The sequence below is a fragment of the Rhinolophus hipposideros genome (assembly GCF_964194185.1).
Source record: "Rhinolophus hipposideros genome assembly, chromosome: X".
Taxonomy (NCBI): Eukaryota; Metazoa; Chordata; class Mammalia; order Chiroptera; family Rhinolophidae; genus Rhinolophus; species Rhinolophus hipposideros.
This window is the reverse complement of record NC_138046.1, coordinates 25,626,037-25,698,125: the sequence shown is the minus strand read 5'-3', so window position 1 is coordinate 25,698,125 and position 72,089 is coordinate 25,626,037. Positions and strand designations below refer to the sequence as shown.

The 72,089-nt window shown below is 41.7% G+C and overlaps 1 protein-coding gene across 5 annotated transcripts; it reads left to right on the top strand.

The window, feature by feature from the left end:
* Window positions 1-14,434: 14,434 nt before the first annotated feature.
* ARHGAP36 (Rho GTPase activating protein 36) lies at window positions 14,435-46,041 on the top strand. 5 transcript variants are annotated; one of them, XM_081042846.1, is made up of 12 exons: window positions 14,435-14,552; window positions 37,854-38,012; window positions 39,210-39,275; window positions 39,730-39,965; window positions 40,205-40,397; window positions 40,618-40,673; window positions 40,914-41,064; window positions 41,520-41,668; window positions 41,849-42,025; window positions 42,510-42,607; window positions 42,738-42,844; window positions 44,898-46,041. In XM_081042846.1, exons 1-12 carry the CDS (start codon window positions 14,495-14,497, stop codon window positions 45,053-45,055), a joined length of 1,608 nt encoding a protein of 535 aa, XP_080898972.1. In that variant the 5' UTR covers window positions 14,435-14,494; the 3' UTR covers window positions 45,056-46,041. The 5 variants fall into 5 exon arrangements, with proteins under 5 accessions (XP_080898972.1, XP_080898970.1, XP_080898969.1 ...); XM_081042844.1 differs by having other exon boundaries at window positions 42,738-42,880; XM_081042843.1 differs by lacking the exon at window positions 14,435-14,552 and having other exon boundaries at window positions 37,744-38,012.
* Window positions 46,042-72,089: the final 26,048 nt, after the last annotated feature.

Sequence of the window (72,089 nt, the reverse complement as noted above, 5' to 3'; positions counted from 1 at the left end):
TTCGAACGAATTAGCTCTTAGTCATAGAATCCTAGAATGTCAGAGCTAAAAGGACCCTTAGAACTCATCTGCCCTTGTCTAACCCTGAGGTTTTCAAACGGGTTTTTTGTTTTATTTTGTTTTGTTTTTCAAGAAACACATTTTATCCAGTGAAATCTTGTGGTGCTCTTCTCATTCAAGTGGCTGGGCAGGTAGTAGATCTTGCTGCTTGGTCTTCCCCTCTCATTTGCCTCAAACTGCAGACAAAAGGAAAGTCAGATTAAGTTAAAGAGGATCATGAGATACTGGGGGGAGAAAGTCCTGGTCTTGGAGTAGGAGTCAAGATAGACTTCAAATCTGTCTTAGCCACAGGCCATGATATTTCACCATTTAAACACATGCCTGAAGGGGCCCTTTGAATATGGTCGTTTAAACTGGTTAGGGACATCTGTTCCCTGGGAAAGATGACACAGTAACTAGAAGACTTATTAGCAGGAGTGAATTTATTTAAATAAAACACATTGCTACCAACTGTCATAAAGGCCAGCAGAAAATCCTGAGGGTAGGAGACACAGGAGGGTAAATGTCCTTTAATAGGGTACTTCACTAAACAAATGGAAGAGAAGGAAAAACAGAGATAAGGTGGAACCTCTTCCTCTCACCTTAGCTGGTATCTGCTTCTCCACCTGTCTGGTTTTGTGTCCATCTTTTTCCGTACCTCTGTGTCATCTTCTGCAGCAGTATCTCGTTCCTTGTCAGTTTCTACCAGTATACATCTTTGTATTGAGGTTAACTCTGCTAATACTTGTCTGCTGTGAATCTGTCCCTGACTATGTCTCAAGTCTTTCTGCATCTGGCTCTTTGCTTCTAAATGTGTCTGTCTGATTTTGCACACGTGTGTGTGTGTGTGTGTGTTCTTCTATGTATGTGCTCAGCACTCTGTATCCATGGCTTTTATTTCACAAGGTGGTTGTCTCTGACTTTCTGTTTCTGCCTTCAATGCTTTACCCCACAAGAAAGGCTGATGGTCAAGTGAGAGGAAGGGAGCTTTCTGAGCTAGAAAGGAAACCCGATGACTCTGACCATTCTTAAGACCAGTGCTGAAGCATCACAATGAAATCACGTGCGAATTCTGCAGCCAAAGAGAAAAGACAAAAATAGGAAGAACAATAACAAACAAACATTTCTGGTGTTCCTAAAGACCTTAGTCTCTTTCCTCTTCCATGTTTCTCTAATTTCTTCATCTGTTTTTCCCACCCATTCTCCCTCCCACATCCCTTTTTCTTTCACTCTATCTCCTCATCTCCTATTTTTCTATTTTTTCATATCCCTTTTTTTTTGTTTTCTATTTTATTTCTCCCCCTTTCTCTTCTTTTGTTCTTATTTGTTTTCTCTCTAGATTTAGCTTTCCCCATACATTTTCCTTTAAATATTTTTCTTTCTCTGTTTATCTTTTTTTTTTTTTCCTTTTAGGTTTCTTTCATTTTTTTTTTCTTTCTCCCTTTCCTCTTAGCTCCTCTTTCTGGATTTATCTTTTTATTCTATTCTTCTTTCTCCTTGTGTATGAATCCATCAGCCTCTTGCGTGCTTTGTCTTCTCCAAAGATGTTTCAATCCTTAAGAGAGACAAGTTTTCCTTGTATGCCCCGAGCTGGGCTGTTTTCTCATTCTCTGGTGGGCGGGGTTATTGTTGCTCCCTAGAACCTAACTCTGACATCCTTGCTCCCCACCTCCAGGACCCTGTCTGCAGGGTCACTCTGCGACTCCAGCTGTTGCTTGCATTCCCTGCACGTCATGCAAAGCAGTGAGCCCCCAGGTGCAGTGGGAGAATTCATCAGCCACCCGACCGGTCTAACGATTTACTCCTGAGAAATAATCCATATCTAGATAATAGATCACCCCGACTCCCTGAGACCATTTGTCTTGGAACTTAAATGACACGAGAATCCAGCAGCAGAGCCAGGACTCCATCCCAGGTTCATTGGTATAGGCTGGAATAATAATGTTAAGGATTATGATAAGGAACACTTTGCATTTTCATGGTGCTTTTAAGCTTTATAAATTTGGGGGAGCTTAACCTTCCTTGGCTCATCACTTTTGAATCTCACACACTGTGGACCCTGCTTGCAAATTCAGAAGCAGGGCCTTTTAAGTGACTCACCCAATCATCTAGCCTGTTACTGGCAGAAATGGGAGGAAAACTCTATTTTTAAGGCCTCCTGAGACTCTTCTGAATGCTAGGTGGCCTTCCAATCTCTAGGTCTCACTGTTCCTATCTAGAAATGGAAGCCAATACTGAGAGACAGTAAACTGTAGAGGCTCATTGTAAGACAGACCTGAGTTTGAATCTTAGCTCTGCATTAGCTAGCTGTGTGGCCTCGGGCAGGTTACTTACTCACTCAGAACCTCAATTTCCTCCTCTATAAAATGAGTGTTCTAATAAACCCTCCTCATAGGACTGTTATGAGGATGAATAGAGATTATGCATGTAAAGTGCTTAATATAATGTCTGGCTCATAGTAAAAGCTCCATGAGTATTAGCTATGATTATTACTACTGCCTGTCTCTTTGCAGGATGATGAGCAATCTCATACAAAATTGGTATGAGAAAATTGGTATGCATGAGAAAATTGGTCTGGGGGTGGGGAAGAGACAATTGGTGAACCAGTTTCCAAAGAGGTGTCCCTGAGGCCATCAATGGGGGAAGAGACCTGGAAGGTGAATATTGATGGTGGGAGGAGCTAAGGATTCTGTTTGGGTTGGGATGACTGGGCCTGTTCTGGGGTTCTGGAAACAGGCAAAGAGAAGGGAGGAGGTTGGTGATCTGTATTCAGGTCCTAAACATATCTCAGCAGCATGTTGCTCAGCAGAAACAATTACTGGCTGTCAATTCCAGGTGTCTAACTTTCCCCCTTCTCGGGGTCTCATCTATCAGCTTCTCTGGGATGGTTCCCTTCCTGAAAAGCTGGACAGAGGGCTTTTTTATTCTTTCGGGAATCTTGAAGCCAAAAAGATTTTGCAGATGGCCAGAAAAAACCTAAAACTAATGAAATCTTGTTCAGGAGCCTTTTGCGTATGTGGAAGTGCACTGTACAAACATAAGAATGATAATTAATATTCCCAGTAATAACAGTAACAATCAATATTTAGAGCTTGTTCTACAGAGTGTGGCTCCTGAAGGTTGACACATCATCTTAGATGGCAAGACACATCCCCAGGGTCTACTTGCATGCAGAATCACAGCCAAAATTCTTCTCCCTCTTTAGGGACCTCATTCTTCCAGAGTCACACACATAATTCAGCCTTCAGTGAGATGATTCTCATGCTATTGAAGCTCCCTGGAGATTGGATGCCATGCGGAGGCGGGTAGATGTGGGCTCCTGACTTCAAACTGCTGGAAGGCGATGAATTGATACATTTCCTAAGCACCAAGGGATCAACTACTTTGGAAATCAGAAGGACTTTGTCAAAGCCTGATGGTTTATTAACAATTTTCTCAACTGAAAAGAGCCCCATGCTTACCAGTTGACAAGTATTTAGTTAGAACCTTCCGTGGAGGATCTAAAGAGGTTTGGCAGAGCTGACAATGTGGTTGAGGAGACAGACTACAAACATATAAAGATTATTGATAATATAAAGCAGTATCTTCAAAAAAGACATGCAAGCAGCTGGAGCAAAGTGGGGAAAATATAAGACACAGAGTCAGGAAAATTGATGTCACAATCTCTCTGGACCTTGGTTTGCTTATCCTCTTGGAAAGGCAGCCCAGTGGCACTGAGAGAACATCAGGTTTTGTGTCAAACCAACTTGATTTAAAATTTAAATCACCTCACAAACTAACTAGGGGTCCTTGAACAAGTAACTTAACTCCTGTGAGCTGCAATTACTTCATGTATAAATTGGGGTATAATGGTAGCTCTTACTACATAGGATGGTGGTGAGGATTAAATGAAAGCACACATGTAAAGCACTAAGCATAATGCCTGGCTCACAGTAAATACTCAATAATCAGTTCTTCTTATTATAATATGCAGGGAGAAAAGGCAGGGAATGTTTGTAAATAATAGGGCTTTATTTTTCTCTTCAGCTCTTTATATACCTGACATTACATTTCATGGGAATGCAAACTCAAAAAAAAATACTTATGTGTAAACAATAATTATATTACTGCTCTGTTATATTTTCATGTACCTCCCCAGTATTGCTCACCAAATTTGGTATGATCAAATTTACAGTAAAATGAAAAAGGAAATAAATTATATAATCCTTGTGGTCTTCGGCACCTCCCTGAGCTTCAGTTTTATCACTTGTAAAATGTGGTCAAGCACACCTATTTCAAGGGCTATTGTGAAAATGATATTGAAATGTGTATAAAACACTTGGCACAGAATAGGCAGGAAACAAATGTTAGCTTCATTCCCCTTCTCTATTCTATAAAATTGAGAGTAATAAAGAATCGCCTTCACTGGGATATTATAAGGATGAAGTCAGGTATATATACAGGAAATGTTTGTAATCTGTAAGATCCCAATAACAGCCTTTACAAAATATTTGCTATGTACCAGGCACTGTGTAATTATCAAATATGAATCAATTAGGTAAACATCAATTGTCTCCTATTTGTACTACACTGTTGTAGGTGCTGTGAATGATCCAGAGAGATCAGGGCCATTGGAGTGGATGAGCCCCTCCATACAAAAGCAGTATTAAGAACAGGACCTTGAGGGATGCTCTTCTTTAGGGTACCAGAGGAGAATGCAGAACCAGAAGGAGAAATCATTGATGAGAACACTAGTACAGCAAGGAATCCTCAGAGCCAAGGGGAGAGAGAGTTTCAATAAGTAGGGAGGGATTCACATCATAGCATTCTTCAGAGAAGGCAAATAAAATTAATGTCCCATTGGATTATGCCTCCAAAAAGACATTGCTAGCTGCAGTGAGAGGAGTCTCAGAGGAGAGAGAGAGAGAGAGAGAGAGAGAGAGAGAGAGAGAGAGAGAGAGAGAGAGAGAGAGAGAGAGAGAGAGAGAGAGAAAGAGAGGGGGGGGATTCAGGCACTATCTTGATGTGGACTGAGGAATGAGTGTATGGTGAGAAGTGCGGAGAGCAAGTTTACAATACTCTATGAAGATGTTAAGGAATAAGGCTGAGAAAAGGAAGATTGGATGATAGCCATAAGGACACTCAGGGTCAGAGAAGGGTTGAATATCTTTGTGGGCTATAGGGAAGAAGAAGCCCATAGGGAAACAGAAGATGAATAAGCATATGAGAGAGAGGATTACTGAACAGGCAGAAGAAGCCTGAGAGATGAGACTTGGGAGGTACAGTCAGAGAAGAGGGACTTTCAATCAATAAGGAGAAAGGGATCCTGGGGTTGCAAATGCTGCCTAATGGTCAAGAGGCCTGAAAACTGACAATGGGCCACTGTATCTAGAATTAGGAAACCATGAGGGCCTTCAATAGTGGGCGTTAAGTGGGAAAAAGGGAAATAGTTAATGGATGGCAGAGACCATACATTTGAGAAGTTTTACAGACCTAAGAGCAGGTAGAGAAAAGCTGAGGGAGATTGTGTTTTATGGGGAAGGTTAAGATATGTGTAGGCAGAGGGAAAGAGTTAGTGGAAGGAGACAGGCAGAAGGGACAAGAGAGTCAGAGGCTGAGGTGGCAGGAGGGGCTGAGTAGCACTGAAAAGGACACCAGAGATGGTGCCTTCTTCCTTTGAGATGGGAGGGAAGGACAAGAAACCCAGAGAGGTCAACGTTCTGCATTCAGTCCTTGAACCTAGCCTTGGGCACTAACATCATCAGTCCTGACCCCATACCTTTCAGGGTATCTCACTGTCACTGAGTAGTTTTGAGGGACAGCAAGGTATGTGATTTAGGGGAATATACTGGTGGCTTTCTCCCTAGGGAGGTGGGAGGGAGCTGTAGCCCCATTCTGACACTGGGCCACACAGTGTGTCCCAGACAGGAAAGCCTGCCATCTATGACCTATACCCGTGCCACATAATCTCTTCTTCCCCAATTTCTTCCCTGAAATCACCAACCCAGACCCACTCTTGAAAACAATGTGAGGGTCCACAGTCATTCAGAGATTCGAGCTTTCCTGTTATTTGCTAAGGCACTAAAGGCCCAGAGTCCTATGATCCAGCCAAATATTATTGAAGACAAGAGAAGGGGACTTTTTCAATATAACCTGGTCTTCAGCTCTTTGACATGCACACACCTGTTAAATGTGTCATATTGCCTTAGTGCCATTTGATCTGACCCCAGTTATGGCCCATTCTCTGCAGCATTGCTGCTTTCTGGTCCTAGGCAAATACAACTCTGATGGACCCTCTTTGCCTTGCCTCTTAGCTTACAGTCCAACAAGTCTCCTGGGATTTGAGTTGCAGAATGGTAGGACAGTTATAAGCCCTAGGTGTTTGAAAATAAGAGAGGGTGCTGGGCCCCAGTCATCAAGGGGGTGGCCCTGAGTGGGTGCCAGACGCAAAGCAGCTTGGAAGATAAAGTCAGTCCTTAGTATCTTTTGTCCTGGGGTCAGCTCTGGTGTTCATAAACCCGTTTCCATGGTGCCTGGGATGTAGGAATGCAGAGGAGAGGAACAAACAACTCAAGTTAGGGAAAATTCTTTTGTCTGATTTTCCTCTCTCCTTCTCTCTCCTCCTTTCCTCCCTCCCCTTTTGCTCTTCTCCCTTCCTCTCCATCCACCCCTACCCACAGCTACTGATGTGATTGCTCATGATCTGTAGACAAATGCCATTAACCCCAACATGATCATGAGGGGCCAGCTAAGCTGTCCCATGAGCCAATCTTGTAAGCAGACAGACCAGGGAAAGCATCAGGCAGATCCCCCACCCTACCCTCTCAGGGGTAATGGTAGCTAAACCAGTGAACTGCCCTAAAAATAATCAATAAATCACTTGGCGTCTGAAAGAAATGGAAAACACCCCAGCAAACAGTGCTCAGGACATTTTCCATGACCTCTTCTGCCTTGAATGTCCATGGCGCACAAGCTACACAGGCCTAGACTAACTCTGCTCTCAAGGTGCCACTCCCAGATGGCGCCTGGCCTGTCTCAGTTTCAGAGGGTGGTCATTCTTTCTAATGGGATGTCACGAGTGCCATCTTCAGGCACCTGGCTCTGCTGCCAGCCGCAGAGACTATTGCTGGTTGCAAATCCCCCAAGTGCTATGCTGGTATGAAGAGAACGAGTCATGGCTGCGGTGGACATATGACCTTTCATGGACCCAAGGTGGGATGACAATGTGATGTAATGGACTGAGCCCTGGACTAGGAGTCTGGACACTTGGCTTTCTAGTCCCATTTCAGCCACTAATGTTCCGGATGATAGATAAGTCACTTTCCCTCCCTCAATCTCAGTATGCCCATTGAGACGTGAGGAGGTTGAACTAGATTACGTCTAATGACAGCATTGATACGCAAATTCTGAATTTTTAAAAACTGTGTTTGGAAAAAATTGAGTTCTGATTAGAACGTATGAGGGGACTCCTTCTCTAGGGCTCCCATTTAGCTGCTTTGCCACCAGATCCCTCACCCTAAATTCCCATTCAGTACATGCAGCCATGTACTGAGTTCCACTTCAAACATCAAAACCACTCATGGGTCTAGCCTTTACATCCTGCTGAGCTGGTTCTGTGCTTGGGGCTGGGCCATTCTGATGGAGTCCTGCAGTGGAACCCTGTGGGAGGGGATGTGCTATTGACTCCTAGATTTTAGTATAGGCAGGTGAGGTGGCCACCTAGGTGGGTTGATTTCTCCCATGTTTGTATTTTCAAACTTTTTAACATACGGTAAAATTGAAAGAAAGACATCCCTGGCATTTTAGCCAGGGATGACAATGGGAAGACAGGGAAGCCCTTGAGTCAGGGCTACCCATCAGCTTCAGAGCAAAACAGGATCCAGCAGCCAAGCCCACTCCTGTTGGCTAATGGCTCAGCATTGGGAAAGAGTTCAGAGAGACTTTAGTTGGCCTGAACCAATAAAAAGGAGCCAAGGATGCAGTCTTTTTGGCTATTAGTCAGACAGAAAAAGCAGAGAACCATATGATTTCACTGATATGTGGTATATAAACCAAAAACAACAAAAGAACAAGACAAACAAATGAGAAACAAAATATCATAGACACAGACAATAGTTTAGTGGTTATCAGAGGCTAAGGGGCGTGGGGGGTGGGAGATGAGGGTAAGGGGGGTCAAATATATGGTGATGGAAGGAGAACTGACTCTGGGTGGTGAACACACAATGGGATTTATAGATGATGTAATACAGAATCGTACACCTGAAATCTATGTAATTTTACTAACAATTGTCACCCCAATAAATTTTTAAAAATTGAAAGAATGGCACAAGAAATACCTGTACATACTCTCATTAACAATTTGCCATATTTGCACACTCTCTTTCTTCTGACACCCCTGCCCCTGAAAGTATTTTGCAGACATAATGACACTCCTCTCTGAAATACTTAAGCATATACCTCCTAAGACTAAGGATGTTCTTGCGGAAGATTTGTAAAGGCTCTGCAATTCTCAGCTAGGGGAGAGTGTCCAGTCTCTGGAGTCCAAAGGGGCTCAGGAAGTATGCGAGATCTAAAGACTAGATTTCAGTCGGCCTGGATATGGATAGTGGGAGAAGGAACCAAGCACAAGAGAAGAAGGCACATCCAGTGGTTCAAGTGCAGGTTCCGAACCAAAAGAGAAGGAGGAGGAGGAGGAGGAGGAGGAGGAGAAGGAGACACTTCCCTTCTTGAGCTTTAGTTTCTTCATCTATAAAATGGGGGTTATGCTAATCTCTGTCCTGCCAACCTCTCAAAGCTATATGGGGTTCACATGTGAAAACAGATATGAGAGCACATTGGGAGCTGCCACACTTAAACACATAAGGACAAGTGATTTGTAGAGATTACTTTCAGTGTTAGTAAAGCTCAGGCCTGGAGGTCTCTGGAAGGGAATAGTTCCCCTGCTCAGTCCCCAAACTCTTGTTACTTGAAGCCACAGAATTTTCATCTATAATGGAAATCTCAGTGGCTGACATCTTTTGCAGTTTTTCAAAAGCATAAACACACATCCCAGTTCTTTCTAGTTATTTTTTTTTCAGATAAGTCCATTTTCTCATTGATTACGACACAAAACTAAAAGATCACCTCTACATTTTCTTCTTTCTGACATTTTTTTTTGTGTTCGCCCTTAATTTCTACTATTGCCTCCCACCCTGTTGAGACTTCTAGTGTTGGAAATTTCTGTTATCCTGCCTACCCCTAGCTTAAAGAGCAAAATGATTTACAAAATTAAGTGAGCATTTGGGATTTTTAACTTGATTTTATATTTTCATTCAACCAAAGGGGTATGTGTGTGGGAGATGCACTTGTCAACTAAAAGCAATTTCTCTGCCTCCTTGGGGACTGAAGCATAATTGTAGCTCTGTCTTCCTGGTGTCAGAATGAAACTTGCATTTTCCTGAGTGGTGTCAGCACACTGACAGACAGCTCCTGGAATTTAGTAAGGGGTATTGGAAAAGAATGGCCAGAAGGGTGAGAGATTAGAGGCTGGTTTCATGTCTCCTTCCCTGGGTGACTTTGGGCTAGTCACTTACTGTCTTTTGCTTCAGCTTTTCTAACTTAAAAAATAGGAATAATTCTCTTCCATTTCTACCTCATAAAGATGGTGCCAAGACCTTGTCAGGCTTTGGTGATATGAAAATGTTTGGAAGTAATAGAGCTACGGGGAGTGGGGGGCAAGTGCCATGGAAGCAGTGTATCCTAAGAATGCTAAGTAGCTAGAAAGGAACTTCAAGTTTTCCTTATATAACCCCATTTGAGAAGTGAGGAAACTGAGGCTCTCCTGAGGTTCAGAGAGGTCCCAAAAGGTCCCCCATAACTTCACTATATGTTCACCATGAGCCCAGATAAATTTTCCCAAAACAGAAAAGCAAGGAGGCAGAGTCATGAGGTCCTAAGGCTTATAGCACCTTTTACAGAGCACATATGATTCCTGTAAACACCATGTATACCTTCTGACAGGACTCCTCAAAAGGGTGTGTTAGGAGGCAAGGTTGCTAATCTGCCAATTTTCTCCATGGGCCTGGGGGTAGAGTCCTTTGTTATCTTACTCCTGAAATTGTGGAGACCTTCATAACAACCAGCTGAGGGAGGCAGGCAGGGGGACAAGGATCCCTGCTCCACAGAGGTGGAGTCTGGGGCTCAGGTTGGAAAGCAGACACACTTGTATTCATCTAGCTAGTCAGTCAGCATGCTCAGCCTCACTCCTGATATTTTAACTTTAAATGCCATGCTCTTTCCACTGTGCTTCAGCTGCCTCTTGCCTGATGCAAGGAACCCAACAAGAAGGGAGTTCAAACAAGATAACCCGACTGAAAATGTTATATAGACATACACAAGGATTCTTAGAAAATTCAAATAAATGGCCTTTATGGAATATGCTTATTTTGAATATTACCCACACACCCAAAAGGAGTAGAGTGTGGTTTAAGGGATTGAGTTTTCCAGATAATGGCCCCAATGTTCCTTGTAGCTGGAGTACAATGGGAAGAGACACTGCTGGAGGGTTTTCAGGGAAAGATTTCTTTCCACTACATTAGTTTCTTTAGGTTTGATATAAGAGCTTGCTAAAAGTGCTGTTTTGTGGTCCTCATGCCCAGAAATTCTTGTTCAGTAAATCTGTAGTGGGAGCAGGGAATCTGCGTTATTACAGCACGTCCCCAGCGATGCTGATGCATCCGGCCCAGTGGACCACACCTTCGGAAACCCTGATGCAGGACAAGGTTTACTGGTCTGTGACCTAGTAAGTCTTGGAATCCTATTCAATTAGCAACTGTGTGCCTGGGTGCCAAGTACTTTTGAGTTTCAGGGGGAAAATGATAGGAAGGTTTGAAGCCTTCCTTCGCACAGTCAACAAGCCCCCAGCTAGACCTCGTAATTGTGACTTTTTCCAAGTTAGAATGTTTTCTTCCTGCTAAAGACCTCATGGCAAATAATGACCTAAGTAAAGAGCAGGTTCTTGGTTTTTAGTTAGAATTGCAATGAGAGACCCTGAAGAGGCAGCAAGCTGCCCAGCTCTAGGCCTTGGGTAGATATACCCAATGTGCCTTTTGTGAGCACAGACCTTAAGGTGAGGGGTGGCAGGTCCAGGCTACCAGGCTCCTGGCTGCTCAGTGGGGGTTCTGCAGCCAGGGGCTCCTGGCTGCTCTGCATTCTTGGAAAAGAGGTGTCACTACTGGTTATGTGTCCCTGCACATATGTGTCCTGCATTATACTCACAGACCAACTTTTACTTTTTTCTGAGTCACCAAAACCAGCCCCATTGTCCAACCCCAGCCTAAATCTCTAGTCATTCTCCTATCTAGTCTAGTCCTTTATTCAGAAGAAGCAAGGTTGAATTTTTTTCTACAAAAAGTGTTTTCTAACTCCAGAAAATAATATATGTTTATTAAAGAAAATTGTAAAATACTAAAATATGAAAATAGTAAAACATTTAAAAATTGCCCATAATTGCATTGCTTAAATACAATCACTATTAAGATTCTGGTGTGTTTCCTGTTAGCCTTTCTATGCATAGGCTTATTATTTATCCTTATTGTTTATATAATAGTGTCCATACATTTTTTTTTGTTGTTCATTTTTTTTAATAGTTTTATTTTATTTTATTTTATTTTTACATCCCTCACACCGTGAACCCCCCTCCCCCCATCCACCACCACCCCGACCTCACACCGAGCCATCACATTATACACATAAAATAATAGTTGGCATTCATTAATGTCCAGCCTCTGGTGTACAATGCCATGACTAGGGATTTTGTTGGGTGTCCGATGGACATGTGTCCTGTTTGGGAGACCACCTCAGGGATGCTGTGTCCATACATTTTGATTATTTATTTTTCAGTTAAAATAATCATAAGGATATTTTCAGCCTATCATACAGTCTTCCAAATTATACATTTAAAAGTAATTGTACAATAACTCATTTGGTGAATCGACATTATATGCATAGTTCAATATCTTCCACACAAAGGACATTTGATAAATATTTGTTGAATGAATGGATGGATTGATGAATGAATGCATTCCCTTACTATGTACCATTTATTTAAGGACAGATATTTTCCAAGGAAACTTAACATTAAGTAATGAAGTGGCCAAGGAGGTTGGTCAAAGGGAAGGGGGAGAATTGCTAACTTTACTGCTAAATAATTTGTTTTAAGAATGTTAACCTCTATATTTCCCCTTCCCTTTTTTCCCCCAAAAGAATAGACTTTGATTTGCCTGGAGCTCATTCACAACTATTAATATTCCAATTTTACAGATGAATAAAACCAAACCATACAGAGGCTAAATAATCCTCCTAAAACTACATAGCTAGTACATAGCAGAATTAGGTTTCCAATCTAGGTCTGTGAGCATCCTTAGTTTTGTTCCTTTACCATATCACACCTCTTGCAGAAAAAAGCAATGAAGGAGAATAGTTGTCATGAGTTTGTACCTCAGGTGGAGCTATTCTGGAATCAGAAACTTCAATTACCGAGGCCCATTGGATTGGACTGAGCAGGGAGCCTTTATGCCACGAGGGAGCTCGCCCATCCCCTCAAAAGCTCATTCAGCTGGGAGGAAAAATAGGAAGACCATTGAGGCCATTACAGAAGCTGGTACTGGATAAGCTCATGGGAAGAGGTAAGGGTGAAATTTCAATATGCAGAGCCTGAAACTGGACATTTCTAGATGTCAGACTTGTTTGGCTTGGATGACTGGGTTTTATACAGCAGAAATTGGTAAAAAAGCAGGTCTGGTGAATGTTTGTTGTCTTTGATTGCTTTTAGAAAACAGAAAATTGGAAATGATTTAGAAATTGATGCAAAGGCAAAGAGGTACCATGTTTCCCAGATAGGAAGACAAATTAGTGGAAGCCCTTTAAACTCTAACTATAGTTCTACTGTGCTAACAATTGCATGGCAAAATACAGGCGATTTTTCCATTTTGTGCAACTCTTTTGCCACATTAATGCTAATATCAGTGGTTAGCAAAGCAAATGTAATAACTACTCTCCCCAAAGGACCTGTGATTGCAGTTTCCATTCCTCAGGCCTGCAATTGAGCTGTTGGAAGACGGTTTTTCATATTTCTTTCTACCTCTTCTCTAGTATTTTGATCGACAGAGTCCCATTTTCTCAGTGGAGAAAAACAAAGCACAGAGTCATGTCTATACAACTACCATCAGAGAATTAGGGAAGAAATTAATTTGGCCCCCTGAACTTGAACAGGAAAATAAATTTTGTTCAGAAAGCCCTTCTTGCCCAATATGGCCCATTTCTGGTGGCTACTTCTACCTCAGGATTGGGGGCAGGGCTGGTTTACCACCACGAGATACCCCAAACACTGAACCCATTATGGTATGTGCCTCCATAAGTATTTAAAATTTAAAAACATAATGCCATAAAAGAAATGTAATGAAATCCAACACAGTAACACCCCCATTAAAATATCAAATATCAAATTCTTTCTAAAAATAAATGTTGGTTCCCCTTTTATGCCAGCCTTGAGCAAAAGCATAAGTGGTGGAGTCCAGTCTCTAAGTTAGCAGCAACTGGTGGCACCCCATATTCATACTTAATTATTTTCTTTCTGTTGGAGATCAACCCCCACAAACAAAGTTCCCAGGCAGGAAAGCATCTCCCTCTTTCCCTAGAAATCCACAGGGCTGGAAGAGTAAAATTACTCTCACCTCTGAGACTCCTTGGGGGGCAAAACTCTTTTCTCCTATTCACATTCTTCGTTCTCTAGAACAGATCAGTGACTTAAAATCAGATCTGGAGCAACCTAGGGCTGAGGTGATGCTTCCACTCAGACAGGGGTTTCCCAAGGATTGAGGCAGTGCCTCTCCTTCTGATTCAGGGCTCCTGGGGCAGATGCTGCTTCCCGCCTGGATTGGGCCTCCAGAGGGCTGAGATGATGTCTCTGTTAAAACATTGGGTTTCTTAGGTCTGGGATCCAGTCTCACCCTCAGATCCGAGGCTCCCTGGGACAGTTGCACCATCTCACCCTCATATTCCAGCTTCTAGGGACAAGCCCGCTTTTCTGCACCTGATTAAGGACTCCAGGGGGCAGGGACCTCCCCTCCCTCTGAGATTCGGGGCTCACCAGGGCTGAGATGGCGTCTCCACTCAGACTCTGGGCTCCCTGGGGTTTGGACAGGGTCCTGTCCTCAGCCAGAACTTCCAGGGACAGGAGCTGTGTAGTGGCCTCCCTCCGCGTGGGGGAAGGGGCTGTGGGACCAGCGGCCTCTCCTCCGGCGAAGGGGGGGGGGGCTCCCCTGAGGCCCTGCCCCCTTCGTGACATGCCCGAGGTGTCCGGTAACCAAGACACTCTTAGCTGGGTGCAGGGTGCGGCTCAGGGCGTGGTCACCGGTGGCTACTTAGGGCGGACAGTGCTGGGGACAGCGCGGAAGCTAGTTGCGAGGCTGCTTAGCGCCGGCACTCAGCGTGGGTCATGGCGTGGATTCTGGACTGCCTGTTTGCGTCGGCCTTTGAGCCCCGCCCCCGCCGTGGTGAGTGGGGCTCACCGAGTCGGGAGGGCGGGCTGTGGTGCTTGGCAGGGGGCAGCCGGCGGCTGCAGCCCCGGCGGGGTGCCCTGGGGCTTGGCTGGCCGCCCCCTTGCTTCCCTTCCCGCTGGCTTTTAGCTAATTGTTCCTGGCTCAAGGGACTGCCCCGTCGAGGCCCCGCATAAATCACCAGGTTTGCCGGGAATAGAGAGCAATCGCGCTAATGGCTCGGCAGGACGCAGGTCGAGCGCGGGGGCGGAGCCGCTGGCTCAGCGGTCCTCAGCGACAGCCAGAGCAGTGGGGCCAGACCCGCAGGAGCGCCATCCGCAACTCAGGGGCCCTAAAGTTCCGAGGATGAACGCCTCTGGCAGGGCACCCAGGGCCCAGGTGTCCTGAAGATGGGGGGGGGGTTCCTTTTGCCCTGAAGTTTGTCCCCCTTGTCACAATCTCAACTACAGAATATCAGCGTGGGTCCCTTAGCGTCATGGAATTCAACTCCTTCATTTAAGAGATGGTGACATTGAAGCCTAGAGATGGGAAAGGCCTGCCCAAGGTCATATAAGGAGTTGGCAGCAAATCTGGTTTTACTGAGGCTCTGCCAACTGCCCACTGCCCCAAACTGCCCAATGGCAGAGGCCTGGGGTCTTTAGTCTGGGTCTTTCCTTGAGTGCTTGGCTCTCCTCTCCCTGTGGAGTTGGGGATATAGGTATGCAAAGACCAAGCACCAGTATAAATATCTGGGTGGCATCTCACCCTTTTCCTGTAACTGCTTATATAAAGTATATTTTGGAAACTGATTATTTTTTCCTCCTTAAAGTTTCAGGAGACTAATCTTTTCTTTTTGGGATTTCCCAGGACCCTCACCCACACTGTCCTTCACTCCCCCTTGGTAGTCTCCACCCACTCCAGGCTGCCACCTGCCCCCACTACCACCTGTTTTTCCATAGTCTCCACCTCCAAAATCTATATTGGTGAGAGTGCGTCATTGGTCACCAGCCTTAGACCAAACCTGGGGTTGTCTCCTCTTTCCTCTGCCCCCTCACAGGCAGAGAGAGGAGGGGCTTCAGCAACTTAATGCAGCAGAAACCTACTTTTAGTTCTTGCCAGCCAGCCCCAGCACCGTACTGAGAACCATCCCAGGAGTGTGACCTACTTCTAAGGGACTGCAGCATGCTTAGCAAGTTCAACTACAGTCTCTGAAAGGCCACAAGGTCTCTGAGAAGGAAAGAGATGCACATGCAAACACAATTTAATTTTTTGTTTTGTGTATTTTTTCATTTACGTGATCCTGGTGAGTCAAAAAAAAAATAAAATAAGGGAGCTTTATAAGGTGCCTTTTAAGACTTTACAGCTCAAATACCCAAGCCTGGAAAAGGAGGTCCACCCCTGCCTGGCCTAGTAGGTTGTCATGTAATTCCGATGAGATCAAGGATATGAAGACTCCTTTATGAATAACCCCACTGGAGGGGGTCAGTATCACACCAGGAAGCCCATCCCCATCTAATGACAGCCATGTCTATTAGAATAGAAGGTTTTTCCTTAAACTGAACCCAAATCTATGTCTTGGACCTGGAGCTGACCTTTGTGATTTTCCCAAGGGAACAGTGTCAGACCTCCCCATTTTCCCACCGCCACTCACCCCTGTTCTTATCCAGGCCAAATCTGTTCCTTCACCTAGTTCCTTCATCTATTTCACATGTGACATGGCTGCAAGGTGCCTACCCACATCTAGCTGCTCTTCTTTGAACATGATCCAAGTTGAAAATGCCCAATGACCTGGCCAAAAGAGGATTTCCAGCTGTGCCCCTATAATTAATAGTTCTGGATTGCTGAATTTCCCTCTTTTGGAAGCCTGTGTCACACTCATGGTACACAGATCCATAGCCTTAAATGCACACATACATACACATTCCCACCCCCACACATGCCCACATACAAAGTCACGAACAGACACACACACACACTCACACACACACACACAGCACATGCATCACGTACTTTCCACATACAACAAAATATACCCATGTCACATATATACACACCACACACATATACATGCCACACAGTTCACACAAATAGTTCATTCATATTGGAAATACTTTCAAATGAAGCTACTCTTTTTAAAAAGGTAAACCTAAATTCTTTTCACGATCTTCACTGTGTATTTAGTTGGATTTTGAATCCAAGCACAAGATCTTATATTTGCTGTTGCATTTTCAATCTGGTGAGACCTGTGCCCCGACATATGCCAGTGGCACACCACTGCCTACACCAACTCTATTACTCATACAATATTAGGTAATATGTGTAAAGTGCTTCCCAGGTGTTGCGCCTTACGCTCGGTCCCTTACATATATGATCTCATTTACGTGAGATCATGACTTTCAGATAAGTACAGCTTTTTTGGTAAGAACCCATTCATTGCACTCTCCCTGAGAAATGTTGTGCATCATGAAAAGGTACTTTTGTGGGTAACTATTTATATTCTGTAGGACTACAATTGCCCTTGGTGCCTCCCTTCAAATGCCTTCCAGAAATCCTTGGGAGTCAGAGGTGGGGGAGAAGTAGCTGGTCGCTGATTGGGAAGAGTGGGCAAGGTATTCTAAATGTTCTATCACCCACCCATTCTCCCCTTCCCCAGGAGATAGTTGGTATGTAAGAGCAATCTTTTGAGGGTGGCAATGGGCAATGGGTGACCATATAAAGATATTTGGGAGAGGCATCATTGAGCTCTGGGAAGAATGGGGGCCCAGAATAGTTTTCTTTCCCAGGGAAAGGGACTGCACAATTGACCCATTTGAAATTCTCTCTCTAGTTCACTCTTGGCATTGGATTTACCTCAGACAATTGGACTTCTGTAAAGCAGCCAAAACTCTAAAGTTGAAGGGACTCTGGGGTCCACTTTACATACAAATTTGATCTTTCCTTGGAGATGGGACCTAATCAATTTGCTGAAGCCAGGTCTGGTTGAACTGCAACAGGATCATTTTCCAGAGCTGGAGTCAATTTGCCAATGAGACACCCCATTCCCTGAGTCACGGTATCAGATGAGCACCCCCATTCACCAATGGCAGGACTTCCCAAAGTTCCATTGTAAATCACTGGATGCACCTCAAAAGATATTTTGCCACAGGGAAGAAATGTGACAATCTAGAGCTTAGGTTTCTACGTTATCCCACACTTTATCCACCATGAGGATAAAATGCAGAATCTGCGTGATGAAAACTGGCAGAAAATAATACTCTTGCAAATGTACCTCAGGCTCCAGCAGTAGAACTGACATTCATCACATTTAAATATCAAATGACAGAAAGCATATCGGGCATTGATAGAGAAGGGCACCAGGTCCCGGAGGGTGATTATGGCAATGGTGAAAGTAACATCATTCCTTTTTTCACACTTATCTAGTAAGGCAACCTAAATGTCCAATAATAGTGGAATGATTAAATAAACTACATGACATATCGACTCGTTAGACTAGTCTATAACTATAAAAATGATGTTTATGAAGAATAGGTAGCAACATGGAGAATAGTATGATTATAATTGTGCCAAATATGCATTTTTGAACTATTGGAAAAAAAATTCAGCAACAAAGTAAATAAAGTAAGAGATTATATTAAGTTGATGGAATAATAGTAATTTTTTCTGTTTCCTAAAATCTCTATCAGGTTTGTGCTTGAATCACTCTCGTAATTAGAACAGGTTTTTAAAAGGCTAATGGAAGCCCTAGGTTATGGAAACAATCCATGCAATGATCTAGAATCCTGGTGCACGTAGTTTAATATGAGGGATTTTATTCCTTCAAATTTTCGTTTAAATGTAAAAATTAGATTAGGTAAGCCAAATGTGATCTTCCCAATGATCATGAAGTGTCCCCTAACACTGGGCGGGAAGTGGAAGAACTGGTTTGAATCCCAGGCCTGTTTTTTATAGTGTTGCTGTGAGCAAGTTACTCAGCCTCTCTTAAAATGATTTAATAATGCCAACATTTCCAGGTTATAAATATTATTATTATTATTAAATGTCTTATATGACTCAGGTATCAAAAGATGCATTTTATTCCTTCTCCAAATATTTACTATGTACCAACCACTTTACATAAACAATCTCATTTAACTTTCATAACAACTCTCTGGTATTATTATCCTTATTTTAAAGACAAAAGTTCAGAGAGGTTCAGTAACTTGCTCACTCTTGCACAGTGACTGGGGGAGGATTACAACTTCTTTTGGTCTGATTTCAAAGCTTGAATGAGATTAAAAGGGATCACATTTGCAAAGCTCCTAGCACTATGCTGATATGCAGCAGACATTTATGAGGTGATCAATGTGATGTTGATGATGTTCCCTTGCCAAGAGTCCAAATTCTGGTCCTTGATCTATTACTTATAGATTCCTTTCTTTGAAAAGGTTCACATTTTAACAGAAAATTTCCATGCAAATACCACTTGTGTCATCATTGCTGATGCTCTGAGTCACTAAGACACAATTTCTGTTTCCTTCTGGCAGTATAATTTATTCTCACATGTAGCAGTAGAAATAGGTAGATGGCATGTTTGATGAACCTTGGCAGCTACTGTCACATCTCAGATACACCTCTTGAGGAACCACACAGCTTCCTCGGGATGGGCACCCAATACCCAACAACCAGTAGGCCCCTGCACTCAGGGAAGCTTATTAAATGGTGAGGGCCTATCCTGAATCCAACTATTATTCTTTGTATGGTACGGCTGACCCTTAATTGTTACTCCTCCCACATCCCTCCTCAAAGTGGAGGCTCCAGCACTTCCTCAGAGGCAGACACAGGAAGGAGCAGGAGAAGTTTTCCTAAATCCCCAAATCCTCAGAGAGGCTCACTAATAGATTAACTTGCATGGTGGAGGCTAGGGTTAGTGAGTGGTAGTATGAAAGATTAGTAAGAAATGTGAAGGAGAAGGAGAAGTTGAAGGCATAGAACACCTGAAGCCCAACCTCTCAGAGTTTTTTCTGCCATGAATCTCAATACTTCTCTACTCTGTAGCCTCTTTGTCCCTCCCTGGGATTATATCCACCCCCTAAACTCAATTTCTTAAACTTCCCCCACCACTCCTTTCTTCTTTTTTTTCAGTTCGGAGACTATTTATTGATCTTGCCCCCATGGGTTTTGCTGTTCATCTGCCTAATTTCTGACTTTCTCTGTCAGTGAGAGCCCACCACTCCTTTCTTTAATGCAGCTTTCGCTTGTAATAACTTGTTTTTGTCTCTAGAGGGAAGCAACAGTATCAGAAAGGAAAGGGCACAGATTGGGGTCTTCTCTCACTTCACTATTTTTTGCAAGGCTTAGATTTTATCTTCCCTTAACTGCAAACCGATGAATAACAATCAATTGGAGCTGTATTTTAGGTGCTGCAAAGTATATCAGAGAAGCTTCACATCTTTCTCCTCATTGTCCCATCTATCCCCCAATTTTGATGGCTGCTAGAAAAAGTGTGGCCTTGGGAACATTTCTTAATTTCTAGGGTAGAGGTGAGAAAAACAAAACAAGAATGGTAGGTCAGTTTAGCCAGGAAATATTCATGCTGTTATTGTCTTGAACACAACAGTACGTATTTAGGAGATAAGTTTGGGGCTGGGTCTGCAGTGAGGGGTTGGGGAGCTCAGTCCATAGTTGGGGTGGGGGATTTCTAGAAGCTGAGCAGGTAGTTTGAAACTTTGCTGTGTGGAGTAGTACATCTGAAACCTTGCTCTCATTAACACTGCCAAGAGAAACTGCAGAGTGAGAATTGGACTTAGAGTCCAATTCTTCCGGGGTTGCATTAGGCTGATCAAAACATCATCCTCCAAGAAGAGGGGCTATTTCAAGAGTGTCAGACAAACCAGTAATGAGGAAAATTGGCAGTTTAGCCAGTCAGCTTCAGTCCCTAAACACCCAGGTTGAGACAGTCTAGGCTATATGAGAAAGGGGAGGGGGTAAGCAAGGGAGGGAATTAGTTAATCTTTTCTTGAACATTGGCTATACATATTAGGCAATTGGGTGCTGCTTTCCACATTTTACCTCCTTCAGTCATGTGGGCATTTCTAAGGCAGGTGTTGACATCTCCAATTTACAGATGAGAAATCTGATGTTCAGAGAGATGAAATAACCTTGCCAAGATCACACAGCAAGTAAGATGGAGCTGGGCTAAAAACTCAAAGCTGTCTCCCTCCAAAGCTTCTCTGCCCCCACTGAAAAGATGAAGGTCCTGATCTTGAAAGGGTTTTACTCTGATGGGGGAAACCAAGGTCTCTCTCCTCAATAAAATTCACATTTTGATGCCCTGCTCCTATAGGTTCTTGTTTTTTTAGGGTGAAAACAAGCAAATTTCTGTTTACATTTGGCAGTGATGGGGGTTATCAAGGCATTTTTCCACCTTTACAATTTCCTATATAATAGCCACATTATGAACTTTAAAGAGAGGCTTAAAGTGGGGGGTTTTAAGCTTCAAGGAAAGGTGTGTGTGTGTGTGGGTGTGTGTGTCTATCCCATGGTGGTGACAGTGTTGACAGAGGTCCTGGAAGCCCTTTGTATCCCACCATTTATATGGGTTGGGGTGGAGGGGTGTTGACGATAGCCTTCCATTGCACTATTTTAGAGCCTCTGGTCCAGGACTGCATCTTTGGAGTCGTAGCCATGGAGCTTTCGCTTCATAAAAGTTGAGGTTTTCCCTCCACTTCGCAGGTAGGAACACTGAGCTGGAGTGAACCAGATAGTTTTCAGGAATCCAAGTGGGGCTTGCACAAGAGCATTTAAACAGGTGGTTCAGTAGATAGGTGTGTAGGGGATGGGGAGGAAGGGAGAGAATCTTCAAACAGGGAGAGGTCTCACTGAGAGAGTGTGAGAAAGTGGAAGTGAAGCTGGTATCTTCAGAGGAGAGTGAGGTGGTGTCAGACTGGCTCCCGCAGCAGCAGGGAAGCCAAGTGCCTGAGACTTGTAGGGACTTAACCAAGGAGCTTCAGCTATTCCGCGCTTTGCATGACTTTGACTGGCTTCTCTAGATTTTTTTTTTTCAAAAGGAGACTTACTGGCTACATAAGAGTTTAGACAATACTTTAAATGCCCACCCAGGATGAGGTGCTGACCCAGGCCCAGCTTGAGGGGCAGGATTTATTGATGTTCCAGCTGCTTCTCATCTGCACACCAGGCTCATTTGTGCCAGTTGAGAGGTCACAATAATAACAGTAGCAATTTAAATCTCGCTTCTCACTCCCCCTTACCCCAGAAAGTTTCAAAGTGACTCACCACCATTGAATTGTCCTTCTCTATCCACCTGCTGACCTCTTGGAAGCTGGTTCCCTGGGGGCTGAGCTGGAAGCCAGTGCTTCCAGCGGCCCTTTAGTTGTGACTGAGCCAACCCCCCCCCCAATAAATGTGGTCTCCAAAATGCAATGTGTTGTTTTAATTTGGATTTCTCAGATGAGGCTGCTTAGAAGGCATTAAAGCAGCATGAGCCCCATTAGGCAGGCATAGTGTTCCCCCAATTATGAATAATACAAAATTGAGCCCATTCAGGGATGTTTTCTGAGTGGTCTCTGCTTGCTATTCTGTGTGCAGTTTTATTTAGAAATGACTGATCGGCTTGAAATTTACTGGATACCAATTTCTGGTGGTAATGCTATTTAAAAAAAGGGTCTGAGGGAGTTGTGAAATCATTCCCTTACTCCATCCTGACCCCTTACTCCATTCCCCTCCATACCCAATTTTTCTGACCCTATGGCTAGACAAATGCTCATTCTCTGTTCTTTCTTTCAGCACCAGCCTCAGGAGAGCTCCTAGAACTGGAGCTGGTGAGGTGCTTATGAGCCCAGAGTAATTACAGATTTTGAGGTGTCAACAAAGCAGGTAATTAGGTGGAGAAGGTATCAGCTGTCTGAGAGACAAAGAAAGTAATTATGCTGAGCACTCTTCGTGCTATCAGTAAACTTAAAAGAAAGATTTATTGGGAAATGATACTGTTTGATAGAGACTTCAATGCCTAGCATGAATCAGAGGACCTTTGGTGAGGCTGCCTGGTATAGAAGAAAGATTTAGAGAGCATGGCAGACCTGGGTTCAAATGCCAACTCTGCCTCCTACTGGCTGTGTGACCTTGGGGAAGTTACTTAACTACTCTGAGCTTGATGTGTGATGTGTAAAACAGAGACAATCATAGCTCCATTTATCTCATACAGTCATTATGAGGACTCAAGGTGATAATGCATTTAAGACACTTAGCACAGTGCCTGATACACAATAAGTGCTTAATAAATTCTAACATTATTATTACGTTCATCATCATTATTATTATTGCTATATACAAGGCATTCTCTACAGGAACTCAGATTTTAAAAGGAGAGACAAATAATTGCAATTATGTATGATCATGTCATAAGAAATATGAACAGTGTAACTATGGTGGGTCAAAGGAGGGAGCCCTCAATTGGGAGGGAGGAGTACAGAAAACCAGAGGAAGTTTTGTGACTCTTGCGTTAGGTGTTAAAAAGTAAGGAGTCTGTCAAGAAACCCAGGGGGAGAGGGATTCTGGGCAACAGGATTTGCCCACACAAAGCCAAGAAGATGTGAAACAGTCAGGCCCTGCGCAAATAGTTGGCCTCTGCTGGGCACAAACTGGGGTCTACTGGGGGTGGGGGTTGGGTTGGGGTGGGGAAATGACCAAGAATCTTTCCAGTTTACTCCCACCAGCCCCTGCACTGCGCCCTAGGCGCCCTACCTGACCAATCACGTGCGGCGCCCTCCTCTTCTTTCCTTTGAGCAGCCAGGTAAGCTCACACACCTTGCCCCAGCAGGACTTCTCGCACAGCGGGGGGTGGGCTGACTAAGACCAGGCATATGAAGCTAGCCATCGATCTTGCCCTGGTGGCGGCCTCTACTTCTTCCTCGTCCCAGTCCTGGAGCAACGCCCCCCACCCGACACACTCCAATGAAAAAAAAAAACAAAAAACAAGCTCAGGGCCCCTGGGTTTTCTAGACTACCCCGTGCTCTCACACACACCCGTGCACTTACACTGCAATCCCCCCTCCAAGACACACAAGGTTTCCAGACCTCCAACTGAGCACGTACACGAGCCACATGCATTCCCACCACGCACATGAACAGATCACACCCAAACACACACACACACACACACACACAAACCTTTGAACAGGCACACACCTTAAGTAGTCTAACATATAAAAACACCTTGCTCATGAACACACACACTACACACCACAGCAAGCACCACCCATAAACCCATATTGACACAGCGCATCTAAGGATAAACACACCACACACACACACACACACACACACACAGCACACATATACACATTCACCACAGCACGACCACCAACCCCGGCAGAAACATGCATTGAACACACCCACATCCAGACTGCACCCATATAGTCACACTATAATCTGAAAGAAACACAACCTACAAGCGTGTACACACAAACACCGCACAAGCACATGTTCCATGTGCAAAGGTAACCCAAATACACTCCACACCATGCCTTTGAACTAAAACACGCACCACGCACACACACACCCACATTCAGCCACACACCGAATGCACACACGGACGTACCGCACTCGCGCGCGCGCGCACACACGCGCGAACATGCATACATACATGCACACACAGCCTGCCCCCTCCTTCCTTTCGGGCGGAAGACGAGGGGGCGAGGAGGGGAGGAGGGGAGGGAAGGAAGGAGGACGGGCGGGCGAGGCGGTGCAGGCACAGACGGTCTTTTCCCTTTGACCCCACTGACACGCCTGTTCCCCATTTCCAAGAAAAGGGAGTGAGTAAATTGAGTTTAGGCGGGGTCCAGTCAGAACCCAGGAAAACTGGAAGGTCCAAGGAATCCATTGGCTGGTGGCTGGCGCCGGGCGGGTGAGCTTGCGGGGACCCTGATTCAGCGTATGGTAGACCCCGCCGGAGGCTCCTCCTTCCAGCACCTTCCCCAGACCCCTTCACTGCCTTGACCTCTGCCCCGTCCCCTGGGACGGGGGCTTCTTCTTCCCGTACCTGAAAGAGTGGACAACTGTTGGGGATTTCAACAAGAAGTTTAGATCCGCAATCTTTTTGCGAAACCTGTTCTAATCTAGCTTAAAGGTTTGTCTTAATGGAGAGCTCACCATTTTGCAAAGCAACTAATTTTCTACATAAAAGGCAATGACTGTGAGAAATTTGTCACCGCGCTGGACACATAGTAGGGCGTTATAAATGTTCCTCCCTCCCGCTGATGTCACCAAATTTGTCAGGTCTATCTGCAGTCCAGCACCAGACCGAGACAGCTCTTGGACAATCAGCGAGCTTTTTTCCGTAGTACACAAGATCGCCTGAAAACAGGCCTTGGCCAGGGAGCCACCCGCGGCAGGGGGCGGTAGAGTCGCTAAAGGTGCTGCCCTTCTGGCGCAGCCCTTTCGGGAAACTCTGAGCACCCCTCCCACTGTAGAGGGCTACAAGGGTCACTCCAGAATTCTCCGCATCCAGATGACCATCTGGCTCCTGTCCTCTGCTTGCCTCCTTTCTGTTGAGAGGGATAGCGGGTGAAGAAGAGGTGGAGGAAGAGAACTCCTCCCATCCGCTGCGGAGCCTTGCCATGCAAACTGCATAGACTTCATAGTCATTATAAGTTCGAATCCCAGCTCTGCCACGTCATAGCTGACTACCTTAGCAAATCACTGGCTTAACTGGCTGGGTGATTGTGACGTTTAAAGGGGGAAACATGTAAAACGCTTATGTAATGTGCTCATCTCAGTTAAGATCCCAGAGATTTCGATTCTCTCCTCCTCTGCCTCACCGTCATCAAAGGTAAATATTTGGGAGTTTGTGGAGTCCTTGGGGCTGCAGTGAAGGCATTCTACACATCACCTCCATTCCTCCCCTTCCTAATTTACTCCCACTGCGTTCTTCTCCCGTTTTCCAAGTTATTTCTGTTAACTTTTTAAAAAATATATATTTATAGTGAATACTCATTGGGTGTCAGGGACATCTCCTCCTACCTTATGCCTCCCCAGTACCTAGCATTGTGCCAGACACAGCACAGGTTGTGTACAGATGGCAAAGCAAAGCCCTGGGTGAAATCTCTCGGAAACACTGAGACTGAGGGCACATAAAGATTCATCACAAGGAATCTACAAGGAGGATTCCAACAGCGGCACCCCAAGTACTTTGGGGATGGAGGGCAGTGGCTTTTGGATAGGGGAGCTATTCTATTCCTTCCCAAAGCCCTGAAACTCTAAGCCTGCCTTGAAGAGTGTTGTCTCACTGTGACTGAGGTTTCTGCAGTCAATTAAGAAGAAAGCCTCTTTCCTGGAGGGCAGTGGCCCTGGCCAGCTAAAAGGTGACTCACTGTCTCAGAGTTAGGCAGTAGAGGTGGCGCTAAAGTGGCAATGAATCAACCCATGATGGCATGGGGAGATTACCTGAGTGATGATGACAAAGGGGATGAGGCAGAAGCCTGAGCCCTTGAGGCTGGCACTAAGTGATAGAGTTTATATACATATACATTGAGTCAGCTCCTAACCCACCTTCCCATTCTCACCCCCACCAAGTCCTGAAGGGTAGCCCTGGCAGCCTTCTTAGCAGAGGAAGTGGAGTGGAAAGCACCTTTGCTGAGGGTATATTTGGGAGATCTGGGTTCCAATCCTGACTCTGCTACTTACTGTGTGACCTTAGGTAAGCCCTTGTCTTTCCTGTGCCCAACTCCAGAAGGAAATTAAGGGGGCAAGGGGCTCTGTGCACAGTCTTGTGCTAAGTTTTTTACTAGTGCTATTTCACACACTTTTCCCTACAGCGTTTGGTGTGAACATTTACTCCTCTATTTTGCAGTTCAGAAAACTTGAAGCTGAGTGATATTTAGCCATCCTCCTTCTTTCTAATATATTATGCAAGCTTTATGTATTTATGTTATCAAGACTATCATTGTAACCCAAACCAACAACCTGTCAATCCTCTGCCTACTGGCTCCCTATGCACTCGGGTTTAAATCATGTCTCCCAGCTGTCCCCAAAGCCAACCTGTGTTGCTTTTCTGACAAGGCAGTTGGCTACCTGGGTGAGTTTTTCTTTTCATTTTCCATGATGCCTAAACACCTTCGAGTCAAGTCTTTCCCACTTATATCATTCTTATATCTCACATTAGAAAGCAAACATCATCAGATAGATGTACCCCAATATCAATGTTTTATCACAAGAGTGGGAGAATTGGCTTCAGGATGCTGCAGCGAGGAATGGGAGCAGAGCTGCCAGAGCCAGAAGGAGGGGTTGCAGAAAAAAAAACACACAAAAGAAAAAACAGAGAGAGAGAGAGAGAGAGAGAGAGAGAGAGAGAGAGAGAGAGAGAGAGAGAGAGAGAGAGAGAGAGAGAGAGAGAGAGAGAGAGAGAGAGAGAGAGAGAAAGAGAGAGAGAGAGAGAAAGAGAGTATGCCAGAGACAAATTGGACTGGCCTCAAACTGCTGCTCCCTCCCTTTCTCCCCCTCTCATGATCTGGTGCTCTAGAATGTATAAAGGAGCAGCACCCAGCCCATTTTCGGCAAGAGGAGAGGGAGAGATCCTCTCTAAATGCAAGGGAATACTTCCCTGATCCTGTGTTGGGTAAGATTTATTTAATTACTGCGGAGGGAGGAAAGGGGGGCGGGCTAGGAAGGAAGAGGAGGGGAAGAGGGCATCTTCGCGGTAGTGATGTTGGTGAGGTGGTACTTAAAGAGCGCCACCAGTGCTTCAGTCAGAGCCAGCAGCTCTCTCCTTTTTCTAAGGGATGAGAATTGCCACTGGGCTTCTAGATATCACTTCCAATTCAGGTCTTTAAGAGCCACATCTCTGAGCCTTTGGCGAATAAGTCCATGTCTTCCTGGGCTACCCCAGTACCTATGCATGCCTGGAGTCAGCAGCTGCCCTATATCTTTTCCTTTCCACTTTCTTCTTTCTCTTCTTCTCCTAGGCTCTTCTTCCCTCTATTTTCCTCTTGCCGGGTTCATGCACAGTCTCTGACATTCTTCACTCTCCTCTTTCTTTTCCATTCCTGTCCCTCTCTGTCAACAGCACTCTCCCTTTTTCCATTTACTTTGCCCAGGAGAGGAGAAAATTCAATTCAAGGGGGTATAATCATGTATTTGAAATTCTCCCCACTTGAGATCTTGCATTTACAACCCTATATTGCTCTTGTTGCGTCAGAGGAGAATATTTAGTGCTTACGAATAATAAATGTTTGCTTGGCTGAATAGTGATCTGTATATATGATTGTTGGGCTGCAGATTAGAAGGCATTTTTGGAAGAGGTGTTAGAAGGTAAAATGGTTCAAGCAGGTGTGGATGGCCTTCTAACCTCTCCAAGTGCCAACAAGATAGAAAAAAAACTGATGAAGACTAGTTGTGTGTGTGTGTTGGGAGGAAGTACTGAGACCATTCTCATTCAGATGTGTAGAGGACTTTGTGAAGTTAGCTTCATTTGCTCTTGCTGCTCATTGAACTTTGAACAAAATGATCTTTTTGTCTCTGAGTCCGGAAGAGCAGAGACCCTGGTCAAGATGGGAAACAAGGAGGAGGAAGAGTGAGTAAAGGAGGGGAGGTGGTTGTTCCTTGTGCAGTTCTTGTGTGCAAAGGTCCAACAAGGGATGTTCCCTGTCCTCCAATGCCATACAAATTAGGGCAGAAAAGCAACAATAAGGAGTAGAAAAAAAGTGTGCTGAGCTGAGATCCAGGAGTTATGGACCTTCCTCTTTGCTCTGGCACTAATTAGCTCTGTGTCCTTCAGTAAGTTTCTTAGCCATCTGAACCTCCAGGTTTTCCTTTCCTTCACCTATATTGTGAGATTGTTTGCCACTGCCAAGGAAGAGGAAAGTCAGAGTACTGAGAAGAAGTGACCTTTGGGCTGAGTTTTGAAAAAGGAATCATCTTTGAATGAAGGTATAGAAGATTGTGGGGGTACAATTAGAAACAGTGGGAGTAGCCAAGGGAATTTAGCAAACAGGTATGCGTAAGGCACTGAGCTGGCTGCTGCGTGTAAAATTGCTATGAATCAGCCCCTGCCCCTCTGCGAAAGGATTTACAGAGAGTGGGGGAACCTGAGCCGCAGAACTAAGCGCTAGCAGTACCTGCAACTCTTCCCAGGACAGGCCGTGGCCACGCCGCAGGACTGACCAGCTGGTCACACATTTACTTGTTCCCCGGGTCCGACCAGGAGAGTCGCCAAGAGGTAGTGCAGGGGCACTCTAGGAACCTGTGTGCAGCCCGTTGTGGGGCTAGAGTGGGAGGTGAGGGCACTCCAAGTGGAGAGCCCGACGTGAGGGAGGGAGAAAAAGCCTGAGAGTGCTGAACAAGTTGCCCGGGTTTTTGCGCACGCAAATGATTTAATTCTTCGAATTCTCGGCAAGGGTAGGAGCGAAGAGTGGTCTTTGCGAGCAGAGGGGCTTTGTTTAACTTTGCAGGTTCTGCGCTGTCTCAAGCATCCCAAGCTCTGCAGCACAGGGGCAGCCAGCGGCCCAGGACCACCCTTCCAGGCGGGAAGGCGCAAAGTCTGCGGCTGGCCAGCCAGTCAGTTCCCACCGTTCTCCTCCTCCCCTCTTCTCTCCGTTCCCCCTTCTCCTCCTCCCCCTTCGCCATTCCCTCTGCTGTCGCCTTGCTCAGGGTCCAGGGCTCGCAGCCTGGCAGGGCTGAGGCTCCAGTAGGAAGGGAAAGGAAGACCCACTTAGGATCCCCTCCACCTCCCTACTTCCCCCACCCCCCCCCCCACACACACTCTGGCGTCTTTAGGTCTGCAGAGGGCCCAAGGTGCTTTCTCTTTCCAGCTGTGGCAGTGACAGTGTGGCCCTGTCCCCTAGAGCTGGCTTAGTCCTGTAGAAGAATCAAGAACTGCAGATATGAGGACTGTGTTTCTACCATATTCTTAAATAAACAGGATAATAATAATTTGTCCTGGCTGTGTTTAGGGCTTGGAGACACTTACCAACTTGTCAAAGGCCACTCAGCTGCTTAGTAACTAGGCAGGCCTCCTGACTCCCACTCTATGACTTTTTTCATTGCATCATAGCCAAGACACTAGTCTAATTTTGAAGAGGGTTAGATAGGTAGTTAGACAAGCATTAATATATATATTTTTTAATGCAGCTATTTAATGTAGTTTTAAAATACTATTCTTATTATGAAAACTATCTGGAAAACATCTCCAACAACCCTAATTCCCTGTGACAGTCACTCAGACAGGATTTTGGAAAAGAAAACTGGCAGAAAATGGGATGCTTGTTTGGGGAAGATACAATCAAAGAGGAAGAGAAGCAGGTGGGGGTTGGGGAACTAAGATGGAGGAAAGGTAGCGCTGAGCACAGAGTCCCAGAACAACTTTATTCTGAAGATATCCTTGACAAGCCTCTGTCCAGATGTTTAAGGGAGTGTCCCATTGGTCTTTTCTCTCTCATGCCCACTCTGTAGATGCCCTAATCGTGGTCTGGAGGGCCAAATGCTTACTGGCCCTCCCTTTAATTCAGAGTCTCATTTTCTTCCTTCTGTTGCAGTGAATACATCAGAGAGGTCTGTTCTCTCTCTCTCTCTCTCTCTCTCTCTCTCTCTCTCTGTGTAAAATTGCATATGTGAGAGAACATGAGGATGCATGTGTGCAGGGATGTCTGTGAGAAGGAATGTGTGTGTCTAAAGGGAGTGGTCTTACAGAGTGGGGCTTAGTGGGCCAGCAGAGTTGAAAAGATGGGAAAAATTAATCAGAGTTTACTCAGTGCATACTGAAAACCTACCACTGAGTAAAGGTCTGCCCAGGGCTGGTGAACCCGAGGAAACAGTTAATTCTTGATGTTCTTTAAAGGAACAAAAGAGAGGAAATGTACTTAAATTAGAGCAGGGAAGGATAATGTTAGACCCATGAGCCTTTCTTGATAGTCCTTCAGACTCTTGACATTTATGTAACCTCAATAGGTTGCAAGATTCCAAGGACAGGAAGTGGGGCTTTGCACTCCAGATGGCTCCCCCTTTTCCTCCACCATCCTTGGCATGGATGGCTTGCACACTGTGCTGAGGAAGCAAAAGGTAGGGATTAAATTCCTTTTGTGGGCTGGTTAACTTTTTTCTACATTACAGCCTAGACTAATCCTCCTATCCCTTCAGTTAACTGCCTTATATATCTGGTCGTGAAAGACCCAGTGAAGAAACAGTTTAACTCATTCCTTCTGAAAGTGTCCTTCCTGTTAACAGGGGATGAGTATCCATTTTTGCCTTAAAAGGATATAGTAGGAGGGCCTTCTTCAATGGGGACACTATCTGCCTCATTCCAGATAGTAGCACTCCTGCTCAGTCTTCCTCTCAAATTTGACTCTCGGGTATTTTGAAGGGCAATTCCCTACCTTGGTACAACACTGTACCCTGTGGATGATTTTTTCATTCCATTCTATCTCTTATTTAGTCTTTATCACAGCCATACCTAATACGTATCATGATTCCTATTTTGTAAGATGATGGAACTGAGGCCCAGAAAAGTGAGATAATTTGCCCCAAGTCACTTAGTTGGTAAGTGTGTGAACTTATATGTGGTGAGGTTGGGATTTGAACACAAGTTGTAGTCCATACTTCAGGACCTTTTCAGGATGTTATGCTGTCAACTTGGAGGTGGGCTGGAGTGAAAGATGTTGTGGGAGGAATATATAGAGATTTTGGTGCCTTTATGCTCTATCTACTCCTTTCCTCTACCTTTCATAATAGTCTTCTTCAAAACCATCTTCTTCACCATCATTAGGTATCTATCTATCTACCTATCTATGTATCTATCTATGTATCTATCTATGTATCTATCTATCTATCTATCTATCTATCTATCTATCTATCTATCTATCTATCATCTTATTTATCTATTCTATCTATGAATCTATCTATCTAGTCAAATCTACCACTCATCTACCTTCATTCTCAATTTTCAAGAATTGTGTGTATAAATCCAGCCACCTCCTTAGGAAAGCAGGCAAGCTTGATCCAGACTGTCCCAGTTACAGGCGGCAGTGTTGGTGATGCATACTAATAAATATTGGGGTTTAGTGGGAAGAGCAAGTCCAGACCTGAGGATAGGTAGGGACAGCTGGTTCCCCAATCATATTCTTCCATGGCATTTTTGTGCAATTTCAGGTAAGTTACAACCTCTCCAGAGTCCTAGTTTGTTGTTATATGTGAAAAGGGAAAACATAACACCCAACTTACCTTCTTCCCAGGGGTTGTTGTGAGAATAAAATGGCATGATTCATTTATCCATGAATAACGCATAGTTGTTTTAATTATAAGACCTTCATGTTCTTCAAAACCCTTAGAGTTTATAATCATATGATTCACCCAACAAACACATATTGCACACCTACTGTGTGCTAGGGTCTGGAGATAATGGACATATGGAAAGCTTTTGAGAAAATAAGGCGCAAGACAAATTAAGTTTTTTTTTACCTCTTGCTGATGGAACACCTCACTTTTAATTTTTCTGCAATAACATAATAGAAGCAGCAACCAAAAGGGGGGAAAAGGGATTAAATGGTAACACAGCTTCTGATGCCAGTACTATTATGCACTCTGACACTACAGATAATAGTGAGGAAATACACACACACACACACACACACACACACATATATGGATATATATCTTCTTGTAGTTGATGCCACACCACCTTGTTTACACTATCCTTTGGGATATTTATAACATAACGATTGACTTTTCACTATCCTGAGCTTGAGTTGTTTCTTTAGTCAATAAAATTTAAAAAGGCATGCCACGTTCTGTAGAATGACAACTGTACATATTTTACAAAGGGATTGTAATTTGTAGTGGCTGTCTGCCTTCAGATAAGAACTCTCCTGGCTTATCAAGTCAGGCTTTGATTATATGTCCATTCTTTTGATTTCATTATTTAGCTATGTATTATTTTACAGCTATTAAGAGCAAAGGTGGATGGGGCAGTGGAAAGAATCTTAAGATTGAGAAGAACTGGGTTCTTGTCTAGACTCTGCAATCAAATTGCTGTGTGGTTCTGGGCAAACCCCTGTCCCTGTCCAAGTCTTAGTTTTCTGAACTGTAGAATGGAAGCTTTTGTCTAGATGATGGCTAAGGTCCCTTTTATCTCTGATACATTCTAATATTCTAAGCAGTTCGTGAAACATTATTTTTTTGAAGCCAGAACTTTTCTCCATATATTTTAACAGTACTACCTCTAGTTTATGAGCTTCTGTTATGTCATGATGTGCTGACTTCACATACCATGTTTCCCTGAAAATAAGACCTAGCCAAACAATCAGCTCTAATGCGTCTTTTGGAGCAAAAATTAATATAAAACCCGGTATATTATATTATTATATTATATTATATTGTATTATATTGTATTATATTATTATATTATACCCGGTCGGTCTTATATTATAGTAAAATAAGACAGGTTCTTATATTAATTTTTGCTCCAAAAGATGCATTGGAGCTGATTGTTCGGCTAGGTCTTATTTTCGGGGAAACACGGTATTGAAGAATGCTGTCCCCAAATTTAATTATCTTGGGACATCACCACTGCATAGGATAAAATGAGCCATTCTGTTCATTACATCTGCTGCCTTTGCTGAAATAGAGGCTATAAGATAACAATTTGAAGGTTAACTCATTAATGCTCAGGGATGAATGAGGTTCTGTGCCATCAGACAAAATTGGTGCCCAAATGTTTTTATCTAGAGACCTTTCTTTCTTGTGTTGTGATATAGTAATGGGGTTGTCTTTATCCATTGTCACTGCCTGCAGACATTTGAGTAACAGAAGCAATGCCTCCTGGCCACCCAGCACTGTCCACTAGCAATTTCTCAAACTCTGAAGAGCTCTTGGAGGCTTGGAGCAAAATTCTGATGATGCCATCAAGTGACTAATTTATAAATTTTGAATTTATAAAATTTATAATTTATAAAATTATAATTTATAAAAATTGAATCCTCATAAGGATTCAAATAATGATATCAATGCAGTTCCTTACCTTTTTCTCATAGGTGTTTACTAGGGAGCACTGCGTTATCCCTAACTATTTGGTAAAGTCAGCAGAATAAATTAGTCTTCCAAACTGTGAAGGTTATGGATTTATGCCTAGCTCCTCGCAATGTCAAAGCAGGTGACCTTTCTGACGTTAATTTGTGTCTCCATCTGTACCATGCATTGTGGGAGGGCGTGAGGAACAAGCTCGATTTCACTCATGTGTGTTTCCCCTTTTTGTATTGCTGGAGACTTCATCTGGGTGTGCCTCTGGTCTTTGTTCAACTTCTCTCTCCTGGTATCTGCTTACATCCTAGCCCCTTTACTGATCCAAATAAAATTATACATTCTTTTGCCAGTGGCAGTGTAAAAGTGGATGGTTTGAAAGAGAAATAAATTTGAGACATGCACGCATTTTACTAATCTGAATAATAGCATTTGAAAAATTGACTTATACAGTTATTTTTTTCTAAATTTTATAAGGTAATTTTTGAATACTTGACCGTGATGCCATTGGAGATTGAAGAAGAAAGATCTATTCCCAACATTCTTTCAAGATCTCTTTACCTGTTTAATTTAATTCAAATTTTGTACAGCTAGATCAGAGTAAGTGGTTAGATGCATTGCTACAAATTCTAATTTTATGTAATTACTTTTGAAACCTGATATTTTCTGGTAAAGTCAGGACCTCTGCAAAGAACCTTCAATATCAACGTATTTATTCACACATGCATTATTCATGTAATTCTCACACAACTGCTGAAATGCGTACTACATTATTTCACTGTTATAGGGGAAGCCACTGAGGCTCAGAGAACTCAACTGACTTTTAAAAGTCACACAGCTAAGAAATTGTGAAGGTTGGCTTCAAACACAGTTCTGTTTAGTTCAAACTCCAGTGGAAACCAAGGATATTTGTCTAAGGATATTGTTTTTTGCAAATGTCTTGAATTCTAGGCCAAAACAGAGAGGGTTTGCTTTCATCTTTCTTCTTGAGTATCTTTTGATGTCAAGATCACTTGGTCACTTCAGGTCAGCACCATAGCATGCTGCTGGGGGAAGGAGAAGACACTTTAGAGCAAGAGAAGTCTCTTGGCACCTTGTTCCCTGTGAGGAGCCTCCTTTTGTGTTCAGCTTAGAAAGTCAGGCCTGAGGACAAGTATTCAGATCTTGTGAACCTGTTATGTGCCTCTCTTATAATGTTGAAGCCTGCTTGCTTGTCTCCTCTCCTCACCCTTCTCATCTGCTTCTTGTCTGGGCACAATGGCCTTCCTAACTCTGCTTCTGTCATGTATTCTACTGGTGCCTTGAGAGGGTTGAAAGTAAACAAGACAGTGTCAATTTTGCTGGCAGAACTGAGGCATATGATTGCTCTTAAGTTTAGCCCTGTATCTTTGAGCAGGAGGCAATGACAAACGGTTTATTCTAAGGCCTTTGATTTCCTTCGGAATTGTAAGCATCTAGGCTGACTCATCTCTCAAAGGCTTTCCTCTCTCTGTTTTTGGCTGGTGTTATTGTGAGATTTTCTTGTTTGTTCTTACCTTATTTTGGCAGGGGGAAAGGAATTGATTTTCATCTTGATTTTTGGGTGAAAGTATGAGCTATACTCTTTGGATGACCAGATTTGGTAAGCTTCAGCAAGAAGAAATAACCGCAACTCCAAAACAGGTACAAAAATGTCTGAACTGGGACAATGGGAGATGGGAGCAATGTTAGAATAAAGAAACCAGAGCTAGGTTGTGTGTGTCAGGAAGAGACCTTTGACTAACAGGTTTTGGACCTGTTATTGTGAATGAGGGATTGTTAGAGGCTTACTCTGGGACTGTGGTTAGGTTATGTGCATATGCCTTTGGTTAAAATTGTCATTTTGTGGATGCAGTTTGTTGGTCAGGCTTAGGCATTCACTTTGGGTCAAGGGGATGGTGCATTGCAGCTGAAGGACCTTTTTAAAAAACCCATGCTAAGGATTTTCATTTTAGTTCATTTCAAAAGCCATAGAAAGACCCCTCATCCTTTCTATACTGCACTTCAGTTATCTGTCCAGCATTTATTTCTGACATGTGTGACTTTGACCATTAAGGAAAGTGGGCAAAAGGGAATTTTGGAAACAAAAGTAAGGTGGCTTTTTTTGTTTGTTTTTTTGGGATAGAGCTCATTTATATGGATTATTGAATGATAAACTCCTACCTACCTTTCTCTGGCAAAGACACATAACCTGGTCTTTGGAATTTAACTCCCCCCGCCCCCCAGTAATACATAAACTGTCATCATAAAATTCCATGGGAAAGGGAAGCTCAGAAAAGTGGCATGTGACTACTTCCTTCTTGCCAGAAGGTTTAGTTCCCTGTGTTCTAAATTATCTCCTCTGTCAGGAGCCAGCATATACACACTCACCCAAACCATAAGCTTCAGAGCTATCTTAAATTCTTTCCTTTCCATTACAATAAAAAATTCCAACAAGTCCAGAAAATTTTACCCATATAATCCATCCTCTGCTCCAGCTTCAGTGACACTGACTTGTGTCAGCATCTCTTGCCTCTTGGCTGATCTACCTACTTCAGGCTCTATCCAAACCAGGATTTCCACTATTCTCTGTTATTTTTCTAAGCTGCAGCTCTGACTTTGTCATTCCCCCCTTAAAACCCTGCAGTAGTTCCTTACTGCCTTCAGGAGAAAGTCCAGCTCTTTAACATGGCTAAAAGGGACATTCATGATGTCACCCTTGCCTATCCAGATTTATCTCCTTTATACAGCTTTAAGAATGTAACAACCTCTCTCCCATCTCCTTGTCTTTGCACAAGCTGTTCTCTCTTTCTGGACACTCCCCCCTCCCTGTCTCCAGGCAGACTTAGATGTTTCCTCCTTTCTGCTCTCAGGGTACTTTGTTTATATCTTGGCTGATTGACTTATCACAAGGTTTCCCAAATTGTTGCCAACCTGTATATCTCCTTCACTGCATAGTTAAATCTGTTATGGAGGAGTAATAAAGGAGTAATTGAAAGGAGTAATATCTGAAAGGAGTAATATCATCTCCGTCATATTTGAATCTTTAGTGCCTGGTGCAAAGTGGTCATTTAATGCAGGCTTTTTAAAAATGAATAAATTAAAGAACAAAAGAATAAGAGAGGTGAGGCTGTGCATGAAAGGATGTTGTGTGTGGGGTCAAGGGAGATCCCCACTGAGGGATCCTGAGCAGCCTGGGAGCAGTATGAGATAGTGGGCACCACGGAGAAGGGACAGGTTTACCAGTACACTAAGACAAACTTCACTCTGATCAGCAATCTTGTATAGGGAGTCTCCTTAGAAATGTCCTGGAAATGTTTTGGTACATATATGATGTATGTTGTTTTAATGAAAAAATAGTACAATTAAGTTACACAATTTTTAGTAAATAGATAAAAGGCAGAAGGCAAACAAAATCCCATAGACAGTATAATACATAATATATATACTGTTAATATCTGAGTGCATTTCTTTCAGTCTTTTATTTTCATGTGTATTTTTTCACATCGTTGTAAACATAATACAATTCTGCATTTTGTGTTTGTTGTTTAAGAGTTCTTTGTAAATACCACTTCAATGATTGCATAATTTTCCATACTATGACCATTCCACAATTTATATAACTAGTTTCATTGCTGAGCTAGTTTTATTTCCCTTAATTTTTTACTGTTATGGCTCATGTAAATATGTTTTTCCCTCTCTATAGGAAGATTCCATTAAGATAGATTCCTAGAAGGGGAGTTACTAGGTCAAAGGGCCTGGGGATGATTTTTGGCTTGAGACTCATGTGTCCAGCTTGCTTTCTGGAAGAGTTGTACAGATTTACAGGGCCCCTAACCTAGATGGATATGTCCATTTCACCCAACCTGGATAGCATCAAGTATTAACATTAAAAATAAAAATAAACTTCATTGATGTTCTGATTATTTAATGGAAAAGATTACCTTATTCTTTTCTCAATGTACATTTTTAAATTGTAAGTAAGGTTGTTTCTTTTTTATTCTTTCTTATTTTTGCCTAATTAGATTATTTTCTGGACGATTGGTTCAGGGCTGATTTTTTTTTAAGTTGGATTTTTTTTTTTAAATAAGCAACCAGAGGCAGCTCTGCTTGAGGGTGAAGCCACCTCCCTGTTTTCCCTCCCCCTCCACCAACCTCCCCCCATAGTTCCCTCCACCAAGTCCAGTGACAATTGGATGATGCAGCCTTGATAATCATTTGATTCCAGAATGGGTGGCTGCATTCCTTATTTGAAGGCAGCAAGGACACTGTGCCCCAGAATAATGCCCCTTTTGCTGTTGTTGTCCGCCTTCATATTTTTAGTGAACGTCCTGGGAGGAGCCCCAGGACACAACCCAGACCACAAGACGAAGATGATATCAATACACAGTCTCTCAGAGCTGGAGCGTCTGAAGCTGCAAGAGACTGCTTACCACGAACTCGTAGCCAGACATTTCCTCTCTGAATTCAAACCTGACCGAGGTGAGCGGTACCCTGGAGTGTGGCATCCTCTCCCTTGGGGGAGTGGACCTCCCGCCCCCCCCCCCCGGGATGGGACGGGCGAGTTGGGGGTCCAAAAGTGTGGGAGGGGCTCGTGCCTGATGTCGGACCTGTTCGGTTCTCCTGACGCTCGGAGAACTGAGGAAGGAGGGGTTGAAGAGTGTTTGTTGAATTGCGGAAGAGGTGAAGATTAATTGAGTTGGGTCAAAGATTTTGGGGCTTGAGAGACAGTATGACCGACAGGCAGATGTCAGGGACAGACAGGTTGGCAGAGGACAGGTGAAGAGACAGACACACCAGGAGCGGTGCGAGAAGGAGTCAGAGGACAAAGGCGCAGAGGGACACTCTGAGAGAAGACTGGGACAGGCAGAGACAGCGCGGTTAACAGATGGAGAGTAAAGGGAAATAGCGAGACAGCGAGAGACAGACGCGCCAATCCCTGCGTAGAGTGGCGGCGGGAGGTGAGCTGAAAGCGCTGCCCAGCTCAGCTGGAGGCAGAGAAGCGAGCGGGATCAAGCACTGGACGGGGTTCGAATGTGCCAGAGGTCTCAGGGGTGCGGGCGCAGATTCAGCAGCTGAGGGCAAAGGGGGGGGGAATCGCGCGGGCCGAGGAGCACCCCTGCAATAATAAAAAAAGTGTAAGGGTGGCAGGTTCGCTGGGCACGCGCAGCTGGCAAGGAGCGAAGCAAAGAGCGAGAAGACCCCGTAGGGCAGCCGCCGCTGAGGGGTTCCGAGCCCGAGATACCTCTGGGAGCCGACGGCATTCCGGGTGCAAACGCGCCCGCAGTAACTTGGCGACACCTATTCTCGGAGACTGCGCAGACAGAGCCCTTCTTCTCGCCTGTTGCACTGTCCCGGCGCTCAAAGCCCTGGAATTTATGTTTTAAGCGTTGTGTTCTGCTACTACTGGTGCGAAACAAGATGCGTGGTGCACACGCGGCGCCTAAGATCGTCTGCTTTGGTTAAATTCTTGGAGTCTCCTATATAGTAGATAGAATTAGTCCCGTTTTCAAACGGGGAAACTGAGGCTGAGAGACAGCAAAATACTTTTCGCGGGCTGGACAGAGCTCCTTACCTCCCTCCCTCATCCCTGCGGATCAATGCACTGAGACGCTTTAGTCACTTATCAAATCCTATTTGTGTGAGTGTGCGTGTCTTGACTTTTTTCTCTCCCCATAGCTCTACCTACTGACCGTCCAACTACTTTAGAGAAGTGGTTTCTGATTCTGAGAGGACAACAGAGGGGTGAGGAGCTCTCGTACTTTCCTTAGGAAAGAAATGGGATGCTGCATCCCTCCTGTATTGTGTCCCACGCTACTGGAGACAAGGCGTGCCCATTGCCCCCTCCCAGAAACCCCGTAAGGGATGATTTCAGGAAATGGCGCATTAACAGCAGGCGCTGCGGGGGTCCCATCAGATCGGCCTAAACCTTCCTGTTCGATCCAACCCAGGCTGATCGCCCCTAAGAAATTATCCTCATTGCTTCAAGGTGGTCACTCCCCTGGCAGGACTTAAGGCAGAGACCTTGAGCTCCTTCGGGGTAGTTGAATGGAACTGAATCCTTTTGGGCTCTTTCTGCGAGGAGGGGCGCTACGGGTCTGGAGGGGTAAGGATTGACTGCCGGTAGTTGCTTAGAGGAATGCTACAGCCCCTGCAGTTCCTCCTGGTTTAATTTCTCATTCTCTCCTTGGCTCCCCAGTCGTATCACTCAAGACATTTGGCATTCGTCTGGAAGAGGCGCTGGTGAATGAGCTTACCCGCCGCAAGCATCTTGAACTAAGAGCCGTGATGCAGAATAAAGAATCTGCGGGTCAGGCTGTGGGCCGTCGTCGGGGAAACGTGGTGCAAAGGATGTTTGGCCGCATCGGGCGCTTTTTTAATCGCAGACGGGATGAGCCCTTCTTGCCCCGAGAGTTCACTCGCCGTGGGCGTCGAGTAAGTTAAACCCTCCAGGTTTCTGGCAGGGGCCCTTCCTGAGGTGTGAAGGGATGTGGGGGGTAGGGTCAAGGCCTGTGTATTCAGAGAGAAGAGGAGCTGAACAGAACAAGTTGGAAGGGAGTACTTGGCTTGCCCCAGAAAAAAAAATGTCTCCTGTTATGAATGTGACACAATCCAAAAAGTCCAAAGCAACTCTCCAGATTCCCCATTTTAAGGTAGTCTGGGTTTCTCCACAGGGTGCAGTATCTGTGGATAGCCTGGCTGAACTGGAAGACGGGGCCTTACTGCTACAGACCCTGCAACTTTCCAGGATTTCCTTCCCAATTGGCCAGCGACTCCTGGGATCCAAAAAGAAAATGAGCCTGAATCCGATTGCTAAACAAATCCCCCAGGTTGTTGAGGCTTGCTGCAATTTCATTGAGAATCATGGTAAGGGGGCTGCAAATGATGGTTAAATCAAGGTAGGAGGCAATTAAAGAAAGAACAGTGTTCTAGAAATGGGGAGAGAAAAGAGGTTTCAGGATGAAGGGCTTGAAATGTTCCCCTGCCACCAGCTGGGGTCAGGATGCAGAGGGGTGGGTGGGAGGGAAATGCTATCTGTGGTGAAGGGGACCAGAAATTCTTACTGTCCCCTGGTTTTTTCTTTCAGGCTTAAGCACAGTGGGGATTTTTACCTTGGAATACTCTGAGAAAAGAGTCCGTGAGGTAAATTAGCTATGTTTATACTTTTGTTCCTTGACTGAGAAAATAAGGTGAGGTGGGGGATTCCCCCATGGACCCCAGGGGAGTTTCATGTCTGGTGGTGGGAGTAAGGTCTTCTTTCTAGCCCCCTAGGCACACCATATTGCCAGCTACCTCCAGTGAAGCCTGAGACTTATTGAAGGAATGACCAGGAGGGAGACTGGTGTCAAGGCAGGCAGACATGTATTTTCTTCCTTTTTCTAGCTCCGTGAAGAATTTGATCAGGGTCTGGATGTAGTGCTGGATGACACTCAGAATGTGCATGATGTGGCCGCACTTCTCAAGGAATTTTTCCGTGATATGAAGGACTCTCTGCTGCCAGATGATCTGTATATGTCCTTCCTCTTGACAGCAAGTGAGTCTTCTGATGTCCCTTTTCCCAGGCAAGGAAAGGAACTAATACGGGGGTGTGGAGGTCTAGAGACAGAGCTCAGGTTGCAGGACTCCAGGGAACTAAGACAGAATGAATATTTGAAGATGAAAACACCTCTTCAGACTACTTTCCTTGTATTTCATAATATTCCATTACAAGTCTGCTCTTTGGAAATTTCTCCAGAGGTTCTTGAAAATATGTGTGTCCTCTCAGGGCAAAGAAGAACCTACTTTCTGTAGAGGGGGTTCAATTTTAATGGGAACACCTCTCACTTTTAGGGCTTCTGAGCTCAAATGCTGTGGGAACAAGCAAAGAAAAGATGCTGGGAGACTTTCTCCATAGCCTTCAGTGATTTTCAAGCAGAATCACATTTCTCTTGGTATCAGGCTGCTGCCAAGGCGAGTTCCCTGAGTCAGCCCCTGTTTTCTTTCCTATAGCTCTGAAACCACAGGATCAGCTTTCTGCCCTGCAATTGCTGGTTTACCTGATGCCACCCTGCCACAGTGATACCCTGGAGCGTCTGCTAAAGGCCCTGCATAAAATCACTGAGAACTGCGAGGACTCCATTGGCCTTGATGGACAGTTGGTAAAAAGCTCTGGCTAAGGGTAGTGAGAGCTGTGGTAGGGGACATGTGTGGCAGTATATGAGAAAAACAGAGCCAGAGAGACAGAGGGAGAGTGAAACAAGAACAAAAAGAGTTGTTTCCATTTGTATAACTTCCATTACTGTGTCAGACTCAACCACTTCCTGCTTTCCTTTACCTAGGTTTCAGGCAACCGGATGACTTCTACCAATTTGGCCTTGGTGTTTGGATCTGCTCTCCTGAAGAAGGGGAAATTTGCCAAGAGGGAGTCCAGGAAAACAAGACTGGGGATTGACCACTATGTTGCTTCTGTCAATGTGGTCCGTGCCATGATTGACAACTGGGATATCCTCTTCCAGGTATGTGGAAGTTTTGGACACACTTATTTTTTTTTCCTTTTTTCTTTTTTTTTTATTTTATTAAATTTATTGGGGTGACAATTGTTAGTAAATTTACATAGATTTCAGGTGCACAAATCTGTATTACATCGTCTATAAATCCCATTGTGTGTTCACCACCCAGAGTCAGTTCTCCTTCCATCACCATATATTTGATCCCCTTTACCCTCATCACCCACCCCCCACCCCCTTACCCTCTGGTAACCACTAAATTATTGTCTGGGACACACTTATTAAACAGCTCTCTTTCCTGTTCACAAGGCAGGTAAAAGTTATATATGCATCCCTGAGGATAGCCAAAGGTACCTCAAAATCCCCCAGTCTAGAAATTCTTCTCACATTAACTGGTCATGGAGCCTTTAGTTCTGGGTTCCTGATAGAGATAAATATAAATTTATTTTAAAAATTGTTTAATAAAAGCTAACATTGCTAATTTCACCCTCAGGTGCCTCCCCATATTCAGAGACAGGTTGCTAAGCGTGTGTGGAAATTCAGTCCTGAAGCCCTTGATTTTATCAGACGCAGGAATTTGAGGAAGATCCAGTGAGTATTTTCTTGGTTTGTTTATGCTTAGCTTGAGGAAGAATCTCCTATGGGGGTTTCAAACCCTAGGCAATCTTCATATTAGTCAACTAAAGTATACAAACTGACTTGCTTTTTAATTCTCATTCAGGAGTGCACGGATAAAGATGGAAGAGGATGCTTTACTTTCTGATCCAGTGGAAAACTCTGCTGAAATACAGGCTGCTGTTCTTGCTCAAAGCAAGCCCTTTGATGAAGGTCAGTTCCCCGCTGGAAGTCAGACCCTTGCTGAAGGTCAGTCCCTTGGTGAAGGTCAGGTCCTTCCTAAAGGCCAGGTCTTTGCTGAAGATGGGCCCCTTGAGGCAGATGAGTCCTCTGAGGAAGATGTGACAGTAAATGAAGAGCTAGTATTTGAATATCTCAATCAAGGAGTGGCCTTTGGAGAAGGTCTTGAGATCCTAAATGACCTTGAAATTCAAGGCCCACATCTTGAAGGCATACAAGACTATGATGAAGAAGAAGAAGCTGATAATGATGATGATGATGATGATGATGATGACACTCTGAATTTTGATGATCTTCCTCCCTTTGAGGGTATTCTAGACCTTGATGATGAAATTCCAGAACTCATTGAAATCCCAGACTTTGAAGAAATACCAGCCTCAGATATGCAAGAAATCCCAAACCCTGGAGAAAACCCAAAGCATGACCTCGAAGAAGGACTATATTTTGAAAACTACCAAAATCTTGACCTTGCAGAAGTTCCCTATCTTGATATAATCCCAAACAATGAAGAAACCTCAAATACTGATGAAATCCCAGACAATGAAGAAGCCCCAGAGATAGATGACATCCCAGACAATGTAGATGCCTCAGGTAATGATGAAAGCCCAGATTTTGAAGAAGACGCCAATCTTGAAGAGGTTCTAGCTCTTGAGGAAATTCCAAATGATGAAGCCTCAAATACTGAAGAAATTCCAGACCATGAAGAAACCCCAGAGGTCAATGGGATTTCAGACTCTGATGAAGACCTTGATTTTGAAGAAGTCCCAGCTCTTCATGTGGCCCCAAGCCCCGAAGAAACCCCTGGTGGTCATGCATTCCCAAATCATGAAGAATCTGCAGAGGTTAATGGACTCTCAGACTCTGAAGAAGACCCCAATCCTGAAGAGTTTCCAGCTCTTGATGGAGTCCCAAATGATGAAGAAACCTCAGATACTGAAGAAATTCCAGATCACGAAGAAACTCCAGAGGTCAATGGCATTGCAGGTTCTGAAGAAGACTCCAACCCTGAAGAGATCCCAGCTCTCCATGTGGTAACAAGACCAGAAGGTGTCTCTGATTTTGATGAAATTCAAGATCAGGAAGAATCCTCAGATGTGAGTGGATTCCCAAACAATGAAGAAGCCTCAGATTCTGAAGACACCTCAGGACACAAAGAAGCCTCTGATGTAAGTGGAATCCAAGACTCTGAAGAAAACCCCAATCTTGAAGAAGACTCAGTTTTCAATGTGGTTCCAGAGCCTAAAGACGCTCAAATTCACATTGAAATTCCAGATTCTCAGAAAGACCAAGCCAACACTTTTGAAGAAAATGAACTTACCAATGTGATTCCCAAAACAGATGATGTCTCCATTTTCAATACAATTCCAGACCCTCAGCCAGATCTGGCTGTCAATCTTGAAGAAATCATGAATGTGCGAGCAGTACCAATGTCCAATTCTCTTGACTCTAAAGAAATTCAGGATCCAAAAGCAATCCAGTTCCATAAAGAAGATGCCGATGTTACATCTCCTGTAGATACCACTCTCCTCCTTCTTAAAAACAAGTCTCAGCCTGGTCAAGTCATGGACTACAAGTCCTCCCCAGAGTCATTGAAGACTGACACCTGCTTTCTCCCCTTCATGAAGTACTGTAAGCGTCCAGCTCCAGCTTTGTTACTCATTTGTTTAGTAAAATTAGTTAGGCTGGTTATAGGGTGGTGGTGGCTGTTAGGAGGCCGCATTCTTCCCCGCCTCCCTGGAGGTATTGTCCATTTGCTCTAAGCATGGGGTATCTGTCTCACTCTTTCTGCTCTCTAACCAAGCCCTCCTCCCCCACCTCCAGCTTCCACAGTTGGCCTACATTTAGTGATCTATATTCTACTGTTAGGCTGCAGTTTTCTTATAAGTCAAATGAGGATAATCATTCCTGCTCTAACTTCTTGCCTCATACTACATTTAAAGCTCAACATTAGGTCTTAGTCCCTTGGGTGCTGTGCAAAGTATAAAGTATAGAAACATAAGGAGTTAACATTGTTACTATTTTCCAGGTTCCTCTGAGGAGCCAGCTGTGCCTCCCGGCACTGCCCGTTCCCATGACGATGAGGAAGGAGCGGGTAACCCCCCCATTCTGGAGCAAGACCGTCCATTGCTCCGTGTGCCCCGGGAGAAGGAGGCCAAAACTGGCATCGGCTACTTCTTTCCTTAGATGTTTTTCCTTCTATGAGGTGCCAGACAGGGGAAAAGGGTGGGGGTGACCTGGGATGTCACAGGAAACATTAAAGAGTGTGTCTCAAAGGTAAAGATCTGCGGCTGAGAAGGAGTTCCACCTGATGCTCGGGTCAGGCTATGAATTCCAAACACACTGCCAGCCCCTTCACTGGGGTTGCTTGTTCCCTTCAGCTGATAAAAACAGAGATGTTTCTATGTCATGCCCAGGCTCCCTGGTGCTACCTTGCCTTTCTCTTTTACCCCTGATCCTGGCTTTCCCACACCATAGCCCTTCCGTTAATTGATGTGACATTTGTGGTAAACACCTGTCCCAGAGAAGCTCACAAATCTCGAGGTGCTTTCCCTCCCCCAAAGGAGATTGCATGCTTTTCCTGACTTTCCTACCCTCCTCCCGAGAGCTCAAATGGAAAGGCCCTCAAGAGGCATGCTAGGACCTTAGGTCAGCTGACTGACAGCTGACAAACAATTAATGTTAAACCATGTCACACCAACTCATAGCCGTGTCCCCGCAGCAACTCCACCACCTCAGGATATTTTCCCCCAAATTATTTAGACTAATGGCTCATAAACCAGCCAGTCCCAAAATTCTGTGCAGTTTTGCTCAGGTAATGCCAACACGAAGAACACTCAAGTGTAAGTCTAGCTTTTCTTTGGTCAGAAGTTAGAGGAGAAAAATTGATTTTATTCCCTGGATTTGTTTTACAATCCCAGACAGCTGGGATTCATACCCTGTTGTCAACAAAAGAGCTAGTTAGGTACAGACATATAATTCCAAGTAGTTAAAGTCACCTGATTACGAATGATCTTATCTATCATCTCTGTAGTTCCTCTATGCAGGACAGTACAAATTTGTGGGACATGCTCTGGTAACACAGATATGGGTTATGTATGACATCCAAAATTATAGCTGATATTGAAGGGTAACAACTGCTAAGGTCCACAGAATGAAGAATGTATTGTATTGAGGGATAGAAACTGATCACACAGTGGGTAACAACCGCAGAGCTCGAAGATTTGTGATTGTTAAACTTCTCTGGCATTTAATCATTAATAAACATCTGTATTGTGACAGCAGCATATTCATGGCTTACTTTTTTTTTTTTAATTTGAAATTTTGTTGGAGAGTTGGGAATCTCTGACCTGAACTGAAGAAGAAAGAAGTGGGGAAGAGGAAAAAAGGAGAAGAGGATGATGTGGAATAAGGGGGAGGGGTGACATGGTCTAAAGGGATGGAGTGAGTGGAATGAAGAGGAGGTGGTGATGTGGGATAAAGGAGAAGGGATGACTTGGAATAAAGTGGAATGAAGTGGAATAAAGGAAGTGAGGTAGAAAAAAGGAAAGCATGGGGAATTAAGGGGAGGGGATGAGGTGTAATAAAGAGAAGGGTATGATGGGGAATTAAGGGGAGTGGGTGATGTGGACTGAAAGAGAGGTGTGATAAGAAATAAAGGGGGAGTAAAGTGGAAGAAAGGGAAAGAAATGTAATTGAATAAAGAGAATGGAAGGGTTAAAGTAGAATAAAGGGTTAAAGACAGATAGAAGTAGGGGAAAGGAATGAAACTTAAGAAAGCCTCTAAAGGGAAAGGAGGGGAAATAAAAAGATCACTAGGTGTCCTCAACTGAGAAATTCCTCCTGGATTGATGAAAAACAAAAACCTAAAAACATCTGGAGACATGATTTCCAAGTGTAAGAGAATAATGTGCTGCTGTTTGATTGGAGGAAACTCCAACCTTTCTTGAAAGCTTGAGATTTCATGACATGCTTGGAAATTTACCATATTAGGGACAGGGCTCCAAAAAGTGAAGTGGTATATATATTTTTTATTTTTATACAGTTTATTTTAGGATATTACCTTGTGTAGAGCTTTAGACATCAGAAATGTAACATTTTACTCCTCCTATAATAATTATTTTATAATAATGACTGTAATGATAATCAACACATATTGAGTTTTTCTAAAAGTGTATGACACTGTTTAAAGCTCTGCATGCATCATATAGTTTAATATTAATAACAACTCTATGAGATACATGCTCCCGTCAACGTCATTTTCTTATTGAGGAAAATAAGATACAGAGAGGTCAAATATATATATGATCTTAGATTATAGGGAAGAGAGAGGATAATACCCATCTCTAATCACCACTCTCAGCCCCAACCCCTTGGTTAGTAGTCACCATTGGGGAGGAATATAAGGGAAGCAATAGGATTAGGAGAAAACCTGGTTTCAGGGACGGCCAGGAAGTGAAGGAAATGTTTTTAAACAATCTACTTTCCTGTTTGTTATCTGGTTTATTTGGTGGTTTTTAAGCTGTGTGGAAAAAGCACAAGTAAACTCTTCCAGGGACACATTTTATTATTTTGTGTGTATAAACACACACACACACACACACACACACACACACACACACACACACACACCCCACACACACGGGGTGCCAAAAATGTATACACATTTTAAGAAAAGAAAAAACTATTATTTGTAACATTCAATATATACTGATAACGAAACATGAATACAAGTCACATTTGACTTCTACAATTAAAAGAGGTGTTCTAAGTGGTTACCATCAGCGTCCAAACACTTCTGATTACAGCGAACTCTTGCTTGACCATAGATAGCATCTCTTAAAATGTGCATACATTTTTTGGCACTCCCGACACACACACACACACACACACACACACACACACACACACACACACACACACAGGAATATTATTAAGCAATTAAAAATAATAAAATCTTGCCATTTGCAACATGGATGGACCTTGAGGACATTATGCTAAGTAAAATAAATCAGACAGACAAAGACAAATACCATATGATTTCACTTATATGTAGAATCTTTAAAAAATGAACAAACAAAATAAAATCAGACTCATAGATAGAAAGAACAAGCTGATGGTTGTCAGAGAGGAGGGGGTAGGGGGGTGAGTAAAAGGTGAAGGGGAATAAGAGGTTAAAATTTCCAGTTATAAATTAATAAGACACAAAGCTATAGTGTACAGCACAGGGAATACAGTCAATACTACCACAATAACTTTGCACAGTGACAGATTATTACTAGACTTATCGTGGTGATCACATTGTAAGGTATATAAAGTCAAATCACTATATTGTACTCCTGAAACTAGTATAATATTTTATGCCAACTATACTTTCATAAAAAATACAAAAAATACATGATCACCTCAATAGATGCACTTGACAACATCAACAACCTTCAACCAATTGGGTATAGAAAGAACATATCTCAACATAATAAAAGCCGTATATGACAAACCCACAGCTAACATTATATGGAATAAAGATTGAAAACTTTTCCTCTAAGATCAGGAACAATACTAGGGTGTCCTCTTTCGCACTTTTATTCAACATAGTACTTGAAGTCCTAGCTAGAGCAATCAGGCAAGATCAAGAAATAAAAGGCATCCATATTCTAAAAGAAGAAATAAAATTGTCTTTATTTGCAGGTGATGTGATTTTATGTATAGAAAAATTTAAAGACTCCACCCAAAACTATTGGAACTAATTAATGAATTTAGTAAAGTTGCAGTACATAAAATCAACATTCAGAAATTAGTTGTGTTTCTATGCGCTAACAATGAAATGACTGAAAAAGAAATAAAGAAAACAATGTCATTTATGACAGTATCAAAACCAATAAAATATTTAGGAATAAGTAACTAAGAAAGTGAAAGATCTGTGCCTGAAAAGGACAAGATTTTGATGAAAGAAATTGAAGAAGATACAATCAAATGGAAAGACACCCCATGCTCATGGATCAGAAAAATTAATATTGTTAAAATGCTCATACTACCCAAAGCTATCTATAGATTCAGAGAAATCCTTATCAAAATCCCAATGGTACTTTTTCACAGAAAAAGAAAACACAATCTTAAAATTTGTATAGAACCAAAAAGACCATCAATAGCTAAAGAAATCCTCAGAAAGAAGAACAATGCTGGAGGTATCACACTTTCTGATTTTGAACTATATTACAAAGCTATAGTTATCAAAACAGTATGGTACTGGCATAAAAAATAGTCCCATATACCTATGGAAGTGAGTAGAGAGCCCAGAAATCAACTTCCACATGTGTGGTCAACTAATTTGTGACAAGAGAGCCTAGAACACTCAAAAGGGAAAGGATAGTTTCTTCAATAAATGGCGCTGGGAAAACTGGATATACACAGACAAAAGAATGAAATTAGACCCATATCTTATGCCACTAGCAAAACTTTACTCAAAATAGATTAAAGACTTAAAGGCAAGACTTGAAACTGTGAAACTACTACTAAGTTGGTGCAAAGGTAATTGCAAGTTTAGAAGGTTAAAAATAAGTGCAAAAACCACAATAACATTTGCACCAACCTAACAGAAGAAAGCATAGGAGAAAAACTCCTCAACGTTTATCTTAGCAACAATTTTTTTTGGATACGACAGGAAAAGTAAAAACTAAAAAGCTTTGGCACAAGAATAGGAACATCAGCAAAATGAAAAGGCAACCTACTGAATAGGAGAAAATATTTGCAAACCATATATCTGATAAAGGGTTAATATCCAACGTATGCAGGAAACACATACAACTCAACATCAAAAAAATCTGATTAAAAATTAGCAGAAGACCTGAATAGACATTTCTCTAAAGAAGAAAAGAAGACATACAGATGGCCAACAGACCATTAAGCATATAAAAAGCATATAAAAAGATGCTTAACATCACTAATCATCAGGGAAATGTAAATCAAAACCAAAATGAGATGCCACCTTATACCTGTCAGAATGTCTATTATCAAAAAGGCAAGAATATGGAGAAAAGGGAACCCTAAGCACTGTCAGTAGGATTGTAAATTGGCTCAGCAAATATGGAAAATGATATGAAGATTCCTCAAAAAATTAAACATAGAACAACCATACAGCCCAGCAATTCCACCTACGGGTATTATTTATCTGGAGAAAACAAAAACACTAATTCAAAATGATACATGCATCCCTGTGTTCATTGCAGCATCATATACAATAGCCAATATCATATGACTTCTGTCTTTCATTCTATTAATGTGGTACACCATATTTACAATTTGTGTATGCTGAATTATTCTTGCATCTCAGGGATAAATCCCGCTTGATCATGATTATGATCCTTTTAATGTGCTGTTGAATTTGCTTTGCTACCATTTTGTTGAGCCATCAAATTTATTATTTTTCCCCAAAGTTTTCTTGGGGCATTCTAGTTCATCTGAGTTTCAATATGAATTTTGGAATCAGTTTATCAATTTATGCAAAAGAGCCTCATAGTATTTTGACTGGGATTGCAATGAATCTGTAGATCAATTTTTAGTCTTTTTACTCACTGACAAGGTAAATTTCCATTTATTTTGGTCTTCTTTATTTTCTACCAGCAATGTCTTTTAGTTTTCAGTAGTCTTTCAGTTCTTTTGTCAGATTTATCTGTATTTCACATTTTTTCTGCCATTGTAAGTGGTATTTAAAACATTTAATTTGCCACAGAGACAGAAAGTTGATTAGTGATTGTTAGTGGGTAGGAGGATGGAGAAATGAAGAGTGACTATCAATGGGCACTGAATTTCTAAGAAAACGTTGTAAATTTATAATGATGATGGTAACACAACCCTGAGAATATACTAAAACCCACAGAATTGTATCCTTTAAAATGGTGAATTTTATGTTATGTGAGTAACATCTCAATAAAGCTGTTATTTAAAAAAAAATGCAAGAAAAGCAACTCCGAAGGTTTTAATAAGTGTTACTGCAAAAATGTGGCTGTCAAATAAATAGTACAAACTCAAGGCTATGCAATGTACTTGTTATTTTAATAAGTAAACCACAATATTGTCTAGTAAAAAAAACAAAATAAATATAGACATTTAATTTGCTAATATACAAAAATATAAGTAATGTTTATATGTCGAAATTGTATATTATTAATTATGGTGGTTTCATTTTGTAGAATTCGTTGGATTTTCTACATTGATGATTATGGTATCTGTGAATAACGTCTTATTTATTACTTTGAAGTCTGGATGCCTCTTTTTTCTTTTGTCTTATTACACTGGCTGTAACCTCCAGTGCAGTAACACAAAACAACACGCATTTATTATCTCACAAGTTTTGTGAGTTGGGAATCTGGGCATGACTTAGCTGGATCATCTGCTCTGGATCTCATAAAGCTATGATGAAGGTATTGTTTGGACTATATTTTCATCTCAAGGATCAATTAGGGAAAAATATGCTTTCAAAATCATTGAGTTTATTGGAAGAATTTATTTCCTTGCAACTGTATCACTAAGTGCCTTTGTGGTTTGTTTGTTTGTTTGTTTCTGGCTGTCAGTTAGACCTGGCCCTCAGGTCCTAGAGGCCACTTTCAGTTTCTTACCATGTGGTTATCTCCATAGGCAGTTCATAACATGCCTGCTTTTTCTTCAAGGCTAGCAGGAGACCAGTTTTCTAAGACAGAGTCTCTTATAACACAATGTAATGATAGAAATGGCATTTCATCATGTTTTTCATATAAGATGACCTAACCAAAGGAGTTTTCTTCCAATACCCTTGCTATATTCTATTGGATAGAAGCAAGTCACACGTCCCATCCACCCTCAAGGTGAGAGGTTTATACAAGACATAAAATCAGAGAGTAAAATTAATGGGAACCATATTAAAATTTGCTTACAACATAGTATAACAATTTTAAAATAGTATACTGCCATACCCCTGCTGAAACTTTGTGCAAATGTCATTTAGTTTACTTTTTATGTGAAATAAACCACGTAATACATGATTATTACTTTTGTTTAAAGAGTAAACTTTTAGAAATAGTAAACAAATCATATATATTTTCCCATGCAGTTACTATTTCCAGTGCTTTCATTTTTCTGTATATATCCATATTTACACATACATATATACACAAACACACATGCACATACACACCAAGTTAAAAGACTTTCTTTAAAATTCTTTATTTTGCTTATGTGGTGTATCATATTGATCTACAAGTATCTGTGTCTGTGGAACCATCTTTGTGCCCCTGGAATGAACCCCACTTGGTCATTATGTATAATCTTTTGAATGCATTGTTGTATTGCTAGAATTTTGTTTAGGATTTTTGCAGCTGTATTCATCAGAGATATTAGTCTGTAGTTTTCTTTTTTCTTTTATCCTTACCAGATTTTGGTATCATGGTAATGTTGGACTCATAAAATGAGTTAATATTGCCTCTTCTTCAATGTTTTCGAAGAGTTTGAGGAGGACAGGTATTAAATCATCTTTGAAAGTTTGGTAGAATTCACTAGTGAAGCCATCTGGTCCCGGACTTTTGCTTTTGGTGAGGTTTTGTATGATTGTTTCAATTTCCTTACTGTTGATTGGCCTGTTTAGATTTTCCATTTCTTAATAAATGCATAAAAAGCATTTGACAAGATACAACATTGATTGATGATTAAAACAGTATTACTAAAATGGGTATAAAAGGAAAGTACTTCAACATAATAAAGGACATCTATGATAAACCCTCAGCTAATATACTTAATGGTGAAAAACTGGAAGCTTTTCCTCTATGATCAGGAAAAAGACAGAGACGTGCCCTCTTATTAATGTTATTCAGTGATAACAGTGATAGTGTTGGAAGTCCTAGCCAGAGCAATCAGGCAAGAGAAAGAAATAAAAGGCATCCAAACTGGGAATGAAGAAGGTAAATTGTCACTTTTTGCAGATGCCATGATTCTTCATGTAGAAAATCCTAAAGACTCAACCAAAAAACTGTTAGAAACAATGAACAAGTACGGTACAGTTGCAAGATGCAAAATCAATATGCAAAAATACATTGTGTTCCTATGTACTAACAATGACATTTCAGAAAAAGAAATGAAAAAAATAACTTTTGCAATTGCAACAGAAAGAATAAAGTACATAGGAATAAACTTAACAAATGATGTGAAGGGCCTATACACTGAAAACTATAAGACATTATTAAACAAAATTGAGGAAGAAACAAAGAAATGAAAAGACATTCCAAGTTAATGGATATGTATTCTCTTTAAAGAAAAAATTGTTTAAAGTTTGTCTATTTTTATATTATTTTGTCTTTTTTATTATTGAGATGTAAGTATTTTTTATAAATACTGGATATGTGTTGCTTATCAAAAAATATAATTTTCAAGTATTTTCTCCCATTCTGGGTGTTGTCTTTTCACTTCTTTGATAACATAATTTACAATACAAAAGTTTTTAATTTTGATGAAGTTTAATTTATGTTTTATCTTTTGTCACTTGTCCTTTAGTTTCATATTAAAGAAACCATTTATTAAAACCAAATTTGTGAAGATTTACTCCTACATTTTCTCCTAAGGGTTAGATAGTCTGGATTCTTACATTCATGTATATTATCCATTTTGAGTTCATTTTTGTTTATGAGGTCAGGCAAGAGTCTAATTTCATTTTTATTCATGTGAATATTTACTTCAGTAATTTGAGTTGCTTTTCTTGGTCATTCTAGCTAAATGTTTGTCAATTTTGTTGATCTTTACAAAGAACCAATATTTTTCATTGTTATAACTATTTATAATCAATTTCTGCTCTAAGCCTTATTTATCCCTTCCTTCTATTTGCTTTTGCTTGATTTAACCTTTCTTTTTCCAGTGTCTCAAGGTGAAAGGGTAGGTTGTACGTGTGACATTATCTTCTTTTTTTATTGTGCATTTTACAGCTCTCAATTTCACTCTAAGTACTGCTTTCACTTCATTTTATATGTTTTGTTTAATTAATAGACTTTACATTTTTCTAGTAGTTTAAGTTTATAGGAAACAGTGAGTGAAAAGTACAAAGATTCCATATACTTCTCAATCTCCTCCAACTTGCCCTGTATTTAATATCTTGCATTACTATGGTACACTTGTAACAATTGATGAGCCAATATTGATACAGTATTGTTAAATACATTCCATAATTTACAAGAGGGTTCTCACTTTGTGTTGTACTTTATATGCACTTTGACAAATGTATAAGACATGTATCCATCATTTCAGTATCATACTGAATAATCCCCTGTTATAATGTTCAACTTATTCATCACTTCCTCCTTCCCCTGGACTTCTTGTCAACCACTGATCTTTTTCTTCTCTTCACCATTTTGCCTTCCAAAACATCAGATAGCTAAAATCATACAGTATGTAGCCTTTTCAGATTGGCTTCTTTTACTTAACAATGTGCATTTAAGTTTCCTCCATGTCTATTCATGACTTGATAGTTCATTTCTTTTTATCACTGTTTAACATTCTATTGTATGAATGTAACAGTTTATTTCCCCATTTGCCTATTGAAGTGTATCTTGGTAGCTTCCAAGATTTGGCATTTATAAAAAAGCTGCTATAAACATTTGTGTGCAGGTTTTCCCTAAACCAGAGATTAGAATCTGAACACAGATGGGACTGTGAAGATTTCTTTGTGCTCTACAGCTTGCTTCCCATTTCAAAAACTATGTAAGATTTCTGTTTCAGAGCTTGGATGTCAGCTATTTAATTCTCTGATTAATTCTCTTAGCTCTCCAGTCCTGGTTGTTTTTCTGTGTTTCAGGAGATAATCACTTTACAAAGATGCTCTGCCACCAGTCTTTAAAGGACTACTATCTGCTATCTTCCACTAGTTGAATATTTAGAGTGTTGTGGAGAAAGACGTTTCAACAATTCTGACCCATGCTTAACTTTCATCAGCCTCTAACTTGTACTCATAAAAGACCAGCAGTCATTTATAATGGATTCTATGAATTCTCTTCCATAACACAAGTTGGGGAAGGATATCTTTATCAATTTGTACCCTGTTACCAGATTTTAATGTAGTACGCCCATACATTTAGTGAAGTCTTTGGGAAGCAGTTGGTGGGTGGGTACAAATAAATTCATTAAATGAGACGTTTGGGAATTTAAAATGTCATACCAGTCAACATGGGACATTCAATGTTTCTTTAGGAAGTTTGACAAGTTTCTCCTTACCCTCTTCCATGACACTCTTCTAGAGATGAAATGGCCAAGAGTCTCCCAGGGATGGCTTATCATTTTCTGGAAAATAGTTCATTTTTGTTACTTGCAGCCTTAACATCCTGATAGTATTGGAAAAACACCATACTTTTGTATGTTATCCAGCTTTTTCTCATTTGTAGAATTGGAGTGATGGTGGTTATTTTCTACATTCTAATCTAAAATGTAGGATCTGCAGAGTGTTTTGTGATGAAATGGTGTTGTATTTTATCAAATGCTTTTTGCATCAATTGAAATGATGACTTTTTATTAAAATTTACTGGGGGGACAATAGTTAGTAAAATTACATAAGTTTCAAGTGTAAAATTCTCTAATACATCATCTATATATCACATTGTGTGTTCACCAGGCAGAGTCAGTTCTCCTTCCATCACCATATATTTGACCCCCTTTACCCACTTCTACCACCACCCATGTCTCCATTACCCACTGGTAACCACTGAACAGTTGTCTGTGTCTATGAGTTTTTGTTACTTTTTTTGTTTGTCTTGTTCGTTTGTGGCCTTCAGTTTTATATCCCACATATGAGTGAAGTCATGATTTCTCAACTTTTTCTGTCTGACTCATTTCACTTAATACAATAATTTCAACATCCATCCATGTTATCACAAACGGCAGTATTTCATCTTTTCTTATTGCATAATAGTGTTTCATTATGTATATATACATATCTTCTTTATTCAATTATCTATCAAAGAACACTTTGGTTGTTTTCAAGTCTTGACCACTGTAAATAATGCTGCAATGAACATTGGAGTACATATATCTTTACGGATAAATGTATTCAGATTTTTTGGGTGGATAACCAGGAGAGGGATTGATGGCTCATGTGGTAATCCTATTCTTAAGTTTTGAGGAACCTCCATACTGTTCGCCATAGAGACTGCACCAATCTGCATTCCCACCAGCAGTGTATGAGGGTTCCTTTTTCTTGACAGCCTCTCCAACACTGTCATTATTTACCTTGTTGATGATAGCGATTCTAACAGATGTGAGGTGATATCTCATTGTGGTTTTTATTTGCATTTCTCTCATGATTAGTGATATTGAGCACTTTTTCATATGTCTATTGGCCATTTGTATGTTGTCCTTGGAGAAATGTCTCTTCAGGTCGTCTGCCAATTTTTTAATTGGATTGTTTGTTTTTTTGTTGTTGAGTTGTATGAGTTCCTTATATATTTCGGATATTAGCCCCTTATCAGAGGCGTTGTTTGCAAAAATCTTCTTTCATTTGGGTGGTTGTCTCTTTATTTTGTTGATGACTTCTTTTGCTGTGCAGAAGCTTTTTAGTTTGATATAGTCCCATTCATTTATTTTAGCTTTTACTTCCCTTGCCTTTGGAGTCAAATTCATAAAATGCTCTTTGAACCCAAGGTCTATAAGTTTAGTACCTATGTTATCTTCTATGCAGCTTATTGTTTCAGGTCTTATGTTTAGGTCTTTGATCCATTTTGAATTAATTTTGATACATGGTGACAGACAGCAGTCCAGTTTCATTCTTTTGCACCTGGCTTTCCAATTCTCCCAGCACCATGTATTGAAGAGGCTGTCTATTCTCCGTTGTATATTTTTTGCTTCTTTGTCAAAAATTATCTGTCCATATTTATGTGGTTTTATTTCTGAGTTCTCAATTCTATTCCATTGGTCTACGTGTCTATTTTTCTGCCAATACCATGCTGTTTGTATTATTGTTACCCTGTAGTACAAGCTAAAGTCAGGGAGTGTCATTTCCTGCTTCTGTCTGTTTGTAATGCTACTCATGGTTTTGTATTCTTTTGTGTTTTTTTTTTCGGTCAAATAGCCTTCTTCAGTATTTCTTGTAGGGGAGGTCGTGTGTTAGAAAACTCCCTCAGCTTCTGTATGTCTGGAAATGTCTTTATTCCTCCTTCACATCTAAAGGATATCTTTGCTGGATATATTATTCTTGGTTCATAATTTTTCTCTTTCAGTAGTTTGAATATTTGGTTCCACTCCCTTCTGGTTTGCAGAGATTCTGCTGAAAAATCTGATGATAATCTAATGGGCTTTCCTTTGTAGGTTACCGTCTTCTTTTCCCTGCCTGCCTTGAGGTTTCTTTCTTTGTCGATAATTTTTGACAGCTTCAATAAAATATGCCTTGGACAAGGCCTGCCGGGATTGGGGTAATTGGGTGTTCTATGTGCTTCTTGCATTCGAGGATCCAGTTCTTTCCTCATGTTTGGGAAGTTCTCGTCGACTATTTGTTTTAATATACTCTCTGTTCCCTTTTGCTTTTCTTCTCCTTCTGTTATGCCCATTTATTCCTTCCTTTCTTCCTTCCTTCCTTCCTTCCTTCCTTCCTTCCTTCCTTCCTTCCTTCCTTCCTTCCTTCCTTCCAGTTTCAGGTGTACAAAACAATGTAATAGTTAGACATTTATCATTTAAATCCCTCACACAGTAATAACCCCCTCCCTCCATCTCCAACTCTGACATTGCATACAGCCATTACATTTCCATTGTCTCTATTCCTAATGCTGTACTCCACTTTGTGTGTGTGTGTGTGTATATAATTTGTGTGTTCATATATATATATATATATATATATATATATATATACATATATATATATATATATATATATATATAAAATTGCAGTTGACATTCGTTATTGTTCAGCTTCAGCTTCAAGTGTACAGTGTAGTGATCAGACATCTACATTATCCCTGAGGTGGTCTCCTTAATAAGACAAGTGTCCATTGGATACCCTATGATGTCTTTACAACATTATTGATTACATTCCCCAAATTGACTTTCATATCCCCGTCGCAATCTTGTGGTTGCCGATTGTGTTTTCGAATCCCCTCACCTTCCCCCTTATCCCCACCCCGTCCTACCATCTAGCAACCCTCAGTTTTCCCTCTGTCTCTCAGACTGTTTCTGATTAATTTATTCATTTATTCTTTTCTTTAGATTCCACATAAGTGAGATAATATGTTATTTGTCTTTCTCTGTCTTACTTACTTCACCTAACATAATGTTTTCTAGGTCCACCCATATTGTTGCAAATGGTAAGATTTCATTCTTCTTTATGGCTGTGTAATACTCCATTGTATAAATGTACCACGGTTTCTTAATCCAGTCATCTACCGATGGGCATTTCGGTTGTTTCCATGTCTTGGTTATTGTGTATAGTGCTGCGATAAACATTGAGGTGCATAAATATTTTTGAGTTAGATTTTTGGATTTCTCTGGATAGATACCTAGGGGTGGAATTGCTGGGTCATAAGGTAGTTTCATTTTCAGATTTTTAAGATACCTCCATACTGATTTCCATATGGCTGCACCAATCTGCAACCCCACCAACTGTACACAAGCGTTCCCTTTTCTCCACATCCGCGCCTACCTATTTATTCTTATTGTTCCTTTTCTGATGGAGTCAGAAAGTTGTTGTAGAGTTCTTTTATTGCTTTTAAGCCTCAAGTCTCTCTCTTCTTCAACCTGTGTCATTTCCAGATTTCTATCTTCGATATCATTGATTCTTTCCTCCATCTGGTTTGCTCTACTATTTAATCTGGGTATTTTATTATTTATTTATTTATTTATTTATTTGTTTGTTTTACTTTCTTTTTTTAAAATTTATTTGTTGGGGTGACAATTGTTAATGAAATTACATAATTTCAGGTGTACCATTCCGTATTACATCATCAATAAATCACATTGTGTGTTCACCACCCAGAGTCAGTTCTCCTTCCGTCCCCATATATTTGATCCCCCTTACCCTCATCTCCATCCCCCCACCACACTTACACTCTGGTAACCACTAAACTATTGTCTGTGTCTATGAGTTCTTGTTTCTCATTTGTTCGTCTTGTTTTTGTTTTATATACCACATATCAGTGAAATCATAGGGTTCTCTGCTTTTTCTGTCTGACTTATTTCGCTTAGCATTATATTCTCAAGATCCATCCATGTTGTCACAAATGTTCCTATATCATCTTTCCTTAATGCTGAATAGTATTCCATTGTGTATATATACCACAACTTCTTTATCCATTCGTCTATCGAAGGACATTTTGCTTGTTTCCATGTCTTGGCCACCATAAACAAAGCTGCAATGAACATTGGAGCACACGTGTCTTTATGGATAAATGTTTTCAGATTCTTTGGGTAGATACCCAGGAGAGGGATTGCTGGGTCATATGGCAATTCTATTTGTAATTTTTTGAGAAACCTCCACACTGCCTTCCATAGCGGCTGCACCAGTCTGCATTCCCACCAACAGTGTATGAGGGTTCCTTTTTCTCCACAGCCTCTCCAACACTTGTTGCTATTTGACTTGTTGATGATAGCCATTCTGACTGGGGTGAGGTGATATCTCATTGTGGTTTTTATTTGCATTTCTCTGATGATTAGTGATGTTGAGCATTTTTTCATATGTCTATTTGCCATTTGTATGTCCTCTTTAGAGAAATGTCGCTTTAGGTCCTCTGCCCATTTTTCAATTGGGTTGTTTGTTTTTTTGTTGTTGAGTTTCATGAGTTCCTTGTATATTTGGATATTAGACCCTTATCGGAGGAACTATTTGCAAAAATCTTCATCCATTCAGTCGGTTGCCTCTTTATTTTGTCAATGGTTTCTTTTGCTGTGCAGAAACTTTTAAGTTTCATATAGTCCCATTTGTTTATTTTATCTTTTACTTCCATTGCCTTTGGAGTCAAATTCATAAAATGCTCTTTGAACCCAAGGTCCATAAGTTTAGTACCTATGTTTTCTTCTATGCAGTTTATTGTGTCAGGTCTTATGCTTAAGTCTTTGATCCATTTTGAATTAATTTTGGTACATGGTGACAGATAGCAGACCAGTTTCATTCTTTTGCACATGGCTATCCAATTCTCCCAGCACCATTTATTGAAGAGGATGTCTTTTCTCCATCGTATGTTTTTAACTTCTTTGTCAAAAATTATCTGTCCATATTTATGTGGTGTTATTTCTGGGTTCTCAATTCTATTCCATTGGTCTATGTGTCTGTTTTTCCGCCAATACCAAGCTGTTTTGATTATTGTAGCCCTGTAGTACAAGCAAAAATCAGGGAGTGTGATACCTCCAGTATTGTTCTTTTTTTTAAATATTGCTTTGGCTATTCGGGGTCTTTTGTGGTTCCGAACAAATCTGATGATTTTTTGTTCTATTTCTTTAAAAAATGCCATTGGGATTTTAATGGGGATTGAATTCAATCTGTATATGGCTTTGTGTAATATGGCCATTTTAACTATGTCGATTCTTCCAATCCACGAGCAAGGAATGTCTTTCCATTTCTTTGTGTCTTCTTCAATTTCTTTCAAAAATGTCTTATAGTTTGCAGCATATAAATCCTTCACATCCTTGGTTAAGTTTATTCCTAGGTATTTTATTCTTTTTGCTGCAATTGCAAAAGGAATTGTTTTTTCTATCTCTTTTTCTGAGATTTCATTGTTGATATATAGGAAAGCAATGGACTTTTGTACGTTGATTTTGTAGCCAGCAACTTTACTGTATTCATTGATTGTTTCTAATAGCTTTTTGGTGGAGTCTTTAGGGTTTTCTATATATAGCATCATGTCATCTGCAAAGAGTGACAATTTAACTTCTTCATTCCCAATTTGGATGCCTTTTATTTCTTTCTCTTGCCTGATAGCTCTGGCACGGACTTCCAACACTATGTTGAAAAGCAGAGGTGATAGGGGACAACCTTGTCGTGTTCCTGAATGTAGAGCAAAGGGCTTCAGCTTTTCACCATTAATTATGAGATTAGCTGAGGGCTTGCCATATATGGCCTTTATTATGTTGAGGTATTTTCCTTCTATACCAATTTTAGTAAGTGTTTTAATCATAAATGGATGTTGTATCTTATCAAATGCTTTTTCTGCATCAATTGATAGAATCATATGATTTTTGTCCTTTATTTTGCTTATGTGATGTATCACATTGATGGATTTGCGAATGTTGAACCATCCTTGTGCCCCGGGGAAGAACCCCACTTGGTCGTGATGAATAATCTTTTTAATGCATTGTTGTATTCGATTTGCTAGAATTTTGTTTAGGATTTTAGCATCTGTATTCATCAGAGATATAGGTCTGTAGTTTTCTTTTTTTGTGTTGTCCTTACCAGGTTTTGGTATCAGGGTAATGTTGGCCTCATAAAATGAGTTAGGGAGTACTGACTCTTCTTCAATTTTTTGGAAGAGTTTGAGCAGGATTGGTATTAGATCCTGTTTGAAGGTTTGGTAGAATTCACTAGAGAAGCCATCTGGTCCCGGACTTTTGCTTTTGGGAAGGTTTTGGATGACTGATTCAATTTCTTTACGGGTGATCGGTCTGCTTAGATTTTCCAGTTCTTCATGGTTCAGCCTTGGAAAGCTATATGTTTCTAAGAACTTGACCATTTCTTCTAGGTTATTGAATTTGGTGGCATATACTCCTTCATAGTATTCTTGGATGATCCATTATATTTCTGTGGTGTCCGTGATAAGTTCCCCTTTCTCATTTCTGATTTTGTTAATTAGTGTCTTCTCTCTTTTTATCTTAGTGAGTCTAGCCAAGGGTTTGTCGATTTTATTAATTTTTTTAAAGAACCAGCTCTTTGTCACATTAATTTTTTCTGTTGTCTTTTTGTTCTCTATTTCATTGAGCTCTGCTCTTATTTTTGTTATTTCCTTTCTTCTGCTGACCTTGGGTTTCACTTGTTCTTCTTTTTCTAGTTCTTTGAGGTGTAACATGAGGTTATTTATTTGGGATTTTTCTTGTTTCTTGAGATAGGCCTGTAATGATATAAATTTCCCTCTTAAAACTGCTTTCGCCTCATCCCAAAAATTTTGGTAGGATGTATTTTCATTGTAATTTGTTTCTATATATCTTTTGATCACTCCTCTAATTTCTTCTTTGACCCAGTCGTTCTTTAGAAGTATGTTGTTTAATCTCCATGTATTTGTGGGTTTTTTTTGCTTTCTTTTCGCAGTTGATATCCAATTTCAAAGCCTTGTGATCAGAGAATATGCTTGGTATGATTTCAGTCTTCTTAAATTTGCTGAGGATGCTTTTATGTCCCAATATATGGTCTATCCTTGAGAATGTTCCATGTACACTCAAAAAGAATGTATAGTCCGATGTTTTAGGATGAAGTGCTCTATATATGTCAATGATGTCCATTGCATCTAATGTGTCATTTACGGCTGCAATTTCGTTATTTATTTTCTGTTTGGATGATCTATCCATAGCTGTCAATGATGTATTTAAGTCCCCTAGTGTAATTGTGTTTTGGTCAATTTCTCCCTTTAGTTCTGTTAGTAGTTGCTTGGTATATTTTGGTGCTCCCTGATTGGGGGCATAAATATTGATGACTGTTATGTCTTCTTGTTGTATAGTCCACTTACCATTATGAAATGTCCATCTTTGTCTCTTGTTATCTTTTTCACCCTGAAGTCTGTTTCATCTGATATCATTATGGCTACACCTGATTTTCTCTGGTTACCATTTGCTTGCAGTGCCAATTTCCACCCTTTCACTTTGAGTCTATGCTTGTCCTTGTAGCTGAGATGTGTCTCTTGGAGACAGCATATGATAGGGTTTAGTTTTTTGATCCAGTCTGCTACTCTGTGCCTTTTTATTGGTGAGTTCAGTGCATTTACATTTAGGGTGATTATTGATACGTGAGGATTTCCTGTCATTCTATCTTTAGTTTTCTGGTAAGGCTGTGACTCCATTGTTTCTTTGCCTTTTTGTTGTTGTCTATTATTTCTGTGTGGTGGTATTCTATGATGTTTCCCTCTGTTTCTTCTTTTATTACAGTATATATTTCAGTTCTGGATTTTTTTTGAGTGATTACCCTTAAGATTATGTAAAAGAAAGTTTGATATTTAGAGTATTCCATTTTCTTCAGCACGCTTACTTTCTCCATTCCCATATTCCGGTTCAGGCCTTTACGCTCCCCCTTTTTATGTTTCGGTTGCCACAAATTGTCCCTGTTGATGGTGGTCGAATAGCCTCCTTTAGTATTTTTTGTAGTTCAGATCTTGTATTAGAAAATTCCCTCAGCTTCTGGATGTCTGGAAAGGTCTTTATTCCTCCTTCATTTCTAAAGGAAATCTTTGCTGGATATATTATTCTTGGCTCATGATTTCTCTCTTTCAATAGTTTGAATATTTGGTTCCACTCCCTCCTGGCTTGTAGAGTTTCTGCTGAAAAATCTGATGATAATCTGATGGGCTTTCCTTTGTAGGTTACCTCTCTTCTTTTCCATGGCTGCCTTGAGGATTCTTTCTTTGGAGTTAGTTTTAGACAGCTTGAATACAATGTGTCTTGGAGAAGGCCTGTTGGGATTGAGGTAATTAGGTGTTCTATTTGCTTCTTGGATTCGAGGATCCAGTTCTGTCCACAAATTTGGGAAGTTCTCGTTGACAATTTCTTTGAGTATATTCTCTGTTCCCTTCTCTCTTTCTTCTCGTACTGGTATTCCCATTATTCTTATATTGCTTTTTCTGATGGAGTCAGAAAGTTGTTGTAGAGTTCTTTCGTTTCTTTTAAGTCTCAAGTCTCTTTCTTCTTCCATCTGTGTAATTTCCAGGTTTCTATCTTCGATGTCACTGATTCTTACCTCCATCTGGTCAACTCTACTACCTAAGCTGTTTATTTCATTCTTAATTTCTTCTATTGAGTTCTTAATCTCCAGAAATTCCATTTGGTTCTTTTTTAAAATTTCAATCTCTTTCGTAAAATGCTCATGTTGTTCTTTGATTGCGTTTCTCAGTTCATTAAATTGCCTTTCTGTGTTTTCTTGCATCTCTTTGATGTTTTTCAGAACTGCAATCTTGAATTCTTTATCATTTAAGTCACATATTTCCATATCTCTAAGTTCCTTTTCTGGAGACTTTTCACTTTCTTTTTGAGCTGTCTTGTTGCCTTGGTTATTCATGGCAATTATGATTTATTATTTCTCTTCCTAGACATCGACAGGAGTGGCTTCTGCAACAGGTTGATATGAAGAGGTCTCTCTGACACAGTAGTGCTATATTTTCTCTGCACTTTTCCAGCTTCTCACACAATGGGGGGATTCCCTGGGAGACGGGCCTCTCCTCTGTTAACAGTTTACCTGGGTCATAGGGCACCACGTCTCTGTGGGGGTGCGGAGAGCTTTTGAAGTTTCAAAGCTCTTTTTGCACCCGATTCAGAGCCCGTATGTTTCAGCAGTTCTGTTTACTCCTGCAGGGATCCGCCCAGATAGGTTGGGTTAGGGGCGGGGTGACTTGTGAGAGGTGGCCCAGAGCAATGGCGGTGACCACCACCACAGCCAGTCCTGCTTCCACAGCTCCCTCCCCTTTGCCCAAACTAGTTGGGCTGCGAATCTGTTTCTGTGGTCCACAGTTCTCAGAACAGCAAAGATCCTGTCCTTGTGATCTGCTACTTTATCGCTTCTAGCACCGGGCTGGTGGGGGCGGGGCGAGCTCTGGGAGGGTAGGTAGGGGCGGCTAGTCTCCGTGCCTAAGGCTTCCGTTCTCCGCTCGGAATTGAGGGCTTAAACCACAGTTTTCAGCCTTCTTCCCTCAGTCTTTTCTCTGAGGTCTGCCGTGAACGTTGGGTTCAGCCGTGTTCTATGCTGCCCCTCAGCCCTGTGGGCCGTAAGCGGAGCCCTAGCAGTCTGAGTTCTTCCCTCTCCCGCAGCTGCGGTAGTTCCGGGATACAGCGAACTCAGAGCACTGAACTAGGTCTTTGTCCTGCACCCGAGTGGCTCCGTCCCCGCACTTCTCCCTTCCTTCCTCCCCCGCTCGCGTGATTCGCCCATCTGGAGGTGAATTCAGTAGTGGACCTCTTTGTCTTTCCTGTCTGCTGTGCAGGGAGTCCTTTGTGGAGTTATTGTTGTCCGATTCATTGTAAATTCCAGGGGAGATTTACAGAGTCTCACCTCACGCCGCCATTTTGATCCCACTCCTTTATTTTTTTTATTGAGTTTTTCATCTCTAGAATTTCTATTTGGTTCTGTTTTAAAATTTCAATCTCTTTGGTAAAATGTTCATTTTATTCTTTGATTGAGTTTCTGAGTTCATTAAACTGCCTGTTTGTATTTTCTTGCATCTCATTGAGTTTTTCAGAACTGCAATCTTGAACTCTCTGTCCTTTCAGTCACATATTTCCATGTCTTAAGTTTATTTTCTGGAGAGTTTTCATTTCCTTTCTGAGCTGCTTTTTTATCTTGGTTGTTCGTGGCCATTAATGAATTATTATTTCCTTTCCTGGGCATCTACAGGGGTGGGTTCTGCAGAAGGCTGATATAAAGAGGTCTCTCTTTTACTTCCCATTAGGTTTTGCTGACACCTTTCATTTTCTGTCCTTTGCTGCCTTTTATTTTCTCTCATGCTGTAGCATTATATTTTCCCTTGAACTGTTCCAGCTTCTTACTCAATGGGTGGTTCTCTGGAAAGTGGGCTTCTCCTCTATGAGCAGGTCACCTGGACCTCAGGGCACCGCCTCCGTGGGGGGATGTGGAGGGCGATTGAGTTCTGAGTTTCTGAGATCCCAATGCTTCCCCTGCAGCCCAGTTCAGAGCCTATGTGTCTCAGTAGCTCTGGTTGCCCCCACAGGATCCTCCCAGAAAGGTTGGAGAGGGGTGGGCTGTGAGAGGTGGCTGGTGCATTTGTGACTCTAAGCAATGGCAACTACCAGTCACACAGTTGTCTTGCCCCTATAGTTCCTTCTCTTTCACCAGAATTATTTGTGCTGTGAGTCTGTGGCTGTGGGACCTTCACTCCAGTTCTCAGAGCTGTAGATAGTCTGTTCCTTAATCTGACACTGCTACCCTTTCTTCTGGAATTGGCTTGTAACACTTTGAGGGTGTGGGTGGGGTGAGCTTTGGGAGGGTGGGGTTGGAGGCAGCCAGACTCCGTGTCTGTTTCCTGTTTTCTGCCTGGCAGTGAGAGCTTAAACCACCATTCTCAGCCTTCTGTATTTGGTCTTTGTTCCAAGGTGTCTGCTGTGAGCTCTAGGTTCAGCGCTATTATATGCTGATCCCTCAGGTGTCTCTGTTGGCCACAGAGGGTGATCCTGCAGCCTGAATTATTCTCTCTTTCGTGACCGCAGTGAGCTCCATCCTGCGTCTTGCAGCCCCACAACCTACATCTCTACACTTCCTCCTTCCCTCGTTCCCTGCTTGCCTGACTTACCCATTTTCAGGTGATTCATTGTGCAGTTCTCTCAGGCATTCCTGTATAATGCCCAGGGAATGCTTTGTTGAGGGATTCAATTTGTTTTAACTTCCAGGGGAGATTTCAGGAAGCACTTCTCATGCTTTCATTTCTGTGACATGACTTGGGATGATGTGTTTTTCTTCCTTCATTCTATTAATGTAATGTATTCCATTGACTGTTTTTCATATGTTGAACCACCCTTGCATTGTAGATAAATCCAAGTTGGTCACGGTGCATAATCCTTTTAATACGTGGCTGATTTGATTCACTAGTATTTTGTTGAGGAGTTTTGCAACTGTGTTCATCGGGGTGTTGGTGTATACTTTTATTTTCTTATGATGCCTTTGCCTGAATTTGATATCAAGCTAATGCTGGCCTCATAGAATAAGTTAGGAAGTATGCCCTACTCTTCTATTTTTTGGAAGAGTTTGACAAGGATTATATTGATTATTATTATCGGTATAGATTACATGTTTAGTAGAATTCATCAGTGAATCTGTCTGTTCTTGGGTTTTCTTTTTGGAGGGTGGGAGGGAATTTGATTATTGACTCGATTTCTTTACTTATTAAAAGTCCATTTAGATTTTATATTTCTTCTTAAGTAAGTTTTGGTAGTTCGTGTGTTTCTAGGATTTTTTCCATTTAATCTATTTGTAAAATTCTTAGTTTACAGTTGTTCATAATATTCTCTTATAATCTTTTTTTTGTTGTTGTTAGTAAAGTCCCACTTTCATTTCTGATTATATAGTTATTATAGACTCTTTTTTCTTAGTCAGTCTAGGTAAAATTTTATTAATTTTATTGATCTTTAAAAAAACAGCATTGGATGTTTTGATTATTTTTTAATTCTCTATTTGATTTATATCTTCTTTAATATTTATTATTTCATTCATTCTGCCAACTTTTATTTAATTTGAAATTTTCTAGTTCATTAAAGTGAAAAATTGAGTTATTGATTTGAGCTCCTTCTTTTTAAGTGTAAGTGCTTGAAGATACAAAATTTTCCCTGAACACTGATTAACCTTAAGTTTTGGTATGTTGTGTTTTCATATTCATTTATCTCAAATATTTTCTGATTTCCCTTTTGATGTCTTCTTTGACCCAATGTGTTATTTAATTTCCACATGTTTGCTAATTTTCTAGTTTTCCTTCTGTTATTGATTTCCAGTTTCATTTCATTGCTTTCAAAGAAGATACTTTGTAACATTTAAAATTATTAAATTTATTGAGCCTGGTTTTGTGGCCTAGCATATGGTCTACCCTAGAAAATGTTCCAAGTGCACTTAAGAAGAATGTGTATTCTGCTTTTGATGGGTGCGGTGTTCTATAGCTATCTGTTAGGTCTAACTGTTTTTTAATGTTATTCAAGACCTCTATTTCCTTTTTGATTTTCTGTCTACCCTGTTTCCCTGAAAATAAGACCTAGCCGGACAATCAGCTCTAATGTTTTTGGAGCAAAAAAAATAATCTTTTGGAGCAAAAATTAATATAAGATCTGGTCTTATTTTACTACAAGACCAGGTCTTTAATATAATAGCATATAACATAACATAACATAACACAACATAACATAATATAATACCGGGTCTTATATTAATTTTTGCTCCAAAAGACACATTAGAACTGATTGTCTAGCTAGGTCTTATATTCGGGGAAACATGGCAGATGTTTTATCCATTATTTAAAGTGGCATATTTAAGATATTTGGTCTAAAATCTTTATCTAGGAAGTTCCATGTCTGTGCTTCCTCAAGGAGAGCTTCTCTTAATTTATTTTTTATCCTTGTGAATAGGCCATAATTTTTTTCTTTGTATGTCTTGCAATTTTGTTTGAAACATGGGCATTTTGAATATTATCTCTTATAAGCTCTTTCAAAAAAATAGAAGAGGAGAGAACAGTCCCAACTAATTTGTTGAAGCCAATATTACGTTGATACCAAAATCAGAAAAAGACAATTTAAGAAAGTAAAATTACAGACCAATATTACTTATGGATATAGACCAAAAATCCTCAACAAAATATTAGTAAACTGAATCCAGTAACGTATAAAAAGTATTATACGCCATGGCCAAGTGGGATTAATTTCAGGAATTCTAGGTTTGTTTGACATGTGAAAATCAATCAATCTAACATGGCATATTAATTAAATAAAGGACACAACCACATGATCATGTAAATAGTTGCTGGAAAAGCATTTAACATAATTCAACACCTGCTCATAAGAAAAAAAAAACACTCAGCAAATAATGAACAAAGGAAAGTTCCTCAATCTGATAAAGGGCATCTATTAAAATCCACCGGTAACCTCGTTTGTTATCAAACCTAAGGCAGACTCTTCTTAGATGTAGCTTTCCCTGGTTCTTTTTGATAAAATTCTAGCTGGCCTACCTGTTAGCTTGTTGTTATAAGTATCATTGAGCTACACATTTTCTCCTAATTGATCACCAGTAAAATTTGAATTGTTTTCAACAATGTCCTTGGGCTTAAACTTCCCCACACTCTTTTCAAGATAAAGTCAGTCCCCTTAATCTGATTTATGGAGCTTTTGGTTCTCATGTCTACCTTTTCCCTGGGAAGAGTGTATGTGCCAATGCAAGGGAGCAGGAGGTTAGGGACAGCAGCATGCTTCTCCTAGAGTAACAACCCAGCTCTAGCAGTAGAGCTATGGGCATGAAGCAGAGAGGGCTCTGATCTTCTCTGTTTAACCCTTTTAGTGTGTAACCTCTGCCCTTCTAAAGAGTTGGGTCAAGTGTGTTCAGGTTAGAACAATTTCTGCTTACCGTGCTTGGAATAGAGCTTTCATCCTGGGTGTGGGAAGAAAGTCTGGGCCACCATGACTGCCCAGAATAGAAATTCTGTAAAATGGAGTGTAGGGTGATATGTGATGCTTGTGGTCAGACCCTCCCAGGATAAAACTGTGGTCCTAGACTGGTATCTGAGTGAAGAGGGAGTCCATCTTTGTGACTACAGATATCTGAAGTACGGTTTCCACCACTTTGAGCTGATAGTAGTGGTGATATAAATATGTCAAGGCTCAAATGCCACAAACTCTCATTCTTACTCAAATTCAGATGATTTTATTAATTAAATGTTGCTTGTCTCCATTTTGTTTAGTCCTTTTTCTGGAGATTTGTTCTGTTCTTTTACTTGTAACAGGTTTCTTTGTTTTTTCCATTTTGGCTGTCTCTCTGCTTTTGTTTCACTTATTAGGTAGAGCTGCAACATCTCCCATTCTTAGTAGAGTAGTCTAATGTAGTAGATATTCTGTGGAGCCCAGTGGTGCAGTATCCCTTGTAAACTGAGCTGGGTGCTCCAAGTGTGTCCCTTGTTTGTGTTGTGTATGTTCTCCTATTGTAGTTGAGTCTTGGTTGCAGTTTGCATATCAGTTGGAGGGATTAACAGCACTCTCTTTGGTTGTGAGGCCTGTTTATGACTACAGTGGAGAACCTGTTTTGGAGAGGCTGACACTACAAAGCAGATTTTGCTGTAGCAGTACTATGGTGCCTATTGAGTTTGCCCTTTGGATGTGTCTTTTGTGGAGATGGTTGAGTGGTGCTCTGGTATGATCTGGCCCACTGGGTGTGTTGGCTCTGGGACCTCTTGGGAGGAGCTCTGCTGCATGCCAAAGTCAGCTGTTGCCTGTGCTCTGCCCAGGTCCATTGGGTATGAGCTACAAAGTGATCTGCAGATGGTTGACACTTGCAGGTAGCTTGGAGGTGCCTGGAAGGGCTCAGCTGTAAACTGAAGCTAGCTGTTGCTAGTGCTTAGGTTCAGCTGCTTCAGAAGAGGCACCGGGCATGCTGAGGCCAGACACTCCTTGTTTGGGGTTGGTAAATCTTTGAGAGATTTTAGGAAAGTCCACAGCATGAGCCAAGACAGGTCATTTTCATGGTAAAGCCACTGGAAGCAGCTTGGGTGGGGTGGGGTTTCAGGGAATCACCAGGTTGGGGCAAATGGTGTTAGCTAAGTTGATGGAGACCCAGATATGGCACCTGCCTGCACCTGCATGCTGGATGGGGGAAGGGTTCAACAAAAGACCAATGGCTTCTGTTAGCACTTATATCTGGGAGACAGCTGCTTCTCCAGACCTCACTCTGCAGCCAGACAATTCAATTCTTCCCCATATATCCCTGGTGCCTTTCAAGCTGCTTCCCCAGAACTAGAGCCCAGACTGAGTAAGTCCATCAGTAAGTCCATGTACTGGCCCCTTAAGAGGAACACCTGGAACTCCAGCAGCCCTCTTTCTCACTCAGCCACAATCTCTGCTGGTTTTCACAACCAGAGTTATGGGGATTTCTCATCTCAGCACTGGAACCATGGGCTGGGGAGCCTGCTGTGGGGCTTGAACCCCTTATTCCACAGGGAGTCCTCCAATGCTGAGATGTCCTCCTCGATTTTTAACGATCCCATGTGAGTGTGGGACTAGCCTGTTCTTTCTCCACTCACTCCCCCAGAAGTCTTGATGTAGCTTCTTCTATATATCCTTAGTTATAGGACTTCTGTTCAGTTAGACTTTAGGCAATTCTCAGTGATGGTTGTTTTATAATTTAGTTGTACTTTTAATGTGGTCATGAGAGGAGGTAAGCACAGCATTTGCTGACTCCGCCATCTTGACCAGAACCCTAAATTCACTTCTTAATTATAATAGTTTGGCCATAAGTTCCCAGGGCTCATTAGGTATCCAATCTTGTGTGCAAGTAATGAAAATTTAATTTCAATCTTTCTAGTCCTTATACCTTTACTTTATTTTTCTCATTTTATTGCACTGCTTTTGACCGGTAGTTCAAATTTGATTAAAAGAGATAATAGAGGTCATCCTTGCTTTTTTTTGTTTGTTTGTTTGTTTTACTAGTCATGGTAAAATGTTTCATTTTAACAATTGAATGTGATGTTTTCTAAAGATTTTTTGGAATGTAGTTTCTTAGAATGAGCAAGTTCCCTTTTATTCCTAGTTTACTACAAGTGTTTATCATTAACAGATTTTGAATTTTGTCAAATACCATTTCTGCTTCTATTTTGATGGTCCTGATTTTTCTCTTTGTAAAAGTTTGATAAAAAGACGTCATAGGAATGGCGGCAGCGGGGCACATTTTCTGAGTTCTCCTCCGGATTTTATTACAAACGGGACATATAACCCATCAAACAACTCTTTGCTCATCACGCAGAACAGCTAAGAGACTCCTAAGAGACTCATGGAAGGATTACTTGAAGGTGCGCAAATTGGGTGAGCAGAGGAAGAAGGAAAGGAGCAGAGTGGAAACGCGCGGTCTTGTGGTGGAATCAGGCCGGCGGCGGCTGCGGCAGCGACGGTAAACCACAGCTCTAAAGACACAGGGAGATATAGAACACCGAGGAGTCCTTTGCTCATCACGCAGAACAGCGGGGAGACTCGCGGAGGAATTACCTGAAGGTGAGCGCTGATTGCGAGCTGGGGAGGAGGCAGGACAGCGAAGTGGAAGCACGCTCCCCCCCCACCGCCGCCGCGGTGCCCAGGACCGAGCACAGACACGTGGAAGAGCCCAGGCCGGACGGCGACCTCTTCGTGAATCTCAGGACAGTGCGGAGACTCGTGGAAGGTTTGCTTTGGGGTGCGCTAGTTGGGCAAGTAGGTGAGGAGCGAGGAGGGCAAGAGGAAACGCGCCGCACTCTCCCCACCCCCCAGGGTACAGACGCGGCCCTGCAGAGTGCCCACAGCAGCAGTGGCAGGCAGCACCCAGGGCTCTAGAGTCCCACGGGAGCCCAGGGTGCAGCGGAGAGCGCAGGGTCCAGGAGGTGGGCTC

Bases quoted from the DNA above. Each gene is read 5' to 3' on its own strand.
- ARHGAP36 (XM_081042842.1), top strand. From the start codon at position 37,760: ATGGGTGGCTGCATTCCTTATTTGAAGGCAGCAAGGACACTGTGCCCC. The intron at 39,966-40,204 runs GTAAGTTAAACC...GTTTCTCCACAG, and splicing joins TCACTCGCCGTGGGCGTCGA to GGTGCAGTATCTGTGGATAG. The intron at 40,674-40,913 runs GTAAATTAGCTA...TCCTTTTTCTAG, and splicing joins CTGAGAAAAGAGTCCGTGAG to CTCCGTGAAGAATTTGATCA.